The sequence below is a fragment of the Camelina sativa genome, chromosome 8 (assembly GCF_030686135.1).
Source record: "Camelina sativa cultivar CO46 ecotype springtype chromosome 8, ASM3068613v1".
NCBI lineage: Eukaryota > Viridiplantae > Streptophyta > Magnoliopsida > Brassicales > Brassicaceae > Camelina > Camelina sativa.
The window spans coordinates 6,629,633-6,687,948 of record NC_141887.1 but is presented as its reverse complement, the minus strand read 5'-3'; the positions used below and the strand labels follow the sequence as shown (position 1 = coordinate 6,687,948).

The following is a 58,316-nucleotide window of genomic DNA, read 5'->3' as shown; positions in this document are numbered from 1 at the left end:
AACACTATAAATCATAAATATTGAAACAGATGAAAGACTTTGTCCTTCACTCTGAGAGGGTTAAAGAGATTGGAGATGACTAGACCTTCAAAAATAAATTCCACAACTTAATAAAACCACAAAATTGCAAGTATATATACTTAATTTTGCAGTTTCAACAAACGGAACTAAAATACCTGCACAATACTAGGGGTTGCAGAAGTCACATGATCTGAAAACTGCAACACTTCCATCACCTTCTGGTCCACCACGACATTTTACTTTACCAGCACGTTCACAGAGAAATGCTAAATGTGCTGCTATAGGCATGATATCCACTGTCGGCAAGCATTTCAGCCTAGAAACAAAGCAATATAGGTGTAAATAAACTGAAGAAAAAAAAAAAAAAGGAGAAGTGAGATAAGGACAACTAACAAAAAAAAATATCCATATAGCAATAGCGAAACGCAATCTATTAAATATGTACTCCTGAACATTACCTGTGTAGATTGAGGCTTTAAGAGCAGCCACAGGTATGTTAGAGGTGTTGGTTAGAGGTGTTGGCAACAAGTGTGGTACGTTTCATGACAGGTTTCTCACGATCATCATGCAACATCATTGTCAATTGTGGGAAGTCCATAAGAACCTAATTTATGAGAAACCATCAGATCAAATGTCTGAATAGTATGAACAATATATATATATATGATATAATTTAACAATTAAGAAAATCTGTAAATTGAGTTGGAAAGATACTTTGATGAAGTTTCATTTGAGATCTACTGTCAGAGCCAGCTGCATATATCCTTTCCTTACGAGATGAACCAAGAGACAATGTAAGAGTTAACACCGATACTAAAATCTAGACAATTTGAACATTTTAAGCAAATCTTTCATGTTTGTTTGGATTTAAATTTGTTCCTCAGGCTTCAAAGACTTGAAAACCTTCGTGCCACATTTCTTGATAAGCATCTCCAACCGAAGCTTCACCAACATGACTCTGAAACAAGGAAAATTATCCGCAGAATCAATATATATATATATTTACAACTAGTATATATGTTTATGTACTAGCAGGATTTCAACATACACCTTCAACAAGCCTAAATTTTGCGATGTTTATGCACTAGCAGGATTTCAACATACACCTTCAACAAGCCTAAATTTTCCTGTTTGTTAAAGAAAGGAAAACAGTTCATTGAGTCTCATTGATAAACAAGTGGGACAAATGGCTAACTCGCAGCTGTAATTTCTATGTTGAAGAAAGAAAACAGCATTACTATTAATTTGAGGTTTTCTCTCCATCCAAGCTACCAACGACCTATAACGGTTATAGCAGAGGTCAACAATCAACCTTAGTAAAAATAAAATAAAAACAAAGATTCTGGTAATTTTAGTTAGGATTAGATTAAAAATCTCCTATATAATAAAACGGAAGTACACAACCTTCTTTTTGTCGACTATATAATTTTTATAAGTTGGTTACATAATAGGTTATACATTAAATATAGGTTGGTTACATAAAAAGGTTATAGATTAACATGAATATACATAAGAATATCCTAAAGAATCATCTTAAAGAGAATATTCCAATGATTTATACAATTTCCAAAAATAAAATCATTAGTATTCCATGTATTGTTACAAAAAATATACTGTTAGGCGTTAAAATTTTTTTTTTTTGGCAATTTATCATACTTAATCGTGATTTCTAAGATTTTATTGTGTAGTTGAAAACAAAGCCTTACCTAAGCACATGTCATGTTAAAAAACTTTCACCAAACATATTCAAAAATTAAAATAAAAACAAACACCAAACATAACCATTTCTCATACATAAAATTACAAAATTAACAAAACAAAACTTACAAAATAGGTGTTTTTTCAAGCCATCATATTTAACATATGATTTTATTACATAATGTTTTATCAAAAAAAACTTTTAAAAACAATCATATAAATTATATTTTATTATAAAATTATAATATAAATAAAAAAGATTTCAACTCGTGCTCTAGCACGGGTCCTAATCTAATCTAGTACCATATTAAAGTACCGATGTAAGTTCTCATTGTCTCCACCATTTTTCTCATGTGCGTATGCATGACCAATCTGGACAAGCACACCATAGGCTTTGCTTCTTGTTTATTTACCTGCATAAACAGAAACAAGCACACCATAGGCTCTGCTTCTTGTGTATTTACCTGCAGAAATAGAAACAACATGAATACTGATTCTCACACAATTATAATTTTAAGGTGCTTAGTACCTCCATAGCAAGTACTTTAAATCATATACAGGAAAAAAACCATCAACATCTGAGAGGAGCCTTTCCCTGAAAGTAAGCCAAATGGAGTTTGATTAGTTCTCATAGTTATATATTGACCCTAAACATTTTTGTTTTTGAGACTCACATGATCAAAAAACCTATATAATCTTCCTACTGCGTAAGAAGAAAAGAGAAAGTTAAGTGCAAACTATAATACCGAAATCGAAAGATTAGGCAAAAACTAAAATAATTGGAGAAGCATACTTTGGGAGAAGGAGTCAAATTAAGAAACGGTGAGTGATCTTCAGTTATTTGCTTTGTCCATTTACCTGCTTGGCGTATGATAATTATGTCAGAGAACCATTTAGATAGACCTGAAATCAGCATAAAGATGTTTGAAACTTACGCGACATTATGTATTTTTATTTTGTTTTGAGAACATAACAAAAACTTACAGCGTACTATATAATAAGTTCACCAGTCACCACGTCACCACCAACACTCCTATATGCTTTTTATAGAATTACGATGCTCTGAGTTTTTCCTAAAATATGTTTGCAAAATCCAAAACGGTTATACAGTTAAAATAGTGTACCATTAGTGCAATTCTATACAAGATGACCCACCAAGTCAGTACGATTAACAAATTGTCTTGTGCATTATGAATAAGTTAATAACCATGAGATCAATAAAATAATAACTTACAGATGAAGTGGCTGGTTGATCTTCTTGATTTACTCCAAGATGAAGTAAATATGGATATGAAAATATGACTATTTGCATATGTTCTTACTTTTACACATTTATTGTATAAATGCACGTAACAATTAAGTAAGCAAGAAATATTAAAAAAGGAAAATTGTTGTAAAACAATTGGAGTGGATCTTCCATAACCGGCCTATACACGGTCCATACATGGCCTATGTACGTCCAAGACCATAAGGTCCATCGACCACTTCCTTTAGTCTAAGTCGGTATATGATTCCTAATGTAATTGGGCTTTGCTTTTGACTATATATATGTAACCTCTATTCGATTATATGAATAAGAATAAGAGAATTTCCACCTTTGAGTTTTCTAGTTTTATAACACGTTATCATCACGACTTGTTCTAAAGTCCAACTGAGATAAAACCCTAAAACCCTAAACCGCCGCCGCCTTCTCCCTTTGTTCGTGGTTATACTTGGCGATCGGTTCCTGTTCGTGATGCATCCGAGTTCGTGGTCCGTTTCTGTCCGGGGTGAGTTCTGTTCGGAGATCCGTTCCTGTTCAAGCCGCAGTTCGAGTTCGAGATCGGTTCTTCCTCCTACCTAGTCCGAAGTTCAAGAGAAGTAAAACTGAGGTCTTTAGCTCCCGGTTCATATCCAGTCAACATCCAAACGGCAAAAGGTAAACAATAATCAAACCCCCCTTAAAACCTATGAAATCGAATCTGACCTTAAACCTAATGGAACACTAAAAACCTACAAGCAAACAATCAACTAACAAAAGCTTAAGATCCCTAAACACTAAAACTTTAAAATCGAATTATGTGAAGTTTAGGATTGCTAGATTTCTTGCAAATTGAACCGTTCATATCATAATTAAAATCCGGTTGATTGTTGTTGCTTGATTGTTTCATATGTTGCATGCATCATTGAGATTAAAATCGAACCTTGCATAGATAAAAAAACTTGAATCGTTTATTGCTTAAATTGTTTATGTAAAATCGGCTGCATGAATCCTAAAATCGATTGCATAGATTTGTTCTAGGTTGTTAAAATTGTTAGGATAACTTCCAAATCAATTTTAGTAATTATCCTAAAACTTAGAAAATATTTCCTAAAAAATTTCCTAATTAGAATAGGAAATTCAATCTAAGAAAAAGGAAACATTTAATAAAAAGAAATTGTTGCATGCTAGTATCTATCTAGGTTTGTTTGTTTTTCATGCATACCAAAGCCACGAAAGTTATGAGTAACGGCAAGGAATGGTTCGGTCTCAAATACCGCATGACCTGAGTTTAAATTAATGGCATGGGTCGGTCTCAAATACCGCATAGTCTTAAATTGTTGCATGGTTCGGTCTCAAATACCGCATGCTAATGATCAGATGTTTGTTTTGTACTGTGCAGATGGCAAAGCTGAAAAACCTCTCCTATGCTGCCCTTAATGCTTCTAGAGACAATTACTTGCAATGGGCTTTGGACACTAAGATCCATCTGAAATCAAAGGATTTATGCGAATGCATTGAGGATGAGGTTGAATGTGCAGAAAAGGATAAGTACAAGGCCATTATGCATATGTGCCATCACCTTGCTGAGAGTCTCAAGAACCAGTACCTCACTATAGAGGATCCTCTTGACCTTTGGACAGAGCTGAAAAGCAGATATGGACACCAAAAGACGGTGCTCCTACCAAAGGCTCAATTCGATTGGAAAAACCTAAGGATCCAGGACTTCAAATCCATGGATGAGTATAACTCAGAGCTATTTAAGATAGTCTCAATCCTGAGGTTGTGTGGTACTGAGGTTACTGAGAAGGATCTGCTAGAGAAAACATTCTCTACTTTTCACACTAACAACATACTGCTTCAGCAACAATACCGTGAAAAGGGGTTTAAGACCTATGCAGACCTAATCTCTTGTTTACTGCTAGCTGAGCAGAACAATGAACTATTGATGATGAATAGTGCATTGAGACCTCCTGGTACAGCCCCATTACCAAAAGCACACAAGGTAGACATGGCAAAGAAAAATTCCATAGAGCCTAAAGAGCCTAAAGAACCCAAGGAGACTAAGGAGTCCAATTACGTCTATAGAGATAAGCACCATGGCCGTGGTCGTGGTGGTCGTTGGACATTACCAAGGGAACCGATATGATGGTTATGGTCGTGGAACCCGATCCGACTTAGGTCGTGGTCATGGTGGTAGAGGCCGCGGGTCTTTCAAACCGCAACACAAGGCTAAATCGGTTTGTCACCGATGTGGTATGTCTAATCATTGGGCCAAGATGTGCAGAACACCTAAGTTTCTCATTGACCTCTATCAAGAGAGCTTGAAGAAAAATCCAGAGGCTAACCTGGTTCATCTCGATGGTGAAGAAGATTTTGACCATGAGAATGATGACCAACTTAACTATGAGACTTCTGATTGCCTAAAAGAAGATAACTAAGTTTAAATGTTGCTTTGGTTTAATTTCTATGTTTTATGTTTTACATTTGATTGGATAATTTGATTGGATAATTATTTGGTTTAAATTCAATGATTTGATTTCCTTCAATACATATTTACTTGTTTTATTAAAGTTTAAAACAAAATCATTGTCCATTATAGAAATGACTGAGGACAAGAGTGTACTTGTGGTGGATAGTATCCAGCCACACAATTTTGAAGGACAAGAGATACTTTATTAATCTCATAATGAAAAATGCCAATGTTAGTACAATTGCGGGTATAGCAAGCCTAATAGAAGGCTATGGCCAGGCTCATATATTATTACCTAATGGCACACATCTTGAACTAAGTGATGCTTTGTATTCACCCAGCTCTAAGAGAAGCTTATTGAGCTTTAAGGACATTCGATTGAATGGTTACCATGTTGAAACAAAGGGTGAAGGAAACAAAGAGTTTCTATATATTACTGAAATCGTACAAAGACATAAGAAAGTCCTAGAGACTATACCTGCAATAGCCACTGGTCTTTACCATGCTAAGATTAACATGATAGAAGCTAACTTGGCAAGGAATAAAATGTTCAATGAACAATTCACTCTATGGCATGACCGGCTTGGCCATCCGGGTTCTAACATGATGCGTAAGCTTATTATGAATTCAAATGGGCACACTCTTAAAGAGAAAAAAGTTATCCCTAAGAATCTCACGTGTGTAGCATGTGCACAAGGGAAACTTATTATAAGGCCATTACCAGTCAAAGTAACTAAGGAGACTTTGAACTTTCTGGAAAGGATACAAGGAGATATATGTGGACCAATACACCCACCTTGTGGGACGTTTAGATATTTTATGGTCATGATAGATGCATCGACCAGATGGTCGCATGTTTGCTTATTGTCAACTAGAAACCTTGCGTTTGCTAAATTGCTGGCCCAGATTATACGTCTGCGAGCCCACTTTCTAGATTTTCCACGTAAGACTATACGTCTAGACAATGCTGGTGAATTTACATCCCAAGCGTTTAATGAATATTGTATGTTCATGGGGGTGAGTGTGGAACATCCTGTGGCATATGTCCATACACAGAACGGATTAGCTGAATCCTTCATTAAACGCATACAACTAATTGCCTGACCATTGCTAATGAGGTCGAAGCTTCCTGTGTCGGCTTGGGGACACGCAGTATTACATGCAGCAGAGCTTATACGTATCAGGCCATCTAGTGAACATAAATATTCACTATCCCAATTATTAACGGGTCATGAGCCAGACATATACCATCTCAAAACATTCAGGTGTGCCGTTTATGTACCTATTGCTCCACCACATAGAACTAAGATGTGACCTCAAAGGAGGATGGGAATATATGTTGGATATGAGTCTCCCACCATTATTAAGTAGCTTGAGCCAACTACATGTGATTTATTTAAGGCCAGATACGCGGACTGTCAATTTACAGAATCCGAATTTCCAATGTTGGGTGGAGAGACAAGCAAGCTGGTTAAAGAATTATCATGGAATCAGACATCCTTAAATTGGCAAGATCCTCGAACTCTAGCATGTGATGCAGAGGTTCAAAAGATCATTCATTTGCAAAAGCTAGCTAATCAATTGCCAGATTCCTTTGCTGACCCAAAGAGAGTAACAAAATCGTACATACCAGCTTGTAATGCACCAGTACGTATTGATGTTCACAAGGAACACAATAATCAAGTTGCTACAGAGTCTAAGACACGTTTAAAACGAGGTAGACCATTAGGTTCCAAAGATAAGAACCCTCAGAAATCTAAGAAAGGTGCAAATCAAACCGAGGTTAAGGAAATTATAGACATGGCCGCGACAAATCCTAAGGTACCGAATGAGGTTTGGGACGCTGAACCTCAAGGTATTGATAATAATGAGATCTCAATCAATTATATCATGTCTCGAATACAATGAAACCGTAACAATGTCGACATTGATGAAATATTTGCATATAAGGTAGCACTTGAAATAAATGAGGATCATGAGCCCACGTCTATATTAGAGTGCACTCAAAGTAAAGATTGGCCAAAGTGGAAAGAAGCCATTGACGTGGAGTTGAACTCTTTAAAGAAGAGGAATGTGTTTGGTCCGATCTTAAGGACACCATTCGATGTAAAGCCAGTTGGAGGTAAGTGGGTCTTTGTAAGAAAGAGAAATGAGAATAATGAAATCGTGAGATATAAGACACGGCTTGTAGCACAAGGATTCTCTCAAAGACCAGGGATACATTATGAGGAGACATACTCCCCTGTGATGGATGCAACGACTTTTAGATATTTAATAAGTCTGGCTATAAGAGAAAAACTGGATTTGCGGTTAATGGATGTTGTAACCGCATACTTATATGGTCCACTGGATAATGAAATTTATATGAGATTACCAGAGGGTATTGAGGTCAAAGATAAGAGTGGTTCTCGAGAACAATACTGCATAAGGCTAGACAAATCCCTTTATGGACTGAAACAAAGTGGGCGAATGTGGTACAATAGACTAAGTGAGTACCTAGCCAAAGAGGGCTATAAGAATGATCCCATCAGTCCATGTGTTTTTATAAAGAAGTTTGCAAACAAATGGTTTGTAATCATAGAAGTGTATGTGGATGATTTAAACATCCTTGGAACCTCTGGTGAAATTGCCCAAACAGTAGAATATCTAAAGAAAGAATTTGAAATGAAAGACCTAGGTAAAACTAAGTTCTGTTTGGGGTTACAGCTTGAGTACATTGATAATGGAATCCTTGTGCATCGAAAGGCATATACAGAAAAGATACTCAAGAGATTTAATATGGACTAAGCTCACCCATTGACTAGCCCAATGGTTGTAAGGAGCCTTGATTTGGATAAAGATCCATTCGGTCCAAAGAAGGACGATGAAGAAGTTTTCGGTCCTGAAGTGCCATACCTTAGTGTTATAGGAGCATTAATGTTCTTGGCTAGCCACACTAGACCAGACATAAGTTTTGCCGTGAACCTCCTAGCAAGATTTAGTTCTTGTCCGACCCAAAGGCACTGGAACAGTATTAAACATATACTGCGTTACCTACAAGGAACGACAGATTTGGGTTTGTTTTACACTAATTATAACAAAGAAGGTTTAGTTGGTTTTGCTGATGCAGGTTACCTATCAGATCCACACAACTCAAGGTCTCAAACCGGCTATGTATTTACACACGGGGGTACAGCGATCTCGTGGCGCTCTATGAAGCAAAGTATTGTGGCCACTTCGTCTAATCATGCGGAGATCCTAGCAATTTATGAAGCCAGCCGTGAGTGTGTTTGGTTGAGGTCAATGACTCAACATATCAGGACAGATTGTGGCATGATCGACGATAAGGAAGCAACGGTTATATATGAAGACAATACGGCCTGCATCGCACAGCTCAAGGAAGGATACATTAAGGGAGATCAGACGAAGCACATATTACCCAAGTTCTTCTTCACACATGAACTACAAAAGGCCGAAGAAGTTCAAGTGGTACAAGTTCAATCCTGCGACAACTCAGCCGATCTCTTCACTAAGTCATTGCCAACATCAACATTCAAGAAGCTCACGCACCGGATTGGGATGCAGAGACTTAAGGACTTCTAGGGATGCTTGGAACAGGGGGAGTAACGTGTGCTGTACACTTTTTCCTTCACCATGGTTTTGTTCCAATGGGTTTTTCTCGTAAGGTTTTAATGAGGCAGCACCCCAAGCGCATTATAGAGATCCTTCCTAGCATCGGCACGGTTATGTTATCCAAGGGTGAGGGTTGTAAAACACTTGGAGTGGATTTTCCATAACCGGTCCATACACGGTCCATACACGGCCCATGTACGTCCAAGACCATAAGGCCCATCGGCCACCTCCTTTAGTCTAAGTCGGTTTATGATTCCTAAAGTAATTGGGCTTTGCTTTTGACTATATATATGTATAAGAATAAGAGAATTTCCACCTTTGAGTTCTCTAGTTTTATAAAAAAAAAAGTAAACAAACAAGAAAAGAAGGAAGCAAAGAATGAATGCAGAAATTAAGCAACCAAGAAAGTAAACAAAGAATTTGACAAATCCAGGAATCAATTAAGTCAACGAATCAAAGAAACAGGGGAGTATTTATGAATGGCTACAAGTGACCAATGTATGTATGTGTGCAATGTATATTATTTATGTATGTATGTATGCATGCCAAAGATTGGTTCACTTATCTGTTTAACGACCTAGCCCAAACTAATTATGAACAAAGAGGAATGCACCTTAATTATACTACAAGAAATGAAAGTTTGGAAGAACCACAAAACCAGGCTTGATTGCTTTAGTGCCATCACTTAGTTCTGAAAAGTCCAAGAGTGAATTCGTAAGTTTTCATTACCATTGTGAATAACTAACTATTAACAAGTTTCAATACAACTGAATAGTAACAAAAATCTAAAAAATATGAATGGAAACAACTAACCTGAAAAATTTCCGTTGATCTTAACAGTTCCCTGATAGACCAAAAAAAAAAAAAAACGCTATGATTTTCCTCGCATGTGTACACATCCAGAATGATCTTTACAAGTTTCGTTATAAACAAATCAGAACACATTACCACATTAATATAAAATCGTATGTATGTAAACTGTGGAGGAAAAATTGATCGGATCGGTAATTTTCAAAATCAAATTTGTTTGGGTTTACAGAGCAAAATAAATAAATAAAACACAATAAGTTCGATAAAAAGAAAAGACAATAGTCTAGAGAAAAGTGTCTATTATTGCCATGAACAGTACCAATCTTTCTCTCCTATGCCATTTTTGGGAAACCCTTTTTCCGCCTGCCATAGAAGGTTTTAAAAAGTACCCTTTTGCCCTCTCCTATTTTGTGACGCTTAAACATTTGAAGGGAAAAAAAACTCCTCGTTTCTTATTCTCTCTCTTGTCTTATAATCTTCTTCTTTGTTTCTTCTTTTCTCCTCAGAAATCTACGTTTCTTTTTCTCTCTCTTTTCTTATCATCTTCTTCTTTGTTTCTTCTTTTTCACCGCACATCCGCCTGAACAGTCCGACGTCTTTGGATGTAATGATGAATTTCTTCCTACAGTCACTTCTATGACCAAATCCTCCGCTTTTTCCGCCTCCACCCGCTCCAGTCGACGAGACAGGAGAACCTAGTTCTGAACCCGACCCTTGGTATGTAAGAGAAGTATTGTGTTCTTTTATCTGACCTGATTTCTAACGAAAATAGTTGTTAAACGGAGCAGGGAAACCGATCTGATAGTCCAGTTAAAAGATCCAAGATCTTTGTCCATCCAGTTTTTTTATATAAGGATAGACCAAATGTTATCTGATAGACTATTTTTTCTCGATAAACCAGTTACAAGATCTAAAATTTTTGTCCACCCAATGTCTTTTATATGACGATAGAACACTTATTATCTGATAGACATCCTTCAGGAAAGGTTTTGGTCTACCGTTACTTAATTGGTCACTCCGTCTTTGGTAACTTACAAGTTACCTACTGTGCAGGTTAGCTGGGGGGGGGGGGTTGACGACATCCACCAGGAGAGCTTCTTGTCTATCGTTAATTTTCTTCAAAGAAATTCGATTATATCTACTTTTCCATGTCTAACATATATACTTGTCCACTGTGTAGGTTATCTCAGCAGATGGACCACAATATTAACCCCACGTACTTGTCCACCGAATTTATTTATGTCACTCATTATTATGTCTTAGTAGACCAAAATCAATGAAGGAAATGTTTATTTCCCTCCCATTATTATGTCTCCAATGTAGGTCTGATGACCATGCATGGAGAACTGGGTATGTTCTCCCTCCGTAGGACCAGTTTCAACAGTTAAGGTCTGTCGAACTGTAGTTTCCTCAGTTTCAACATTCAACAAACGAGGTAGGTGTCCACTGTTGACATGTTTGTCCCTAATGCAGGTCTGCTGACCACGAAGCGCATGACCTAGAATACATCAGGTGGACCAGTTACAACAGCCAAGGTATGTACACCCCCATTTATGTCTATTTATGTCTTTGTTTTTGGTGGACTAGACTAAATAGGCATGATTCATGTCCATCACAACCATGTCCCCATTTATATATTCATATATGTTTGGTCATCCATTGTTGATTGTGAAAATTGTTATTCAAAACCCGTTTGTCTATCAATTAACTAACATATTCATTTCTCGTTACTGTAGTAATGTTGTTGGGATACTCACTGACAATGATGTGGCCATGGTGGACCAGATCAGACATACAAGGTAGATGTCCACTCGCTGATGGACCATTTGCAAGTTACACAATAATTATTAGCCCATTTTTGTACAAACAATACTTAATGTTTGTCCTATGCGGTGGAAATTGTATATCTGCTGTTTTTGTCTACCGTTTCTTCTACCACGATCCTAGTCGATGGACATGTATTCTTGTTGTTTGTGTCTACCTTTAATATGGTTGTACAACTACTGCAGTGTTTTTTGGTCTACCTTATTGTCATCTCTCTATTACAATATGACCATAGCCAATTTAACGAAACTTGTCCATACACAATCTAATGGCTACATTCTAATTCCGATGGACATGTCTTTGAACGGAGAAGAAATTACTGGTTAGGTCGGACCGGTTTTAAAATTGGTTTTTATTGGGTTTAGTTTCTAAACCATTTAAATTCTGGTATATGGAGAAATAGATTGAAAAATTTCGATTTTGGGTAGAAATTGGTTGAGACTTGAGAGTCATTTGGTCAGGGACATATGCAAAGAGATCAAAATTCTGGGTGGATCTAATACGATGCGGTAATTTTGAGGTGGAAATAGAAGGTCGATCCGGTGATTTTAATGAACATCTACAAATGTCAATGAGCTCACAACGACGGTCTTAGTCATACACGTGGTAGCTGGTTTTGTATTCTCCAAGCTACTTTTCGTGGGGAAGGGGTCAAAATTAGCCTCACGCACCAGAGGGTCCTTCTTTTAGTTACACACTAATCAAATTAAATACCATTAAACTTGCCTTTACACTTCAACTATCAGAAACCCATTATGTTAAAAACTGTTTTTTTTTGAATGATTCGCTTCTAGAAATGTAAAAAGGAATGATCCATGGTATTTATTGTCTCTAATTATATTGGCTAATCATGTGCTAGATCATTCGTTAATTTAGTTAATTAGGACCATCTCCAATAGTTTTCCCTACTTTTCTTCTATAATCTCTATAATAGAGGTGAGTTTTACTCCAATCCATCTCTATTCTCACGTCTAAAATATAGATTGCTATTTTTTCTCTATTTATAGAGGAAATTTTGTAAAAAAAAAAAAGGGTTCTTCTATAAATAGAGAAAAAAATAACAATCTCTATTTTAGGTGTGAGAATAGAGGTGGGTTAAAGTAAAACTCACCTCTATTATAGAGTTTCTCTATTATAAAGGCAAAAATAAAATACCATTGGAGATGCTCTAAGGGGTGACTCTTCAATCAAGAAGACAATTTTACGAGTGGGACATAAAAGCATCCACCATTCTAGAAGCATTTATCAATGAGAGTTCGAGTTTTAGGTTCAATAATCAAAATTAGCACTTGCTAATTGTTACTGTCTATGTCCCTAATAGATTGATGTTTTGACATTATCAGACATTTGAAAAAAAAAATAATTTGTATCTATAAATTAATTTATAGTTACTTTTGGATAGATATAGAAAATATCGACCATTAGACTAATGCCATGTAAAAAGAGCATAAAGTAGAAAAAATATTTTAGTTTTTTTTATCTACAACATCAATTTTTTAAGAACAAAAATATATTCTAAAACATCAATTACACAATTAACACGAACATACAAAATATATATAGCCAGCAAAACTACGGCATAGTGACTCCCTCTTAACTATCTTGATTCAAATATATCAAGTAAAACAAAACTTTAAGAGCATCATTAGTGGAGCAACCCTCCTAAATTACTCACATATTAATTAAGGGAAATTACCTAAAATATTACAAAAAAATAGGCTTATTACTACTTTCTCCATTTTAAAATATAGGATGTTTTAACTAAAACATGCAGATTAAGAAGTCTTTACTTTTAACAAGTTCAACCAATCAGAAACAATACTGCATAATATAAAATACTAAACTAATCTAAAAGTTGCATAGAAACTTGAAAACATCCTATATTATGAAATAAAAAACTTCTCTAAAATATCTTATATTTTGAAACGGAAGGAATATAACAATACGTTTCAAAGTAGTCTTACTAACACAATACATAAAAGTTTCCACATTACTTATAACCCAATTCAAGTCTATTTATTTACAATGCATGCCATTTATAATTAAATTTGGTTGGATAAAAACACCAAATTGATTCTTTCTAATTGCTTCATCTTCTTCGACAAAATCATGGCATCCAAACATAAATAAACCATATTCTTGTTAGAGATGAGTGTCCTTCTACCTCTGCCGGAGAAAAAAATTATCAGAGTTCAGAGTACAGTGAATCGAAAGAAATCGCGAAGAACAGTTCGACGTTTGTTACAAATCCAGAGGTGAATTTTTTTTGAAATCCAAAAAATTCGTCTCTACTTAAATTGATCCATTAGGTGTTTTTGGAGAAATTTTTTCAGTGACTAGATTTTGGTTAATTATTTCTTTCCACTAATTCTTTACCTTGAAAGATATAATCTTCATTGGTTTTTTTTTTTTTCTTTCTTTTTCGTATATGTTTGTTTTCAGGCTTATCAAATCTCCAAAAACGAAACAAAAACTTCAATTTTAATCACTAGCAATTTCAGGTTAAGAAATCTCTCTTCAAAAAACTTGTTTTTCTTTTCTGCTTTGAAATCCATAAAAAAACCAAAAGCGCATTGGAGAAAGAAGGCCTACCAGAGAAGCAAAGACGCAGTCACATTTTCCGGCCAAACTGACAGATCGACCGGTGAAAGCTCCGATTATCTACAGTTACTACTTTGGTAAGCATTGCATGTTTTAAAGTTTCGAATTCAATGAAATGCTGAACAATCAAATTCATGTAAAATGTTTTTTTTTTGGGACGGTGATGTGTTATGGATCTTGATCTGTTGGGTTCGTAAGTTTTTTTTTATGTAGCTCAATTTTGCATAAAGAGATATAATTTGGGAGAAATTTTGACCTAATCTCTGTTTCTTGAGTAATTTTAAGACCGCAAAGTAAGATTGTTTTATATTTGAAAATTTGGCTCTTTGGTTTTTTTTAACTAGACCTGTTTTGTGTAATCCTTCCGTTTAATTCTTTTCTTTGTTTCTGAAACTTTTTTTGGCAGGCAGAAAGAAGGCAAATCTGGGTGTCTCGTATTCTTCTTTCCCTCAAATTCACCTCTTCAAAATCTCTACTCCACTGCGTGTTCGAAGATCCGTCGTCTCGAGCCGTAAAAGTGTGAACTTTTCCATCTTTCATAAAATCAAACATATAGCAAAAGGTGTGTCTTTTCTCAGTTTATGTCTTGTGATTTTGCAGATTCAGGAACTGGTTTAGCAAGCGAGGATAAGAAATTGTTGCTGGAACAATATGGTTATGATGCCAATGATGACTTTGGGTCTCAATCTAAGGTAGATTTTCATTTTTTTCGATTTGGTTTCTGATAAATTGTTGAGAGGTGAAGCTTGAGTTCTTATTGCACATTGTAGAAGGCGAGGATGAAAGAAGAGAAAATGAGTGGAAGGAACAGCCATCAAGTAGAAGAAGTTGTTGTAGTACAGCCAAGAACAACTCATAGGTTACTTCAGGTGTGTGTATTTGCTTTGTTTCATTGTCTTGTTCTTAGGGGTTTCTGTTGTTTGATTTTCTCAAATGTGTTTTGTGTTTTTGGTTCTTGCAGGAATGGCCAAACGAAAGAAATTGCTTTCTCTTAGGGGAATGGATGTGAGACCTATGATGGAAGTTGTTAAAGGAGCAGCTTTTGGGATTCTCCAGGTAAAGAGTAATTAGATATATTGACTATTTTTATTGTTCTGTGAGATTAACATTCCAAGACTGATTTTTCTCTTTATTATGTAGGCTGCTGGCGGTTGTCCAGCGTCTCTGCGACCTGCTAAGTGGTTGGATTTTTACAGTGGTACAGGATCTGTAGGAATTGAAGCAATCAGTCGAGGATGTTCTGAGGTAGCAAAGAAATATTAGTGGCAGGAATTTTTTTGTATGGTTTTGTACTTGATTAATTTCTCCACAGGCACACTTTGTTGAGATGGATCCTTGGGTTGTTTCGAATGTTCTACAACCAAACTTGGAACACACTGGGTTTGTTGATGCTTCGGTTATACACACTGCTCCAGTCGAAAACTTCTTGGAACGTGCTGATAAAACAGTAGGCATGTCTAGTCTTTAAGATGTTAAACAATTTTCATTTTCTTAACTTGTTATTACTTGCAAACTTCAGCTTTCAATACTGTCTGTTTGTTAAGATTATTTTGGGTCAATGTGCAATACTCATGCTCTTCTGAACAAAATCTGATCTAGGTGGTCGAGTACCCTTCACGAACAACAATGCTTGATTCATGTGGATGCCTTGAAAAGGTAATTATTTCCCTTTTATTACTTGTTTGATGAATGGGGTTGTATGAATGTTGATGAAACAAAATTTCTGTTACAGATGACTGATCGAAGGTTTGGCCAGACACATGACTTCACACATGTTGTTGTATTTTCTTGCGTGTATCAAAGATTCAAACTTTTTGTATCTAACTCAAGAGTTGGAGCTTTGATTTCAGGGAACCGCAAGCTCTGGATATCGGTGCACATGAGATTCTCCCTGATGCGGACATCGCTCTTGCTGCTGGACTAGACGAGTTGGCACAAATGTTAGATCTTCAATCAGGTAAAAGAAAAGTTCAAGAAACCAAAACACTGATCAAAGCTTTCATATCTCCTATTTTCCAAATGTGTTGGTGTTTGTTTTTGACAGGTAAACCATCAACAGTAGCCGGGATAAGGTTCATGGCATTTCTGGAAGAAGACGAAATGGCATTCGATAATCTTTACTGTATAGCTTTCCAAATGATGGATGCACAATGGCTTGCCAAACGAGCTTCTTACATGGAATTTAATGTAAAAATTGTCTTACACATTGAACCAACCTCTTTTTTGGTTATGAATAATATTTTCGTGTCGGTTATGTGTTAACCGGAAATTAATGTGTTGGGCCCAGGACGTCCTGAAATCGACGAGGGCACAATTGGAACGTCCTGAACTGATGATTTTACTCTTCTTTTCAGTTTTCTAATTGTTCGTAGCTAAAAAATTTCAGCTGCCAGTTGCACTAGTTATAAAAACACTATTTTTTCTTTGAATTTAATTTAATATTTTATTTAAAAACTAAAAATAAAAGGGATCCTCCACATCTATCTCTACTGCTTTTCTTCCACATATGGCACTTGTTTTAGTTGTTTGCTAAGCTTTGTCTGGTTATTTCCGGTTCCTTCTCTCATGGAATGTAAAACTTTTAATTATTTAATCAATTATTTTAGTTTGCCCCGGAAAACAAAAATTGACTCTTTGGTTTCGTGAGCAATCAAGACTGACGAAGTAATTAAGAGTGTTTTATATCTGAAAATTTGGCTCTTTGGTTTTTAACTAAACCTATGATCTTTATAAGTTGAATTTTGAGCTCTGAGATTTGTTTGGTTGTAATTAATTGAATTTTAGGGTGAATGTGAGGTTTTATGTACAACTAGATCACTTAGGTACAACTGATAAAATTTGAGTATAACTTGAACTACTTGATGCAACTGTACTAGAGCTATTAAAATAAGTTTAAATATGGATCATGTAAAAACGAATAAATAATAGATTTTTGGCGGCATGATATTCATTTAAAATCATCACACATGTGGTAAAATGAACCAAAGACAACAGGATATTAGTAAAAAATTATTTGGAATACACATAATTGTACATAGTTGTCGAGTTGTACTCTCATATTCATAGTTGAACTTTTGCATTTTTTCGTATTTCCAGTTGGACTATAATATAAATTATTAATTAGCAGTTGGCCACAAGATTTATCACTATCAATTAGCATATACAAGGTTTTCATAACACAATGTTCATAAAAACTTGGGTTTCACCTCTTTTGCTTCATATGAGGTGATCACTTACTAAGTCTTCCTTATACTATAAAGAGTGTTTTATGTGAAAACGATAGTATATATTAGAAAGTGATAAATTCTTGTATCCTTGATTAAACATGGTTCTTTAATAGTTCAATATGTAAATAAATTCTTATAAACCTTAATTATCATTTTCATATTTTAAATATAAATGCAAATCTAAATATATATTTAGTTGTACCTAGTTGAACTGAGTAATACAATTCAACAAATACTATTTATGTTATCTAAATATTACCCTCTATAGTTAAAATGTAATTTTGTGTGGTTATTATTCATTACCTCTCAGAAATATAATAAATAAATAAACAATTACGAATTACATAGGTTGTTCTAGTAACATCTCTTACTTGTTCTAGTAACATCTCTTACTTGTTCCATTTCCGGTGAACAACAACGACAATATTAGCTAGGGTTGCAGAAGAAGATATGTTGAAGATGACTACAAAATTACAATAATATTCTTCATTAAAACGGATTTGTGGACGTACACTAAGCAAAAGAACGTTATGTACGTACACTAATCTCAAGAACGTTACGTACGTACACCAAACTGCAACATACATTAAACAAAAGAATGTTATGTACTTACACCCAAACTGCAACATGCATAGCTTATATTTTTGACACCTCTATAACTATGTTCAACGGTGGGTTTGGCACTTCTATAACTATGCTCAACGATGGGTTTAATTTTAATTGTGAGAATATGGTGAGAGAATGTGATATTGTACCTTTGAGTTATACATATCTTTATGTGTGATTGTTTCACTTATCTCCCTAATTAGTCTCAAACAAGATTGAATGACATAGTTCACTTTATGATGATTGCTATCACGTTTCTCACATAAGTACTTGTTTTGAATGTTACATTAAAATAACTTGTGTACGTACATGTTTTGAATGTTTTGTTTGTAAACAATTTGTGTGTTTCATATGTACGTATGCGTTCATAACTTGTGTACGTATGCGTTCATATGTACGTACACGCTTATATGTACGTACACATTCGATTTTAGGTTTAATGAATCCGAAATTACCAGAATATCCTCGTCTTCTACCTCTAACATACGACTAAAAACCCTAATTTCCCCAGCCTCACTTTATTTTTTCACGACTTATGTCTATTTTATTGGTTTCACTTGTGGGGTTTTTACTCAACTATTATAGATTTTCATCTCAACTTAAAAACCTATAAAAAGTGAGTTATATAGATCCCCCTATAAGTCTATCACAACTCTATATTGTCTTTGCTTGATCAAACAAATTCATATTATTCTGGTAAGACTTTACAACTGTCAAAAATGCCTACTTAATCTACCATAAAATAAAAGTCTATCAGTACACTACTAAAACTATTTCAAAAAACAAAGAAAGTATACCAAAAATATCTGTTAAAGACTAAGTCTGTCACATATATCTGTCGCAACGGGCCATTAATCTACCATAAATACTTCCCTACCTTTTAAGTCTATCGATCTACCCGCTCAAAACATAAGTCTATCATCAAAGGCAGTTTCTCTACCAACTTAATCTAACACAATCATATATCTATCTGATTAATCTACCTTAACCATAAGTGTACCAACACTACAACTAAGTATACCAAGTAAATCTAATGTACCCCTTCAATCTGCCACCTTAATATACCAACTATAACTACCAACTTTATGTACCAGAAAAATGTACCGTCAAAGAACCGGTAGACTTTCTCCCAGTTCCCAATGTTTTTTATTTTCCACTAATGGCATTAGCCGTAAATGCGTTTTTTCTCAATACTAGTTTCAAGGGTATAGTGGGTACATAATTTATTCTAGTAATTACCGACAATTGTGTGCTACTTTTGTAATAAGGAAGCTTTTATGTAATATTAATGTAACTCTCCCTATAATTAATACTAAATTAATTAAAGCAACCCTAAAAGAACTTGTAAAATCATCCCTCCACTAGAAAACTTCAAAGAAAGTTGCTCAATCATTTAAATAATTATTTTTTTAATTTGTGTTTATTAATTATCAAATTTTAATAATCTAAAATGAGAAAACAATTATTTAAATTTTTTATATTACATAAAACTTTGGAATATTAAGCTCATGGAAACACAGAATCATTGTGACCTTTAACATAGCAAGGTGCTCAATATGTTTAGTTTCAATTTGATCTTGTGGTCTTATATCAATACAACAACAAAACAAAAAGAAAGAAGAGTACTTTGAAACGGGGGGGGGGCTGCAGGGGAAATCACATAACACAGTCAAAGGGATATGAAACCAACACAAGATCTCAAGCAAGAAAACAAGCTGAGAAAGAGTTATATGAGACTGAAGAAGCTTATTGTTAGTTATGGTTCTAGCTCCCTTCACTCTACTTAAGCTTTGAAATTGGATAGTATATTCAGTAGAACTTAGAAACTAAGGGCAATGACGATGGTATAAAGTATTAAGAAATTTGTAACACAATCTTGCTATGAAGTGACTAACAAAATCAAGTTAATTACCATTGATATCACAGAAGGAAAGTGCTGTGGTAGATTTTATCTCTCAGTTCCTGCATCAAAAAAAAAAAAAAAAAAAAAAAGGTGAAGAAGTCTAGATTACAGTCTTAATGATTCTATCTCATTGTAACCATTTCCATCGGTTTTGATGCATCAAAAAATGTACACCCAGCAAAATTTTACTACATTAGCATCTGAATCACCACTGTTATATTTTATCCAAAAAACCAAAAGCAAAGTGCTTCTTGAAAAAATCCTAAGAATCTGTGTGTTTCTGGCATTAACATTCAACCAAGTGCATATTGTCACTATGACTACCATCTACAAAATCACTAAGATTCTTGTAACTCCATCACTAAACTAGAGCTCTCATATGTCACCAATCACAATTCTATAACAAGACTTGAAATATAACAGCATGAGAAGCATTTGAGAACATATGATTTTACTATTTTTAGTTAACCACAACTAGAACACAGAAACCAATTTCTTGAATCCAAAAGCTGAAACAGACAAGGTCTAAGTTACCGGGAAAATCAGAATCAACCACTGTCTTTAACTTCCAGCCATCTCCGTAACTAACAAGAGAAGCATCATCCCCAAAACTGATGGGCTCTTCACCTTCCTTTGCTGCTTCGATGAAAACTACTCGGGGTTTCTACTATTTCCAGGTTTTCTATGTGACATAGAAGAAGGTCATTGATCCCTAGATTGTTTACCCCTTCGACTTGCTATTATCCAAATAAAAAATAACTAGAATTGGACTCGTGCTAGAGCACGGATTGAAATTTCTTTTGATAATTTTGTAATTTTTATTTTAAAGTATCATATATGTGATTGTTTTATTTGTTTTAAAAGTTTTTTTCTCTTTGGATGAAACACTATATCATGAAATCATATGCTAAATATGATTTATGGAAAAAACATCTATTTTGTAAGATTTAGATTTTGACCTGTGGTACACCGCAAGTTAAGTTATTTGATAAGAAGAAAATGGATTTTTGTTTGTTAATTTTATTTGATTTGTTTAGTGTTAAAATTATATATTATATTTTGATTGTTAATTCTATGACTTAACCTACAATATACCGCAGATTTTTTTTTGTTATAGTATTAATTTAATCAACTTAATTAGACATGTCGGTTAATCTAATATTCATATTGTTAAAAATTTTAAAGTTAATAAAATTTGAAATTCTGTAAAATAAAGAACCGAAATAAACCGTATAAAATTTTTAAATTTCAACGCCTGATAAATCAAGGTTCCTACTATTCGTATTCGAAATCAATTTGGTCTCATTTTTATATTATGACTTTGAATATTTGCCTAGTTTTCTTAGACGATGTGAGACATTTTATACATTTTTTTATTCATTAGTTTAGCAATATATGTCCGTTTAAAAAAATTTAAATTATATCATATGCTTAAAAAATCATAAATTTTATTAACTAAATACATTATATAATAATTCAAATTTATTTATATATAAAATCAAATAAAAGTGAAAGAATAATCACATATTTTTGTTTTAATTAGGTTGAGAGATTTTCTTATCTTTTAAATGTTACCTATAGTTGATTTTATATGTTATTATAATTAACTAAATCCATACTATCCTTAATTACTAAAAATCAAACTAATCTGTATATTATAATTCACCTAAATTATGAATGTCATAAGTTTATAATCAGAGAATCATCTATATATATTATATAGTTTACAGATAAAAGTTGTGTACTTCCGTAATATTATATAGGGGATAAATTAATAATGTATCCTTATCTTCTATGATCAAGACAAACTCTCGATTTAACTTAATTTTCTTACAATCAGTTTATATATATCTTCACAACATCATATGCCAACTTAGCAAAACAGTTAAGACTTATAAATCTCAATTATATAAAACCTTGTATGAACCATTCAGAATGCAATCGATATGTTGAAGTAATGGAAAACGTATTGTCATGATTGTTAGAGTAGTAACCCAACAGACCTTTTGTTTTGCTGAACAGTTACCTAATAGACTTTAAACACATGAAGGAACGGTGAAATTCTTGGTAGTATATTTATATTATGGACCGAATGATTACACCAAATACTTCCAAGAGTAGTTTAAAGGTAAAGCTAAAGTTTAAAGCTAAAGCTAAAGTTTGATTATGATGTTTTAGACTTGTAGAATTGGATATTGAACTTGCTTGATTTCATTCATACTTCGGAATGTCGTTTATATACACACGACTTAGGGTTACAACACAAGAGATTAGGGTTTACAAACAACCGTCATTAATTAACAAGTAATGGATTTTAGCCCAACAGAAAATAACACCCAATAGATACAGCCCAATAAGACTGTTCCGAAATTAGCAAAGATAAATAAACAGCGGTAAAATATATTAATCTCACTCATTATTAATAAAATTATAAATAACTTCGTTATCATAATTTTAAGTCTCTAAAACCAACCCAAAATATTAATGTATTTATTTTGATCATACGGTTTGAAAAAAAATAAAAATGAAAAGACAACTTTGTAAATAAAAACGTTTAACTCTACTATAGAGAAAGATATAGAGTTTCTATACATATATAGAGAAAAAATAGCGAACGCCTATTTTAAAGGAGAAAATATAGATGAAATGAAGTAGATTTAGAGTTTATAGAAAATGGTGAGTTTGCGATGCTCTTAAGGAGTACGATAGAATTTATAGAAGTTGCTATAATTTCATAAGCCAATCCGGAGACGGGATTCCTGACATAGTGACATTTATGACACAAGCGCAAATCGAATGGGAGGAGAAACTGACAGTTTGAAACTGTCAGTTTGTTTAGTCAGCTTGAAGATTTGAAGATACCAATTATCCCTAGTCGAGAAAGATGAAGTTTTCCGCACTGTAAGTTTTCATACTTTAAATTAATTATAGCATAGAAATAATATTATTTCCAAAATTTTCTGTATTCAAGTGGAATTAAGAAGGGCGGAGATATGGTGTGGGCTCAATCCCGTTTGACGAAGGTTTTGGTGGAGCAAGTTCTTCAAGTCAATCTTACGAGCAAAAGTTTCTCGAGAGCGAAGAAAAACATCAGAGGGGACTTGTTGAAGGTAAATTTAAAAGCCTTTTAAACGTAGAAAATAATTTTTAATACTAGAAAAAAAACAAAGAAAATTGGTCGACGGCTAAGCCTATGGTGCAAGACGCAAAAATTGACTGGCTAGCTTAGAGCTTATTCGCGGTTTGATCCACTTTCAGATTCACCATCACTGTGGATAAATTATTTAAAATAAAATAAAAAACACATACATAATTCTTTTACGAAATACTTTTTCCGTTTTATAAATAGTGTCATTTTGACACAATACCCAAAAATTAATAAAACTATTAAAATTTTTATTTTACTCTTTATAAATATATTAAAATTTTATTTTTCTTATTAATTAGCTTAAATAATAGGAGTAAAAAAAATTAATTTTAAAAACTGCATTTAAAACATAAAATGACACTCTTTTAGTAATAAGAACTGTGAAAATGACATTTTTATGAAACGGAGAAAATATATGAATTCTACATCTCAGCTAACAACCACAATCTTTTGCAGAATTGAACAAACGACAAGAGAGCCATGGATATCTTTGTTAAGTATAAACCAAAAATACGTTTCTTTGGTGTCATATTAGAAGTTGCGGTGGTTCAATGGGGATATTGAATGTGATGCAGTTATGTCTATAAGGATTACACATGCTAAATACGGATTCTTGTTTGGGTTATGTGTAAACATCTCGAGCCCAATTTTCGGATGGATATCGATCGCCACAAGATTAGTATCGACTGACACCATCAAAATTATGATTCTACAGTATCTTTGAAATCGTCCGGTTTACTTCGGTTTGGGATTGAAAATCCTAAGTCTTGTTTTAAAAGGCTCGAGCAGCCTCTCCATGGTGGGTTAGTCTGTTTTGTTGCTTCTATAGAAAGAGAAAAGAGCGAGAGTTGGCTTATGTGCTTGATCCAGAGGCTTAAAGAGAGAATTCTAGAGAGTTAAGAGGAGCATAAGAGACTTGTTTTCGTGTTGTCAAGGAAGCGGAAGCAGATCAGTAGATGTTCAAGCGTGAGAAGGTCGTTGTCTGGGTTATTTTTTGACCCAATTATTTCTAAATTAAATGTGACCATGTCTTATATGAACAATTAGAGTTGGTGTGATTTTTATTTTGTGATTGTGTGATTGATTCCTTGTTGTTTTTGTGTTTTGTGGTATTGTATGACCTTCTGTGGCCATGCTTTGGATGTGTCGTCGTGGGAGATGATGTGGTGAGATTTAGGATTGTTTGATGGAGGAGATCTTCAACAGAGGTGTTGAATGGTCGACCGACACAAAGTGTTTGTCATGAGAGGAAATATTGATGGGTGTCGATCAACATCAAGGCAGAAGTGGTGCTGTCTAGTGGTGGTGGTGTCGACCAACACCAAGACTGACACCCGTTGTCTATGGACCGAGTTTTGATTCATAATTGTCTGGCTTGGCTATTTTTGTGTTGTTTTCTTGTGTATATTCTGAATTGCGTGAATGTATAGCCTAGTAGATTGGAGGATCACCTCACTACATATTTGTGATAATACTTACACATCTCTTTGCTTGTAGTGCATGTAATTTGTGCCGTGGAATGATGGTGATGAGGAAAAGGATAATCTAGTGCCTCGGTTGTGTGTTATTTGTCATGGTGTGTTGTGTCGTTGGAACCTTATATGAAATCTGTTAGGTTGATGGTTATCTTATATGTTTCTACTGTGCATATTTATGGTTGGTTTATGTTGTTAATTGGAATTGGATATCGTTAGTTTATTATTATTTGGTTTAATGAATTTTTTTTTCTTTTTTTTTTGTGAAATGTTGGTTTAATTTACTATTATGAAGTGGTTAATTATTATATTATATTAAAAAAGATATGGTTGTTTCATTATCCACCTTAGTATATTGTGCCAATGCAAAATCATATCTATAGACAGCAAATTTTCTGTTGACAAACTCACACTAAAAGTGAAAAAATAAGCCAAATATTATACAAGTGATATGAAGTATTCCAAAAGCCAAATATGCAGAAATGTTTGTCAGCAAATTTTCTGTTGACAAACTCACACTAAAAGTGAAATAAATTAGCCAAATATTATACAAGTGATATGAAGTATTCCAAATAAGCCAAAAATGAAGTTATATTTCTGAAACCCATATTTTTAACCAATCCATATTTTTATTGAAGATTCAATGTAAATAATCAAATCATGGTAACAAAGCATTCCTTTGGTCCCAACGTAATATTCAAAACAAAAAAAACAAAGCGAAAGAGTTGGTAAAAACAAAAACAAAGTTTGTATCAAACAAAGTTTGTGATGATAAGTGTATCAAACAAAGTTTGTGGTTGCTATATGAGACCAACTAGTATTTAAACGAGCCTTGTCTCATCACCATTTAATCAATACGAGCTTATAACTATCCACATATACATTTTGCAATCAAATAACTGATTAATCGAAAGATGGAAGGAAAAACTTTGATTCTAAGTGTGCTCGTAATGAGTCTTGTCATGGCGCAGATTCAAGTCGAAGCAAAGAGTTGTTGCCCGACCACGACTGCAAGAAACTGTTACAATGTATGTCGTCTTCCTGGAACTGCTACGGAAACTTGTGCAAAACTTTGTGGATGCAAAATTATTAAGGGGACAAAATGTCCTCCGGCATATACACGTGACATTCTTGAAAACTCTGGTAATTTTATCTGTTTTATTTTTTGTTTCATTAAGTTATATCGTTTACATGTTGGACCAAAATTTGATGCAAGTTCTAAGAATTTTTTTATTTTTTTTTATTTAAGGTGATGCCGTCAACGAATACTACAAGCACTACAAATTTTAGATGATATAGGTTCGCCATCTGTTACGCATATAATTTGTAGCTACTATTTTTGACGATTAGTTACTAATTACTAATTAGTGACAAAAATTAAAATAAAAAGTTTCGTAGCAAAATTGTACTTATTTGTAAGAAATAGTAACAACTTTAGATAAAAATATAGTTTGTGATAATTTGCTACTAATAAGTAACAATATTTTTGTAACAAATATAATCAATACGTAACAAAATTTATCGTAGACGTAAGAAATTTTGTAGTAATTAGTTACTAATTTTTTACCCACCTACTAATTAGTTTTTTCTTCATCTCTTTATCTTCTTCCTCATTCCTCATTTCTCCTTTCTCATTCACCCCTTCGTCTTTTTTTTCTTCTTCTTTAATCTATCTCTTCTCTCTAATTTCAAATCAGGAATTATGAATTCTTCTCCCTCACCCGCAGCAGCACACCGCCGCATCGCTATATATCCACTCTTATCTCATCACGCTTCTCGGTCTTCCCCTCACCTCCACCCCAATCCCACCGTCAGCGAGTTTGGTCTTGGTTCGTATTCGTCATCTTATCTCTCAGATTTACTACTAGCTTCCTCCTCTCTTTATTCTTTTTTTTTTTGTCAACCAAACACTAATTAGAAAGAGACTCCAAGATTGGAAGCCCAAACTGGAGGAAAAGAGTTTACAAAAGAGGAAGCACAAATTAAAGATCTAGACGACTGGGCAAAACAATCCACCTTCAAATTCGATGAGCAAGGAATTTTGGACAAGGAAAAGTGAGGAAAGGCGGTCCATAGTAGGAGAAAATCATGCAGGAGGTTAGAGAAGGCAGACCAGTCTTTGGGAGCGTGAATCATCGTGACTAAATCTGCACAATATGTCTCAAAATTTTGACAGGAAACACCATTTGGAAGGGTATACTCTAGAGTTAATTAACAAAAATGTCATGAACAGTAAAATTTTTAAGTCAAACTGCCACTTTTTCCTTTTGTTTTCCACAATGCCACAACCTTCACTTAAAAAGACATAAATGCCCCTCAATGAATATTATGCTGGTGATATACAAGATATTGATTTGTTTGATGTATATTACCATTTTATATTTTTTGTTTGTTGTATTTATGAGAACTCACACCAATGTCCGTACTTCCGTACACTCATCAAGATGGGCCGTCCGTGCGGTTTGGAGGCTTAGCGAGTCCAGTCCATATAGAACAGCCTCCAACGATCACCAATACTTCGAGATCCTTCCATAGAGCCGTTGGTGAGAGTAAGAAGTGGGAAGCAAGTCAAACCAAGATCACATGTTAGCTTAAGGAAATGTCACTCTCATCATATGTAATTGTGCATAGCATCTTAGTAGAATATTCTGTATTGTAAATGTCTATATTTAGATTGTAACTAGGATCTAAATCAAGTAAGAAAAGAGATTATCTCTTTCTCCATTACTCTCCAAAACTCTCAAACTCTCTCTACTCTCTTTACTCTGTTTCACTCTGTTCTACACTCTGTTTCGATTTCTGTTCGTTACTACACTCCCTCTCAAATCTCTCCATACTCTACAAGTCACCTTGATTCTACTTAAAACTTACATGGTATCAGAGCGAAACGCTCCTCTCTTTTGATTCTCACACCCACCAAACTCTTCCGTACCATAATTCTTATTTCTTTCGTTGAGTTCTTAAAATTTCATTCTCTTTACCCGTTGGACAATTCACTTAACCAACGGTCAGTTTATCATGGAGAGCACCAAAACCTTGATTGTTCCAGTCACTCTCAAAGGAGAGAACTACTTATTGTGGGCAAGGACCACAAAAACATCCCAATGTGGCCGAGGACTTTGGTCCCATATCACTACAAGTGAAGCTCCGAGTAGCAAAACCACTGAAGACGACAAGGATCTTGTCACCAGTGGAGAAGACAAGTGGTTCCAAGAAGATCAAGGTGATCTAGCCATCATCCAAAACTCCCTTGATGCGCATATCCTTGAGGCCTACTTACATTGCGAAACCGCAAAGTATCTATGGGACACACTTCAAAATGTGTTCGGAAATATCACAAATGTCAACCGCATCTTTGAGATCAAACACGCCATCAACAACCTCAATCAAGAGGATATGGAGTTCACCAAACACTTTGGCAAGTTTAGATCTCTTTGGGCTGAACTAGAGATGCTTCGACCTGCGACTGTTGATCCGGCGGTCCTAAACGAAAGGCGTGAACAAGACAAAGTTTTTGGCCTACTCTTGACACTAAACCCCTCTTACAACGACCTCATCAAGCACATTTTGAGGTCGGACAAGCTTCCAAGCCTTGATGATGTTTGTAACCAGATTCAAAAAGAACATGGCTCAATAGGGCTCTTTGGAAAAGCAAAGGAGAGCTTGTGAGAGCCAACAAGGTGGAGATTGCTACTGCAAACAAAGGATACTTCAAGCATGAAGACAAGAATCCACCATTTTGTGAACATTGCAAGAAGACTGGTAACTTCAAGAGCCGATGCTGGATTCTTCATCCCCATCTTCGTATCAATCATGGGGGACCAATTCGTGGAGGACCAAGAGCTCACCAAGCAAACATGGTGGGAGAAACAACAACTTCCACATCAAATGGCCACACTCCGGAGGATAATGGAGCTACTTTAGCGGCGTCTTCGGAGCTGGTGAGGAAGTCGGACCTAAACGCTCTCATCAAAGCCCTCAAAGAGGAGTCCGATAACTCTTACATTGCTTTAAAATCTACCAAACCTCTTATCATTGATTCTGGGGCATCTCATCACATGATTAGTGATTCTAAGTTGATTAGTGAAATTAAACCAGCAAATGGAATTGTGATCATAGCCAATGGATAAGAAGTTCCAGTAAAAGGAATTGGAAACCTAAAATTATTTGACAAAACCTCTAAAGCTTTCTACATGCCTAGTTTCACTTCAAATTTGCTATCAGTCGAGAGAGCTACTACTGATCTAAATTGTTATGCAATATTCGGTCCTAACAATGTACATTTTCAGGATATTGACACAAGTAGAGTACTTGGCCAAGGAGTCTCAAAAGATGACCTCTATGTACTTGATGACTCAAACCTATCCACTACTTCACCATCTTGTTTGAGCTCCATTATTGTTAAAGCTAATAGTGCTATTTGGCATGCTAGACTAGGACATCCCCATTTTTGAGCTTTAGAACTTATATTACCAAGTATGTCTTTCAAAAAGGATGAATGTGAGGCTTGTATTCTTGGTAAACATTTTAAATCAGTGTTTCCTAAGTCTGACAATCTATGATCATTGTTTTGATTTGGTTCATTCGGATGTATGGACATCTCCTTGCTTATCTAGAGAAAATCAAAAATATTTTGTTACTTTTATTGATGAAAGTCTAAGTATACTTGGTTAACATTGTTCCCATCTAAGGATAGGGTTCTTGAAGCATTTATTAACTTCAAAACTATGTGACTAACCATTATAATTAAAATTTTGAGAACAGATAATGGTGGGGAGTACACAAGTCATACTTTCAAACAACATCTTGCTAACCATGGGATTATTCACCAAACAAGTTGCCCCTACACACCACAACAAAATGGTGTAGCTGAAAGAAAGAATAGACACCTTATGGAGGTTGCAAGATCCATGATGTTCCATACATGTGTTCAAAAGAGGTTTTGGGGAGATGCTGTTCTTGCTGCTTGCTACCTCATCAATAGAACACCTACAAAGATTCTTCATAACATATCACCATTTGAGGTATTGAACAAAGAGAAACCCACATTTGATCACTTACGTGTATTTGGTTGTGTTTGCTATGTACTAAAACCAGGTGAACAATGAGACAAACTTGACGCCAAAAGTGTTAAAAGCATGTTCATTGGATACTCTACAACCAAAAAGGATACAAGTGATATGAGCCGAACACAAAGAGAATGTTAGTCTCCCGCGATGTCAAGTTTTTGGAATCTCAAGGATATGATGAGAAGGATTGGGACAATCTCAAGGATCTGTCCACCTCACCATCTGATCGTGCAACGAATCTTCGCATCATACTTGAGAAACTTGGTGTCAACAACTCTCGAATCACAACTAACACCGACAAATCTACTCCATCAGACACAACAAATCAGAGAAGTGCAGACACAACCCCTGCAATAGAAACAGAGGATACGTCACAACCTGAAACTGATGCAGATAATTTAAATTCAGTCGATGTGAATGATGTCTCCAATGTAGAAGACGAGATGCCTAACGATAATGAAGATGACACTGCTGAGGATCATCAAGAAGACATGATACTTCTAAGAAGAAGTGAACGACTTAAATCTGTTCCCTCCAACTGGAAAAACCCGCATATCTTCTACAATAATGTGGCAGTTGCTCATCCTATCCATGCCATATGCACTCTTGCACACTTTCCCTTTGAGCATCAAGCGTTTCTCGGTCAAATCGATAAACATTGGATTCCCCAGAGCTATGAAGAAGCCAAAGATCATAAAGAATGGAATGATGCAGTTAGTGCTGAGAAGAATGCTATGATCTCAAACCAAACTTGGGATGAGGCTGATCTACCCAAGGGAAAGAAAGCTGTTACATCAAGGTGTATTTTCACCATCAAATACAAGAGTGACGGGGAGATTGAACGCTATAAAGCGCGGCTGGTAGCAAGAGGATTCACAAAAACGTATGGGGAAGACTATCTTGATACGTTTGCACCAGTAGCTAAACTTCACACGGTTCGAGTGGTTCTATCTCTCGGAACTAACTTAAGCTGGGAATTGTGGCAAATGGACGTTAAGAACCGACCATCCCTAGCGACCGAGTAACAAGAGAGGTGGGCTGGAATATTTGATTCCGTATAGCCACAGACAACACTTCCCCACAACTACTCCAAGTGACTATAAACTCCTCTAGTACCCCCGAAACCGAGGAGATCACTTCAGTCAATCTCTTATCATCCAAACCTAACTCCAGCTATCTTCCTATGACCCAAACACACAACAACATGCTGGTGTCGCCCGACACCCCAACCTTACCACAAAACCGTCTATACCAGAGCATAACACAAACACTTGACTAAAACACAAACCAACCATTAATTTCACAATCCCACTATTGGATACGAAGCTTATAGCACCACGAAGGTCCCCACTTAACTTCAGCCAAATCGGACTCTGTTTCATCCCCCAGTCATCTCGAACCAGTTCGCGCAGTCCATCTGCGGGTGTAGGTATCGACCGACACCACATTGGTGTCGAACGACACCAATCCAGAAAACACGATCCGAGCCTATCTTCAAGCTCCTTCTCGTTGGAAATACCTAATCCTTCACAACTATCGATTCCCTAACTGATTAAGCATCAAACAACACGACTTACCTGGATAACAGCTAGGAGAATGCCTCCTTATGTCTCCCAATCCACCACCAATCTCCCATCCATCCCCTCACACATGAAGAAGATGGATCTCCCTATTTCTCCTTTGTTCCTAACACAAGATATCCACTCCACGGGAACAGGTCTCTCAAACAAGCCAAGAGTCACCACCATCTCTCAAGAACACTCCCTCTTCTCTCTTTTTCTCTCTGAAAGCGGCGACAAAAAGCCCTCCCCCAAAACCTTGAGTCGACCTCCTCTTTAAATATGTCGGTTCGGGCTTCCATTGAACCAAACCAACCCAAAATCGACACTTTAAATCTATCGGACCGAACCCGAAAAGCTGGTGTCGATCGACACCCATCCCCAAATCCCACTATTTGGTTCATGGAAGTTACAATTCTCCCCCACCAACAAGGATCCGTCCTCTGCAGCACCGTCCTCGAATCGCAGCACCGTCCATCCGCTAAGGACCTCCGTGCCACTGTCAAAACGGCCTGCACGTCCTCCGACCGGAATAAACACCGTAGCTAAGGTTTCTCGTGCAACTGTCGCAACAGCCCGCACACCTCCGACTGAACCCCGAGGTCTCCCTCTAGCCAATATACTCACATCATAGACATTATTTGATCTCAACTCATCCCTTCCCCCACCCGTGTGTCTCTACCCATGAGACATGCTGGCTCGCTGTCAGGCTCACTCCCTTCAGCCACGACATCCATGAAGTCACACACACTGCCCCCGCTCTCAGGTCGCAACCTTCGAGTCATACCGGCTCACTGCCAGGCCATAGCCTACAGCTACGGTATCCAGGGAGTCTCACACGCTCCCCCTGCTCTCAGGTTGCAACCTTTGAGTCATACCGGATCACTGCCAGGCCACAGTCTACACCTACAGTATCTAGGGAATTACTCACACCCATTCCCCCCGCTCTCGGGTCGCAACCCTCGAGACATACTGGCTCACTGCCAAGCCACATCCAACAACTACGGTACATATGGAGCCTCAAAAATCCCGCTCTTGGGTCGTCACCCTAAAGTGCGCTCTCGGATCGTCATCCGAAGCAACATACCACTCTCACTCTCTGGCCACAAAGTCCATCGAGCTATAGGTATCACATGAGTTGGGCCCATACGGCCTTGAGCAAACAAGTGTGATGCCATCGGGTATCTCCCGACTAGATCTACCTCGTCACATTCCACAAAAGTTTCCTTCTTTAGAAACTTTATAATTATGGAAACCTCCTTTTTATGGAAACTTTCTATTTATAGAAACCCTGAGCTATTTTCCTATACAAGTCTATTTCCATTACAGGGCCTGTCCTAGAACCGTATACGCTCTGATACCAAATTGAGACGACCGCACCCAGATTCCTAATCCTCAAACAGGAATAACGGGAAACAATCTCACCAGAACCCCATAATTCCGACGAGACAACCGGCGTAGAAATCGCTCTTTACAAAAACTTCCACCAATACACCAACACCACCTCATCTAGTTACTGAGTCGCACAACCAACCACCCCTAGCGGCCGAGTAACAAGAGAGGTGGGCTGGAATATTTGATTCCGTCCAGCCACGGACAACACTTCCCCACAACTACTCTATTACACTATCAACTCCTCTAGTACCCCCGAAACCCAAGACATCACTTCACATCCAAACCTAACTCCACCTATATTCCTATGACCCAAATACCCCAACCTTACCACAAAACCGTCTATACCAGACCATAATACAAACACTTGACTAAAACACAAACCAACCGTTAATTTTACAATCCCACCGTTGGATAGGAACCTTATAGCACCACGAATGTCCCCACCAAATTTTAGCCAAATCGGACTCTGTTTCATCCCCTAAACGTAGGTCCGAAGTAGTCATCTCGAACCAGTCCGTGCAGTCCATCTACGGGTGTAGGTGTCGACCGACACCAAAATGGTGTTGAATGACACCAACCCAGAAAACAAGATCCGAGCCTATCTTCAAGCTCCTTCTCGTTGCAAATACCTAATCTTTCACAACTATCGATTCCCTAACCGATTAAGCATAAAAAAACATGACTTACCTGGATAACAGCTAGGAGAAAGCCTCCTTGTGTCTCCCAATCCACCACCAATCTCCCATCCATCCCCTCACACATGAAGAAGATGGATCTCCCTTCTTCTCCTTTGTTCCTAACACAAGATCTCCACTCTACAGGAACAGGTCTCTCAAACGAGCCAAGAGTCACCACCATCTCTCAAGAACACTCCCTCTTCTCTCTTTTTCTCTCTGAAAGCGGCGACATAAAGCCCTCCCCCAAAACCCTGAGTCGACCTCCTCTTTAAATATGTCGGTTCGGGCTTCCATTGAACCAAACCAACCCAAAATCGACACTTTAAATCAATCTGACCGAACCAGAAAAAGCTGGTGTCGATCAACATCCATCCGCAAATCCCACTATTTGGTTCACAGAAGTTACATAAGGTGTCACGATAACTGGCACAATGAATATTGCCTCCCATGTTTCCTAAAAGGATTAAAACCATCTATAGACAAACCAAGATAAACGTTCCTTGGCTCATATGCAAAGCTAGGATAGACTGACTAAAAATGTTTTCATGCTTCTACATCTGATGGGTGCGCAATTACACCGTCTGATGTATGTTCTGCATGCCATCTCATTGATCCTACTTTACGCTTTGACTGATACAATCTTTTCAACCTCTCTGCTAACGGTAAATACCAAGTTCTTTTATATGGTATGGGAACTCTTCCACTTGTGTCCTCATACAGAGGTTTACGATAAAAACGACATGAAGTGCGGCCTTCGTCTTCTCTCCAATAAATCATACAAGTATCACTGCACACATCTATCACCTGATATGGCAAACTAAGTCCAGCTACGAGTTTCTGTACCTCATAGTACAAAGCTAGTGAAAGATTATTCTCTGGCAAAATTTCTTTCACAAAATCAGTAATCGCTTCCACACAACCCTCTGATAAATTCCAATCCGTCTTTATGCCCATCAACCTAGTTGCAGCTGATAATGGTGAATGACTCTTCTTACAACCATCATACAATGACACATTTGCTGCATCTAACGTATCAAAGAATCTCCGAGCTTATAAATTTGGCTATTCTACTCTATCTCCATCCTGAATTAATGAGGGCGCACTTTCCCTAAACACATCGTTCTTCATATGAAATCTACCTACGTCTACTTCTATCGATGGTTCTTCTACACTATCCGCATTATAATATTGACTAGTACTACCATTATCTACCATTGATTCACTTTCTCCATGCGAAAACCATATCTTATAACCCGACATAAATCCATCCCTAAACAAATGCTTCTTTACTAAGGACAAAACATAATACCTGTTTCTCGCGTTATGCTCTGGTTTGACGCGAATAACATTATTTGTCTTAAGACCTTCCTTGAACTCTTCTGTAAGTTTTCCCGTCTCTTCACTGTATCTAGGTTTATTCATCCATGAACGAAAATAACCATAAAGATCTGAAGAAGACATTATTGTTGGTATTGTGTATATTATCGTTTACCAAACAAGTGAATCATACTTGAATATATATACACAAAATTTCCAAGATATTTGTGAGAGATTTCCAATGGATTTCTGAGGGATTTTTAAATTTCAATGGTCACATTCAACGGATATAATCGCAACGGCTATATCGCAATGGATATAATCGTAACGGATATAATGGCAAAGTTCTCAGCAATCCGTCTAAGTATAAACCAACGGTCTTCTGCCCCCCGGAAAGCCGTCGGAAGTTTTGAAAAATTTCCGAGGTTATTTTGACGACCGGGTTTTTGTCAGAAATTTCCAAGAAATTACTGACGGATTAATAAATTTCCGAGGATTTTCTGAGAGATGTATTTTCCTCAGAATTTCCTCGAAAATATGTCGGAAACCTCTTGAAAACTGTCTGAAATTTCCTATGGATTTTTCCGTCAGAAAATCCATCTGAAATCGACGTGCTTTCTTGTAGTGTACACACAAGGTTGCCTATACATGATAAGATTAAATCCTAGTAAATCTAGGCTTTAAAGAATATTTACATATTTCCTAGGCCATTAAAAATATTTGTTAGAAATATTTTTTTTGGGATACCACTTTTCAAAATACCCTTTTTTAACATTTTCATTTTTACCTCTTTTTACAAAATTACAATTAGGTTTGAATTCTCTATTTTATATTTAGAATATAGTTTTGAGGGGTTAGGGTTTAGTATTTGAAGTTTAGGGATTAGAATTTAGTTGTTTTATACATAGAAATTGGGTATTTTTGAAAATGGATAACATGAAAGTGTATTTTTAAGAAGTGGCATAAGAAAAATGGTGTATTTGAAAATCCCCTTTTATCATCCACTCCATTCACAGTTGGTTAGAGTTAATAGATAATTCTAGAGTACTAAATACTTTACATCACCATGGATAAATTATTTAAAATAATAAAAAAAAAAAACACACACAATTCCTTTACAAAATATATGTATTCTACATCTCAGCTAGGAACCACAATCATTTGCAGAATTGAACAAACGACAAGAGAGCCATGAATATCTTTGTTGAGTATAAACAAAAATACGTCATATCAGAAGTTGCGGTGCCTCAGTGGGGATATTGAATGTGATGCAGTTATGTCTATAAGGATTACATATTTTTTTGGGTTATGTGTAACATCTCGAGCCCAAATTTTGGGTGGTTATGGATCGACACAATCAAAATTATAGTTATACGGTTTATTTTGAGATCGTTCGGTTTACCTTGGTTTGGGATTTAAAATCCTAAGACACGTTTTAAAAGGCTCGAGCAGCCTCTTTTTGGTGGGTTTTTCTGTTTTGTTGCTTTTATAGAAAGAGAAAAGAGGGAGAGTTGGCTTGTGTGCTTGATCCAAATGCTTAAGGAGAGGATTCAAGATAGTTAAGAGGAACAAAAGAGGCTTGTTTTGGTGTTGTAAATGGAAGGGGAAGCAGATCATTAGATGTTCAAGCGTGAGAATTTCGTTGTGGTGGTTGTGTGGGTTGTTTTGTCTCAATTCTTTCAAAATCAAAGGTGAGTGCATGATCATGACTTATCTAAGCAATTAGAGTTTGTGTTGTTTGATGTTGTGATTGTGTAATTGATTCCTTGTTGTTTTAGTGTTTTGTGGTATTGTTTGACTGTGTGGCCATGATGTGGATGTGTCATCGTAGGAGATGATGTGGTGAGTTTTAGGATTGTTTGATGGAGGAGATCGTCAACAGAGGTGTTGAAGGGTTGGGTGTCGACCGGCACCAAGTGTTTGTCATGAGAGGAAATATCGATGAGTGTCGATCGACACCAAGGGAGAGGTGGTGTTGTATGGTTGTGGTGTTGTCGACCTACACAAGGACCAACACCAGTTGTCTGTGGACCGAGTTTTGATTCATGATTGTCTTTGGCTGTTTTTGTGCTGTTTTCTCGTGAATGATCTTAATTGCCTGTGTATATAGTCTAAGAGATGGGTGGATCGCCTCACTAAATATTTGTCAGAATACTTACACATCTCTTTGCTTGTAGTTTAGGTAATTTGTGACGTGAAATCATGGCGATGAAGAGAAAGATGATCTAGTGTCTCGGTTTTGTGTTATTGGTCATGGTGTATTGTGTTGTTGGAACCTTGGATAGATATCTTTTAGGTTGCTGGTTATGTTATATGTATCCGCTTTGCATATTGATGGTTGATTTATGTTGTTAATTGGAATTGGACATCATTTGTTTATTATTAGTTGGTTTGTATGTTGGTTTAATAAACTATTATGAAGGCTTAATTATTATATTATATTAAAAAAATGGGTTGGGTTGTTTCATTATCTAAGTTAGTATATTGTGTCAATGCAAAATCATATCTATAGACAGAAAATTTTCTGTTGGCAAACTCACACTAAAAGTGAAATAAATAAGCCAAATATTATACAAGTGATATGAACCATTCCAAAAGCCAAATATGCAGAAATATTGTTCAAATATTTTAAAATACCACTCAAGTTATATTTCTGAAACCAAACACACTTTAATTTCCTATAGCTTGAATATGTTAAATTTGGGTTTATTTTGGGCTTACAACTAAAAACCAATTGGCAATTAGTGGATTGGTCCTAACCTTTTATATATTAATGATAATCTTTTCAAACTTCAGATGTGGGACTTGTATTGTATCCCAACAAATCTCCGCTTCAAACAAAGGACCATATGTGAGATATTAACACTCCTCAAGATGATAACTCCATCTCGAACCGATCCCACTTGTACCAATAATAAACCCATTCTTGGGTCCTCTTGTAACATCCGCGAACCGAAATCCTGGTTTAGGGATTGCATCGGTCGATGCAAGGCCGGTTAAGTATGGACGAGTTTAAGTTAAACGCTGCGTTTTGGGTTAGGAAAACCCTTAAACTCGAATTTTGTCTCATTCGGAGAGTTTGGCCGTTTTTGAGAGAAAAGAAAAGAGAGAAAAGGTTCTTGAGTGTTCTTGAGGATTTTGGGTGTTTTGAGGTTGTTCATGTAGAGATCTGTAGCTGGGATCGTTGTAGGAGCTTCCTGGGAGCGTTGTTTTGCTGGTTTAAGGTTCAGAATCTTCTTGGCAAAGGTAAGTGCATGACCATGGCTTATCTAAGCTGGAGATTTCTCCGATCTGCTTGTTTTTGTGTTGTTTGGCTTGTTAGAATGTTATTTGGGACGTTAGGAAGCTTTCTTGTGGCTTGGGATCGAGTTTTTGACGTTTGTAGGAACGAAGATCCGGCGAGAAGCTTCGGGGAAAAGCGTGTCAGTCGATGCAAACTTTGTGTCGGTCGATGCAGTGCCTGGTTTGTGTGTTGATTGTTGTTTGATGGTTAGAGTATTTCTATTGCTTGTGTGTATAGCCCAGTAGATGCGAGGATTGCCTTACTGAGTGTTTTTGACAATACTCATGCATCTCAATATGTGTTTGTGGTGCAGGTAAAGACAAAGTGCGATCGTAGAATCAAGGCGATGAGGAGCAGAATGTTCTAGAGGCTTGATTGATTGTGGTCTAGCTATTGTTAGGTTGCTAGTGTCGAGTTGATAGAACATTGTAGGATGTTGGAACTTGGTTATTGCATTGTTGGTTATTGGATTGTTATTGTTGGAATTCTTATTGGTTTAATGGAATCTTTTTGTTATCCAATGTTGTTGATTGTTGCTAGGTTGCTAGTAGATATGGGACCACTAGTGAGTTAATATTATTAATATATATATATATATATATATATATATATAAACGAGAAGGGTCGTTTCATTTTGGTATCAGAGCCCTTACGGTTCTAGGTCTAGAGTTCACTGTTGCTTTTGTTGTTGATGTTTAGGATTTCATGCTAGAGTTGATTATGTGAGTTAGTCAATTGTGTGTGGCATGAGGTCCTAGAACATCCTCTTTGAGCCTACAGTGTGATTCCACAGTGAGTTTTAGTTTTTGTGTTTTTGTATTATGTTAAAGATTGCTTGTTAGCCTCTGTTCTTGGAAGTGTAGTGGCTAAAGGTGTTTGAGTTGTTGGTCGTGGACGGGGACGTGGTCGTGGTCATGGACGGGCGGGTCCTGAGGCCAGCGAGTGTGTGGTCTAGAGTTCCACGAGGAGGTACGTCAGAGGGCCGCAAGCATATCAGGAGGGACCAGAGGGGGTTAGCTGGTGAGGTGCCGGGGGTGCTAGGAACCCAGGTGTGGGGTTGCAGCAGGTGGAGCCTAGGGTCGAGATGATCGCTTGGCGTGTCTGTTGGCGTACTGTTGGAGCGGTTACCGAGAGGAGTACCAGTGCAGGCTCCAGTTGTACCGCATGTGGCGGGGTGTAGCCAAGGACTTTGGCTGTTAAGGACTTTCCATCTTATGTAGGAGGATGGAGTAGTGGTAGATGACCTGTGCGAGATTCTTCGCTAGAGGTATCGAGCCTAGAGAGGCAGACAGATGGACATATGTAGTTGGAGCAGATATTTCTCTGTTTGGTGGGTAATCCAGTTGGATTTTAGAAGTTGAGTGGACAGGTGTAACATTGTAATGTTATACTCGTACCCCGGGAAGTACCTTTGGTCGAAAGATGTTTATAGTCTTTAAGGTTTGTTGCTCCTGAGGGGATGAGTAGTTCTTCAGATACCGAGATCTTGAGGATTGTGATCCAAGAGTGTGACGGTATAACTCGAAGACGCTGGTCTGAGAGTGAGGTCGGTATGGCCCAAGGGTTGCGACCTAAGGGTGGAGGAGTTTGGAACAAGCAATGCCTAGGACGTGATTATAAACATAACGACTGAGTGTAGACCTCGAGAGAGTGCTGGTGGTTTAATCTCGGGTTTTGGATGTGTTGATCAGTGGGTCAGAGTTTTATGACCGAAGCGGTCATGAATGTGTGGCTATTGCGCCAAGATTGTGCGGCCGGTGGTTGGAGTCCCAGGAAGGGGAGTTGCAGCAGGTATGAGCCGGGAAAGGTATGTTTGCCAGTTACATAAGTTCAGGAGAAGCCTTCATGGCAGGATAAACAAATTGTTGCGATGTTGGATGAAGTTCATTGGAGATGGACAGGGTTGCTAGATTCATTGTTTTGGTAAGGTTGCTGGGGGAAATAAGTCAAGTGGGTTGAGTTGGCGGCCTGCAAAGCATTCGATACGATGAATCGGAATATGCGAACGTATGGTACTTGTTTGTTTTATTACGCTCGTATTGATGATTTGCTGTGGAAAATTGCTAAGCAGAAAGCTAATTTTGGATTAAACTACCTTGTTGAAGTTTCAGAGACAAGTTACTAGAGATTCTTGGATGGAACAAGAGGTGTTGATATTTGGGTGGTGGTGAGTTGATGTCGGCATACTTGATTATTAGTCTATTAGAGCTGAGGAAGTAAATAAGGGATTCTTTTGCCTTATCACTTCACCGTAGGGAGCGTCGGTGTTGTTCGTCAAGTAGAAGGACGAGGTATAGATTTATGAGTTCACGGTGATGCCTTTCAGGTTGACTAACGTGCCAGCAACATTTATGAGATTGATGAGCAGCGTATTTCAGGAGTTTTCTGAACTTGGCTGTCATCATTTTCATCGATGATATCCTGGTTTATTTTAAGAGTCCTAAGGAGCATGTAGTGCATTTGAGAGCAGTTCTGGAGAAGTCGTTGGACCAGAGATTGTTTGCGAAGCGGAGCAAGTGTAGTTTTTTGCAGCGTGAGATGGGTTTTCTGGGTCACATTGTTTCTGCAGAGGGGGTTTCTGTAAATCCGGAGAAGTTTTAGGCTATCCGAGTTTGGCCTAGACCGCAGAATGCCACAGAGATCAGAAGTTTTCTTGGGTAGACAGGATATTACAGGAGGTTTGTGCAGGGATTTGCGATCAGAGTACGTTCGATGACTAAGTTGACAAGGAAGGATGTTCCTTTTGTTTGGTCACAGGAGTGTGAGGAGGGATTTGCAAGCCTAAAGGAGATGTTGACTACTACGCCAATGTTGGCTTTGCCTGAGCAGGGAGAACCCTATATTGTTTATACAGACGCATCCAGAGTTGGTTTGGGATGTGTGTTGATGCAGCATGGGAAGATGATTACTTATGCTTCGTGGCAGTTGCAGAAGCATGGGGACAACTATCCAACTCATGACTTGGAAATGACAGCAGTAGTATTTGCTCTGAAGATTTGGAGGTCTTATCTGTATGGCGGGAAGGTACAAGTATTTACAGATCAAAAGAGTTTAAAGTACATTTTTACTCAGCCTGAGCTGAATTTGAGGCAGAGGCGTTGGATGGAGTTAGTAGCGGATTATGATCTGGACATAGCTTACCATCCTGGTAAAGCTAACCTAGTTGCAGATGCCTAGAGTTGGAAGCGGGCGGCTTCGGCTCAGGAGCAGGATATGGAGGCATTGGTAGGTGAGATTAGTGCATTGAGGTTGTGTGCTATCTCACAGGAACCTTTGGGTTTGGAGGCAGCTGATCGAGCGGATTTGTTGAGCAGAGTGCGATTGGCTCAGGAGAGTGATGAGGGGCTGGTGAATGCCTCCAAGGCTGCGGGTTTGGAGTATCAGGTCTCAACTAATGGGACTATCCTTGTGCATGGTCGGGTCTGTGTGCCCAAGGGTGAGGATTTGAGGCAGGATATACTGAGAGAGGCTCATTCAAGCAAGTTCTCTATTCATCCAGGAGCGACCAAGATATATCGTGACCTCAAGCGGTATTATCACTGGGTTGGGATGAAGAAGGACGTAGCCGACTGGGTTGCGAAGTGTGATACTTGCCAGCTAGTGAAGGCTGAGCATCAGGTTCATGGTGGTTTATTGCAGAGTTTGCCCATTCAAGAGTGGAAGTGGGATATGATCACGATGGACTTCGTTGTGGGATTGCCTGTGTCGAGGACATTTGATGCGATTTGGGTCATTATGGACCGTTTGACCAAGTCTGCGCACTTTCTGGCCATCAAGAAAACTGATGGAGCAGCGGTTTTGGACAAGAAGTACGTGATAGAGATAGTCAGATTGCATGGTGTGCCTGCTAGTATTGTGTCTGATGGAGATTCCAAGTTCACCTCGGTGTTCTGGAGGGCGTTTCAGGCAAAGATGGGCACGAAGGTGCATATGAGTACAACCTATCATCCTCAGACCGACGGTCAGTCGGAGAGGACGATCCAGACTTTGGAGGATTTACTGAGGATGTGCGTGTTGGATTAGGGTGGTCATTGGGCAGATCATTTGAGCTTGGTTGAGTTTGCTTATAACAACAACTACCAGACGAGTATTGGGATGGCTTCTTATGAGGCATTGTATGGGAGGCCGTGTCGTACACCGTTATGTTGGACTGAGGTGGGGGAGAGGAGCATTTATGGTGCAGATTTTGTTCAGGAGACCTCGGAGAAGATTTGGGTTCTGAGGCTGAACATGAAGGAAACTGAGGATCAGCAGAAGAGCTATGCTGATAAGAGGAGGAAGGATCTTGAGTTTCAGGTTGGTGATAGAGTGTACCTCAAGATGGCCATGTTGCAGGGTCCGAACAGGTTATTGACAGAGACTAAGTTGAGTCCGAGGTACATGAGTCCGTTCAGAGTAGTTGAGCGGGTGGGACCAGTGGCATACCGGCTGGAGTTGCCTAAGGTTATGCATGCGTTCCACAAGGTGATTCATGTGTCGATGCTGAGGAAGTGGCTTCACGAAGGTGATCGGTTGTTGGCTAAGATTCCTGGGGATCTTCTGCCCAACATGACCTTGGAGGCGAGACCGTTGAGGGTGCTCGAGAGGAGAGTCAAGGAACTTCGGAAGAAGAAGATTCCATTGATGAGAGTCATGTATGACTGTGATGGAGTAGAGGAGCAGACTTGGGAGCCAGAGGCGACTTGGGAGCCAGAGGCGAGGATGAAGGCAAAGTTTAAGAAGTGGTTTGAGAAGGAAGCCGCGACTAGAGCTTGTCTAGCCGGGTCCAAGTTGTTGTCCGTGGCTAGAGCGGGTACAAAGTATTCCAGTCCATCTCTCTTGATACTTGGTCGCTTAGGGGTGGTTTGTTGTGCGACTAAGTAACAAGATGAGGTGGTGCTCGGGATGCGGGTTGATGGCTTGGATTATTGTATCTTATTTTCTTATGTATTTTCGTTGAGGTTGTAACGATTATGACATTTTTTTAGATTAATAAGATGAGTATATTTTTCTTTATGTTTGACTATTGTTGTCATGGGAAAGAGAGAAATAGCTCGGGTTTCTATTTTTGGGAAGTTTCCATAAATTGAAAGTTTCCACAAAAAGGAGGTTTCCAGAGTTAGAAAGTTTCTAAAAAGGGAAAAATTTTATGGAAAGTGTTGAGGTAGATCTAGTTGGGAGATACTCGATGGCATTAGATTTGTTTGCTCAAGGCCGTGTGGGCCCAACTCATGTGTTACCGATAGCTCGATGTATTTTGTGACCAGAGAGTGGGAGTGGTATGTTGCTTCGGATGACGATTCGAGAGCATGCTATAGGGTGACGACCCAAGAGCGGGATTTTTGAGACTCCCTGGATACCGTAGCTGTGAGCCGCGGCTCGGAAGTGAGCCGGTATGTCTCGAGGGTTGCGACCCGAGAGCGGAGGGAGTGTATGCGAGTGACTTCCTAGATGCTGTAGCTTAAGGCGGTTGGCCTGATAGCGAGCTAGCATGATTCGTTGGTTGCGACCACGGACGGGGGAAGCACTGAGTTGTGAGCAAATAACGTCTAGGATGTGAGTATATTGGCTAGAGGGAGACTTCAGGGTTCAGTCGGAGGTGTGCGGGCTGTTGCGACAGTTGCACGGGAAACCTTGGCTGACGGTGTTCAGTCCGGTCAGAGGACGTGCAGGCCGTGTTGATGGTGGCACGGGGGCCCTTGGGGGATGGATGGTGCTGCGGGATTCGAGGATGAATCCTTGTTGGTGAGGATTCCTGGGAGCGTTGTTTTGCTGGTTTAAGGTTCAGAATCTTCTTGGCAAAGGTAAGTGCATGACCATGGCTTATCTAAGCTGGAGATTTCTCTTATCTGCTTGTTTTTGTGTTGTATGGCTTGTTAGAATGTTATTTGGGACGTTAGGAAGCTTTCTTGTGGCTTGGGATCGAGTTTTTGATGTTTGTAAGAACGAAGATTCGGCGAGAAGCTTCGGGGAAAAGCGATGCTCGGCACTTTGTGCGTCGGTCGATGCAAGTGCGAGGACGGCGCGTAAAACCTAGGGTTTTCGTGCTATGTCGAGCATGCGTTGGTTGATGCAATGGAAGCATCGGTCGATGCAAGTGAACCTTGCATCGGTCGATGCATATCTTGCGTCGGTCGACACAACCCCAACTGGTGTCGGTCGATGCAAGCTTTGTGTCGGTCGATGCAGTGCCTGGTTTGTGTGTGGATTGTTGTTTGATGGTTAGAGTATTTCTATTGCTTGTGTATATAGCCCAGTAGATGGGAGGATTGCCTTACTGAGTGTTTTTGACAATACTCATGCATCTCAATATGTGTTTGTAGTGCAAGTAAAGGCAAAGTGAGATCGTGGAATCAAGGCGATGAGGAGGAGTGGTCTAGGTATTGTTAGGTTGCTAGTGTCGAGTTGATAGAACATTGTAGGGTGTTGGAACTTGGTTATTGCATTGTTGGTTATTGGATTGTTATTGTTGAAATTCTTATTGGTTTAATGTAATCCTTTTGTTATCCGCTGCTATTGATTGTTGCTAGGTTGTTAGTGGGTATGAGACCACTAGTGAGTTAATATTATTAATATATATAAAAAAAAAACGGGAAGGGTTGTTTCACCTCTTACTTAGGTTAGCAAGAGAGACATGTTCGTATCCACTTTTCTAGGTCCACTAGAACTTGAATATTTGGCTCTGATATCATATTAAATTTGGGTTTATCTTGGACTTCCAACTAAAAATCAATTGTCAATTAGTGTATTAATCATTTATATATTACTAATAATCTTTTCAAATTTCAGATGTGCAACTTGGATTGTATCCCAACAGAATAAACCAATCCGTATTTTTAAATAAAGATTCAACTAGGTACTAACCCGCAGAAAGCCGCGGGCTGATTTTTATTTCAAATTATTTTTTAATAATTATATTTATTTAATAATTTTTAATAATTTTTTCTTCAAATTTGTTTTTAATTAATTATATTTATTTAATTAATCAATTAATTTTAATTAAGTTTTTCTAATGGCAACTCAATGTAAATTTTTACACATTTTAAGGTTGGTTTCATATTTGTACTTCTCAATTAATATAGTATAGGAAAAATGTAAATAATCAAATCATGGCAACAAAACATTCATTTGGTCCCAATCGTAATATTCAAAAAAAAAAAAAATGAGTTGGTAAAAACAAAAATAAACACAAAAAACACGTTGTAACAACTTTTTGGATTTTTGTCTCATATTTTAATTTGGCATCAGCTAGACATAACTAGAAGATTTTTGTTTATAACTTATAACTAGAAATTTCTACAACCACAATAAATAAATTAAATAATGAAACACAAAACTTGATTGACAGAATACACATAATATAAACTCTCTACTCATACATATATATATATATAGTTATAAAGCTAACTATAAGAACGTCATCATAATTACACAGTTAGCACGAACATACAAAATACATATAGCCAGCTAGCAAAACTAATACGGAATAGTGACTCCCTATTATGTACCACAAACTTTAACAGATTTGTTTTCTTTTTCTGGTTAACCAAAAATAAAAAAGAAGAATAAAATTTTAAACTATCCTTAGTGTAAATTCGATTGCCATTAAGAAAAGGTTTGGTCCACGCAGCGTGTACACACAAAGTCTACAGAGAATGTGATGATAAGTGTATCAAACGAAGTTTGTGGTTGTTAAATGTAGACCAACTAGTATTTAAAGGAGCCTTGTCTCATCACCATTTCATCAATACAAGCTTATAACTCTCCACATATATATTTTGCAATTAAACAACTGATCAATCGAAAGATGGAAGGCAAAACTTTGATTCTAAGTGTGCTCCTAATGAGTCTTGTCATGGCTGAGATTCAAGTCGAGGCAAAGAGTTGTTGCCCGAACACGACTGCTAGAAACTGTTACAATGTATGCCGTCTTACTGGATCTCCTAGGGAAACTTGTGCAAAACTTTGTGGATGCAAAATTATTACGGGGACAATATGTCCTCTGCAATATCCACGTGACATTCTTGAAAACTCTGGTAATTTCATCTTTTTTTTTCTGTTGTTTCATTAAGTTCAATCTTTTACAAGTTGGACCAATAACTTTGTTATTTTTTATTTTTTATTTATTTAAGGTGATGCTGTCAACGAATACTGTAAGTTGGGTTGTGCATCCTCTGTGTGTGGTACTTTAACAACTCTCCAGAACTCCGGTAACGCAAAAACTCATTAATATTATTATTATTATTAGACTTTTGGAGCAAATGAAAATCAATTAATTATAATATTATTTCTGTAAATTAGATGCAAGTGAAATTGTGAATGGAGCAGTTGTACAATGCACCGAGGCATGTTCTGAGTTATGTACCAAGGGCTCATCCAATTAAGTTGAAACTGCCTAACAAGCATATCCACGAACTATGTGTTGTTGTTTTTCCTGTTTTCAATAATTGTCGTTTATGTGACAAGAAAATGCTAGAGTCTTGAGCTAGCATATACTATTTCCAGGTTTTCTATGTGACGTAGAAGAAGGTCATCGATCCCTAGATTGTTTACCCCTTCTACTTGCTATTCTCCAAATAAAGTAAAATTATGTGTCCTTATCTTCTATGATCAAAACAAACTCTCGCTTTAACGTAATTTTCTTACAATCAGCTCATATATCTCTTCACAACATCCAATACCAACTTAGCAAAACAGTTCAGACTTATAAATCTCAATTTATTTAAAACCATTCAGAATGCAATCGATAGGTTGAAGTAATGGAAAACTTATTGTCATGATTGTTAAGAGTAGTAACCCAACAGACCTTTCGTGTTGGTGAACAGTAACCCTATAGACTTTAAACACAAGGGAAAGGTGAAATTCTTGGTAGTATATTATGGACCGAATGATTACACCAAATACTTCCAAGAGTAGTTTAAAGCTAAAATTTGATTTTGGTGTTTTAGACTGTAACTTAATTAACAATAGAATATGAATATTTAAATATTGAAAACGCCTTAGTTGGTCTTTTACCAATAAGGCAATAACCAATACGAAAATATTTGAATTATTAAAAATTAGTTTTGCATTATCTTTAAAATAGAATTGTATGTTAGAAAAACCACTACTCTTCTTCTCTCGTTAAAACTCCAAACTCCAAATGTATAATATTTAAAAGATCAGTTTTATTTTCCAACATAATCACCTAAACCATTGAAATTTGTTTGAAATGTAACGAACAAAAATTGTAGTGTCGAACAAATTAGAATTAGGTTCCAATTCCTTCGACAAAAAAAAACTAAAATACGATTATATTAGAAAGAATCACAAAAAAAGAAATAAATAAACGATTCCTTAGAAATATAGTAAACACCTGTAACAGAATTGCGAAATCGATTTAAATAATTAAGAGAGTTTAACTATCATAATCCATAAATTAATCATGCGAAATTATAAAAACTAAGTGAGATCTCTCTCTCTCTCTCTCTCTCTCTCTCTCTCTCTCTCTCTCTCTCTCTCTCTTTCCCATTTGATAAGTAAACGGCGGTAAAATATATTAATCTTTATTCATTACTAATAAATTTATAATTAAAATAAAAAAATTTGTAATCATAATTCTAAACCTCTAGAACCAACCCAAAATATTAGTTAATTGATTTTAATCATATGTTTTTAAAAAATAAAAACTAAAAGACTACTTTGCAAATTAAAAATTTTGTTTTATTATAGAGAGAAAAAAATTATTCTATATATTTAGAGAAATAAAAATAGTAAGATGATGGGTCTGCGATGCTCTTACGAAGTAAAATTAAGAGATTTGTTGAAGGTAAATTTAAAAGCATTTTAGACTTCTTTAAACTTAGAAAATAATTTTTAATGTTAAAAACAACAAAGAAGATTGGTCGGCGGCTAAAGCTACGGTTAAAGATACAAATATTGATTGGCTAGTTTAGAGCTTATTCGCGGTTTGATCCGTTTTCAGATTCACCATTACCATAGATAACTTATATTTAATATATATATTATATATATATATATATATATATATACGCACACACAATTCCTTTACCAAAATTATGTATTCTACATCTCAGCTAGCAACCAAAACCATTGAACAAACGACACGAGCCATGGATCGCTTGGTTGAGTATAAACAACAATACGTTTCTTTGGTGTCATATCAGAAGTTGCAGTGGCTCAATTGATATTGAATGTGATGAAATTATGTCTATAAGGATTACAAATGGTAAATACGGTAATTATTTTGGTAATGCAACTTAGTATATTGTGTCAATGCAAAATCATATCTAAAGACAACAAATTTTCTGTTGACAAACTCAAACTAAAAGTGAAATAAATAAGCCAAATAATATACAAGTGATATGAACTATTCAAAAAGCCAAATATACAGAATTATTCTTCAAAATTTTTAACACACCACTCAAGTTATATTTCTGAAACCCATATACACACTTAATTTCCTATAACATGAATAAACCAATCCATATTTTTAAACGAAGATTCAATGAAAATAATCAAATCATGGAAAAGAGCATTCATTTGGACCCAACATAATATTCAAAAAAATAAAAATGATGCATGAAGCGGATCAAATTCTCAGGAGCTTTCTACTCTCCAAAAATAATTCGCAACACTCTCCTTCAGTCTCGTATACTCTTCTACTCTTAATGATATTTTCAATCCCCCAACTTACCCTTACCAAACCGACTCAAACCGGATCACCAAACCAGCTTCTACTATTTCCACGTTTTCTATGTGACGTAGAACAAGGTCATCGATCCCTAGATTGTTTACCCTTTCTAGTTGCTATTATCCGAATAAGGAATAATAATGTGTCCTTATTTTCTATGATCAAGACAAACTCTCGCTTTAACGTAATTTCCTTACAATCAGTTCATATATATCTTCACGACATCCAATGCCAACTTAGCAAAACAGTTTAGACTTATAAATATCAAATTATATAAAACCTTGTATGAACCATTCAGAATGATTACACCAAATACTTATAGGTTGAAGTTATGGAAAAATTATAGTGATGATTGTTAAGAGTAGTAACCCAACAGACCTTTCGTTTTGGTGAACAGTAACCCAATAGTATATTATGGACTGAATGATTACACCAAATACTTCCAATTAAAGAGTCGTTTAAAACTAAAGCTAAAGTTTGATTTTGGTGTTTTAGACTGCAACGAAATTAGCAAAGATAAGTAAACGGCGGTAAAAAATATTAATCTCACTCATTATTAATAAATTTATGATTAAAATAAATAAATTTGTGAGTATAATTCTAAATCTCTAAAACATACCCAAAATATTTATTTATTTATTTATTTGATCTTAAAATTTTTAAAAATAAAATGCAAAGACCATTTTACAAATAATTTTTTTTAACTCTACTGGTGAGAAAGAAAAAATAGCAATATCTATTTCAAAAGGAAAAAATAGAAATGAATTGAAGTAGATTTAGAGTTTACAGAAGATGGTGAGTTTGCGATGCTCTTATGAATTACAATAGAGTTTATAGAAGATGCTCTAATTTCATAAGCTAATCCGGAGACGGGCTTCCTCACATCGTGACATTTATGTAGGAGACACACAAGCGCAAATCGAATGGGACATTTGTCGATTAAAAGGTGGAAGAAATTGCTCTAAGATGTAGAGCTGCAGAGGAGGAGAAACTCGCAGTTGAGTCAGCACACCACTAGACTACCAATTATCCCTAGTCGAGAAAGATGAAGTTTTCCACTCTCAAAGTATACTTTAATTTAATTATTGCACAGAAATTATTTTATTTCCAAACTTTTCTGTACCAAGTATAATTAAGAAGGGGCAGAGATTTGGTGTGGGCTCAATCTGGTTTGACAAAGGTTTTGGAGCAAGTTCTTCAAGTCAATCTTACGAGCAAAAGTTTCTTGGGAACGAAGAAAAGCATCAGACGGTGCAAGAGAAGACTTGTAACTCTTTGACCACCAATTTTCTTAGTCGGTTTCATGTTTACTCCAAATTTATGGGCTCACCTCGCTCAGGAAGCTCCACGTTTATTTATGGCCGGTTCAACTCATCTATATCCAACGGTCGGTTTATTACGTCTGTGAAAGACTTGTTTACAGTCCCTACAAATAACCACATGATATTTCTCTGTGTTTTCTCACTAGTCCTAAAATTACTCCAGCATAAGCATGCTTAAGTCTCGAGTTCACTCAGAACCTTTGACCGAATAACATAGGTGGCCAAATCTATTCTTTTAAATCTCTCTACATGTTCCTGAAACTGGGGTATCACAATACACTCCCACTAACAAATCACAATATTCTTGTTGCGCACCAAGACCATTTCCTCTTAACGGTGTGAGTCCACCCGACTCCACACTCGTCTGGATTTGACTATGATATCACTTGTAATGCCCAGATCACTATCTCTCTTAGTAGACCCCATGTTCATTTCTAGTCCATGGGCCCACCTCGCTTAGTGAGACCCATGTAGAATCTCGGCCCGTGAGCTTACTCATATCTAACGGTCGGTTTGTTACGTCTGGAAGACTTTAAAGACTAGTTTACCGTCTTTACAAATTACCTCATGATTTTTTCTGTGTTTTGTCCTCAATCGCACAGTTCCGACAATCACTTCCCGAAAGTTACCTATCTTGAAACTACTCCAAAATAAGCACGCGTAATTCGAGTTTTCTTAGAACCCTTGACTGAAAAGATAAATACACTTTGGTGACATAGATGGTCAAATCAATTCTTTTAAACCGCTCCACATATTCCTGAAATCGGGATGTCACTAGATTGCAACCTTGCAATCCCAAATTAAAGAAGCACATTTTTGGAATCAAATAATTGCCCGACTTCATCGAGACATAATTCCTCCTTCCTGAACTGGATAAGAAAATATTCAGTGTTATATATCATTGTTTACGGATTTATCTCTTGTTAGCAATTTCAAAAATGTTCTTCGACATTTAGTTAAGAAACTTATCCAAAGGAAGCAGTTACGTACAAAGAGTAGACACTGATATATTCCGCACGCCCAAGGAATGTATACAATATAACCCGCAGAACCAATACGAAATATGTGAATATTTAGTATCCTAAAACAAATATTAAGTTAACCAAAACGAAAACGAAGAAGATGATTTAAGGTATTCTTAGTCTGATCAGATTGCCTTTATAATAAGGTTGGTCCACGCAGCATGTACAGACAAGTCTATAGAGAGCATGTGATAAACATATCAAACGAAGTTTGTGGTTGCGAGCGGTAGACGAACTAGTGATTATAATGTTAGAAAAAAAAAACAAGGAACATTTATAGGGTTGCCACACCTCATTTGGGAATGGACACGGTAAACCACGAAAGATTTGTTTGTATGTTTCTGTCATTACCATTATTGATTAGGCAAAATTAATATGTATACCCATGGCATTTTCTTGGTGGTATTATCTTACTGGTCACATGCCCAACAGAAATAGCTGTTGGAAATGAGGGTAGATATCAGCTCTTAGTTTCAAAAACTTTTGGCTTTATAATTTCTTAATGGATTGATGGGGGAGTAACGAAGCATTGGAGTTATTAAATCTGCGTTGCAATATTCCAATGGTTGATTCGTTCAATGTCTCAGTGGCTGCATGGATTCTGATCTGATGCACCACGCACCATGCAGTCTGTGACAGAAACCACACTCGTCTTGTAAACCGATCGACACAGCTACACAAATCTTTTAAGTTAGCTTTCAGTTCATATGTGCTTTAATATAATTGCATGATAATGTTTATAGTGCTCATTCGGATAGTTGAACTGACAAATCTTAGGCTAAGGAATTGAAAACAACTTATGTGAGTCAAACTTGGAATAAAATCATGGATTTGACCAAAAACTATAGTTTAATTCTTCACATTAGTGTTGCCGCTATACTGTATCACAATTTTATTTAGAGTCTACAGTAATACATATGCCTTGCATATATGCTTTCAAAATAAAAACGGGAAAATTACATTTTAAACCTTCAAAGTGTCACTGAATAATACTTTAAACCTCGAAATTTTTTTACTAACACTATAAACCTTTAAAATAATTTCACTAACACTTTAAACCTTAAAACTAACTTTGTTGTTTGTACCGCCATGAAAAATGACGGAACAGTAATATCCGTCAACGTGAAATTGTTAAATTATGCTGGTTTGATTTAAATACTTGTTTAACTAATTTAATTTAATTTAATTATTTTATGACGATTGATAAAAGAAAATTAAAAATACATCAAAGCAAGAAAAAATGAAGAATCAGAGATAAGGTTAAAACATTTGAAAAATGTAAAATTGAAGACGATAATATTTAGAAGATTCATTGGTTTCCAATGAGAAGTCAATCGATTTGAATCAGAATCTAGTGGAGCATGTCTTGTTTAAGCAAAGCAAACAACTCTGGATGTTAACTTGTTTAATTATTAGCTTTCATAATTATTAACTTGTTTAATTATTAGCTTTCATAATTATTAACTTGTTTAATTATTATCTTGCCCAACAAGACATGCTTAAACAAAGCATTGATGAAAGCTAATAATTAAACCACATCTTTATTACATATTTTAATGTGCTTGATTTGAATCAGAATCCAGTGACATAGTTCCACATATATATTTTTGACGATAATGTTTCCTTGACAAACAAATAATTTGATATTCTCTCTGTTTAATTATATAGGATGTTTTAGAGGTTTTTTCTTGTTTCATAAAATAAGATGTTTTCAACTTTCTAGGTAACTTTTAGATAAATTTTATATTTTTTGTAATTTATTTTATGCAGTCTTGTTTAAGATTGAGTAAACTTTTTAAAAATAGTCATTTCTTAACAAGCGTGATTTTAGCTAAAACATCTTATATTTTGAAACGGAGGGAGTATATATTAGGTGGCAACTAAGATCATTTTAAAAATTCGTAGAAATAAAAAATGTCATTGATAACTATGTCATGATCTTTTATCCTTAAGATAGTTTATTTTTTATTTATATTCCATGAAATCATTCTTTAAAGAATTTGATGTTGATTATCAATTGTTGATCTAATTGTATATTTTATTTATAATTAGATTTTGATACTTACATAACACTATTCTGTATTAATCTGAATACACCAAATCTCATGAGTAATTGTGACAACTCGTACCACGGACCCACTAGCCCCCCGCTAGCTGCCCCAACGGACCCCAAGCTGGCCCTGCAGGGAATCGATCCTAACCCCTCACTGTGGACAGGAACTATTCATCCAAATCCACCAGTAGGTTATTGGTGCGCCAAGCGTTCCTCCTGGTTCTCACCCTTTAACAACCTTCCCACAAGACAAGCTGTCACCAATTGATCCGATTTTTATGTGACAACCGGTCCTGCAGACCCCACTAGCCTACCCGCTAGCCGCCCCAACGGACCCCAAGCTGACCCTGCAAGGCATCGATCCTAACCCCTCACAGTAGATAGGAACTATTCATCCAAATCTACCAGTAGGTTATTGGTGCGCCAGGCGTTCCTCGAACCCTGGTCCCTCACCCTTTAACAACCTTCCATCAGACAAGTTGCCACCAATTGAATTAAAGGGTGGGGACCAGGGTTCGAGGAATGTCTGGCCCACTACTAACCTACTGGTGGATTTGGATATCCAAAGTGATGGGTTAGGATCGATGCCCTGCAGGGCCAGCTTGGAGCTCGTTGGGACGGCTAGCGGGGGACTAGCAGGGTCCACGGACGGTCCATTGGAGCAGCTAGCGGGGGCTAGTGGGGTCCGCGTGACGGGTTGTCACATAAAAATCGATTTTTAATAAATAATAAATAATAAACAATAATAATAATAAATAAACTACAACTAGTGGTCTCATACCCAGTAGTCACCTAACCACAATCTCAGCCAATCAGCGGAAAGACAAATACCAATATCCAAAACAATATCCAATAATAACCAATATCATAACATAACCAATATCAAATAACCAAGACAACAATGATCAAAGAACCATCAACCTAGCAATGTTCTAATGACCCAACTCTAGCAACCTAGCAATGCCAGACAACATCCAATTGAGTCGCTAGAACATCCTCCTCTTCATTGCCTTGATTCCATGATCACACTTTGCCTTTACCTGCACCACAAACACATATTGCAATGCATGAGTATTTTATAAACACTCAGTAAGGCAATTCTCCCATCTATTGGGCTATACACACAAGCAATAGAGACAACTCTAACCATCAACCAACAATCAACAAACAACAATAAACAAACCAGGACTATGCATCGACCGACACCAACAAGCATCGACCGACACCACATGGGAATGCATCGACCGACACAGGGTTACGTCGACCGACACTCTCACTGCATCAACCGACGCATGCTCGACATAACACGAAAACCATAAGGTTTTACGCGCCGTCCTCGCACTTGCATCGACCGATGCAACATGCCGAGCATCGTGTTTTCCCCGAAGCTTCTCGCCGGATCTTTGTTCCTGCAACCACAAAACTCGATCCCAAGCCATAAGAAAGCTTCCTAACGTCCCAAATAACCAACTAACAAGCCTAACCACACATAAACAAGCAGATCAGAGTAATCTCTAGCTTAGATAAGCCATGGTCATGCACTTACCTTTGCCAAGAAGATTCTGAACCTTACACAAGCAGACAAACACTTCCAGGAAGCTCCTAGAACGATCCCAGCTACAAATCTCTACAGAAACAGCCTCAAATCACCAGAAATCACCAAGAACACTCAAGAACACTTAAGGAACGTTTTCTCTCTTTTCTTTTGTCTCAAAAGCGGCTAGGCACGACTAATGAGACAAAAATCAAGTTAAGGGTTTTCCTAACCCAAAACGCGGCATTTAACTTAAGTCAAACCGCAGAAAACTGAACCTGCATCGATCGATGCACCTTCTGCATCGATCGATGCACCTTCTGCATCGACCGATGCAATCCCCAAACCGGGATTTCGGTTCGCGGGTGTTATAGTAATTCTTTTATGATACACTGCACTTGATTCAATGAGTAAAACTTGATAAAATATCATTATAACACCTTTACCGAGCTTGTTTTACTCATCGAAGCAAGTGCAGCTTACCATAAAGGAATTATCGACTAATTCATAAATGTGTTGATCTTATCTAACTTTCCATAATTATATGGTCAAACGGTTAAGCCCAACTTGAAATCTAATCATCTATTTAATAATGTATGTCATGTATTTTTCTACAAACTCATTCGTATCACACAATGAATGAGATGTCAAAGATTTTAATTTACTCATGTGCATTTTTCTGTCTTATTGCGTTTCGACATCTACTTTCTTTTCACCTTTTATTGGTTCACATATAACACATATTAGTCTGTAAATTGATTTTCAAGACATATTATAATTATTTTCTCTTTAATTACTATCTTTCAATACTCAAATTTGGATTTAAAGCATTTGATTCAATTTATGAAATATCAAATTTGTTATCCTTTTTGATTATGTTATAAAGTAAATTTCACTTTCCAATTTATTTTTCTTGTTTAAAATTTATAAATACAATTACATAAATTTTTAAAATTCTAGTATGAATTTAAAATTTACTTCCATTCTAAAATTCAATAATACATTTAAAATTTTAAACTATCAGTTTAAAATAAAAGTCTAATTATATTATTACCACTAATATAAAAAAGTTATAGTATTTTTTCTTATTTTAACATTTCATTTATTTTACATTATTAATATTATATTTGTTTAAATATTTTATTAATTATAAGTAACATAAATATGCACTATATTTTAAAGTAAAAAATAATGTTGCTTAGGTGGCTTTTTAGGTAGCAGAATGAAAAAAGAGAAAATCTAATTTTATATATATACTAGATTAGGACAAGCACAGATTTTTTAAAATAAAATAAAATTTAACAAAATATAAAATAAATATTTTTAATAAGTAAAAACTATCAATAAAAGTAAATAGATAGACCGGGGTGTCCAATGTGTTATTTGGTGTAAAAGGTACGATTCTGCGGTTGAGACTATTAATTACGTTTTTTTTGAATGCCCTCGCTCGTGTGAAGTTTTGGATTTATCTCCGAGTCCGGTCTCGTAAATAAAATTAGATTTTATTTTCTTTATTGTACTTTTATATAAAATATTTTCATGGCAGGCTTTGAATTTTCTTTTTAAAAATTTTAATAAATTTAGAATTGACATTTATCAACATCTTAATGATACAATTGACACGTGTCACGATCTTGTTAACGAGTAACTTTGACATCAAACTTTATATAATAAGATAGGATTATAAGATTAAATATTATAAAAATAAATAATTATTTATAAATTAAATAGCATAAGATTTATCCGTGTCCTAAAGTGGATTACTACTAAAACTACTAAAATATGTACTTGAGTTCACATCTTCAGGTTCTAGGGTTGTGGTCTTTGTGGATCATCAATCATCATCACGCGATTTACCACCAGCCGCCATGGAAGATTCACAACCTTCTCCTTCAAGTAACCTAGATCACGCCAGAAACTCCACAACAGACATTCCCCTTGATATCACCATCGAGATACTCTCTAGACTGCCGGGAAAATCTCTCATCCGATTTCAATGTGTGTCGAAGCTGTGGTTCTCAATCATCCGCAGTAAAGATTTCACCGACTCGTTCCTGACGCGTTCAAAGACTCAGCCTCGTCTCCTTTTCACCATCAGGCACTTCAAGTTTCGGGAACGTTTCATCTTCTCAGCTATCTCCTGAACACAACAACAAAGATGACGACGATAAAGCCTCCAGGGTGGTCGGCAGACACGACATGACGATCTCGGCCGATCCTGTCTACTACATCACATCTCGGCCCGTAAACGGTTTCGTCTGCTGCAACGATGGTGATTCGATCGCGGTTTGTAATCCCACCACTAGACAAATAGTGAAATTGCCTGATGTTATATCTAACGGAAGACAAGTGAACGCACATCTCGGGTACGTTCCGGTTCAAGACCAATACAAAGTGTTGTGTGTGATGATGTTCTATGGTCTTCTCAACGATGGAAGAGATATAGAACAGGAACATTTCGTTTTTACGCTAAGCTCTCCACAAAAAGAGTGGAGAAAGATTGAAATCCCCCAAGGTGTCACTTATGACATGGTACATGGAGGGATATGCATCAGTGGTGCTATACACTATGGTGTTGGAGACTCGGAAATTGTTAGATTCGATGTTAGATCTGAGAAGCTGGAGCTAATTAAAGCACCCCAAAATACATATCACGACAACAAACTATTCCACTCTTTTAAACTACAATGGAAAATTGGGCGGTGTAGATTATAGTTACACGGATGAGACGGTGTTGTGGATTTTAGAAGATGATGAGAAACAAGAATGGTCGGAAACTAGGCGTGCCCTACCTTCTCATTGGTATGATTTACTTGGTTATTACCGTAGATCTGAGGGAGAGATACATGGGAAAACAGCTACAATAAACCCCAACTATTTGTCAAACGCTTTTTTATACCTAAACTTTAATATCCAGCAAATAACAACCTGAACTGTATTAAAATTCAAATTTGCTACCTAAACTATACAAAATGTTGTCAATTTCAACCTCTGTTCGAACAGTGTTAAATCAGAGTTTGATGATGTTGAGTCAGACGGTCCATAACTTCAACGTAGCATTAGGATTTACCAAAGCTATGTGGTTTTGGTCATTTTTGGGTATTTTGTAGCAAGAAATGATAAAAAATGAAGTTTCACAACACACCCGAAAACGGACTCCAATACTCCATTTTTTGTCAAACACTTTGTTTCTTGCCACAACACACCTTAAAATGACCAAAAAAAACTTAGTTTTGGTCATTCCGAGTGTCATGTGGATGCCACAGATCGTCTAACTCAACATCGTTAAACTCTGATTTAACACTGTTCGAACAAATGTTGAAATTTTATATAGTTTAGGTAGCAAATTTGAATTTTTAAAAAATAGGCAGTATTTTTATGACCATGCGAGTCCGCATTCATCTTGTCTCCATCATTTTCCTTGTCTTCATCAGAAAAGATTCCACGACAAGCCCTAGAAATCAGAAAATTAAGAATTTGAACATATATTCATAAATTTATATGAGATAGAACATATGTAAATAGAGTTGAAAAAGTACTATGATGAAGAATCTTTTGCAATCTACTTATGTCAGAGCCGAGTGCATAATTTCTCTCCTTTCGTTCTTGATCTGAGATGAACCAAGAGAAAATGTGAGAGTTAACACAAATACTAAAATTTAGAAAAAAAATTTGAACATTAAAAGCAAACCTTTAATGTTTGTTAGGAGTTTCATTTGTGTACCTCAATTCTCGTCATCAGAGTCAACTTTCTATTTGCAAACCTCACTTGATC

At 36.6% G+C, this 58,316-nt stretch overlaps 1 protein-coding gene, 1 long non-coding RNA gene, 1 other non-coding gene and 3 pseudogenes across 4 annotated transcripts; all 6 read left to right on the top strand.

Moving 5' to 3' along the window:
* Positions 1-4,361: 4,361 nt before the first annotated feature.
* Positions 4,362-5,400, top strand: LOC147939762 (uncharacterized; annotated as a pseudogene).
* Positions 5,401-8,210: 2,810 nt separating this feature from the next.
* Positions 8,211-9,014, top strand: LOC147939761 (secreted RxLR effector protein 161 pseudogene; annotated as a pseudogene).
* A 1,250-nt stretch (positions 9,015-10,264) lies between these two features.
* LOC104706576 (uncharacterized) lies at positions 10,265-11,958 on the top strand. The gene is made up of 4 exons (XR_754457.3): positions 10,265-10,571; positions 10,908-11,243; positions 11,328-11,389; positions 11,591-11,958. It is a non-coding gene; the product is annotated as an uncharacterized LOC104706576 (long non-coding RNA).
* Positions 11,959-13,750: 1,792 nt separating this feature from the next.
* LOC104706575 (uncharacterized) lies at positions 13,751-16,708 on the top strand. The gene is made up of 12 exons (XR_015564487.1): positions 13,751-13,933; positions 14,248-14,356; positions 14,686-14,796; positions 14,880-14,971; positions 15,050-15,148; positions 15,241-15,335; positions 15,420-15,524; positions 15,592-15,935; positions 16,012-16,025; positions 16,130-16,236; positions 16,324-16,466; positions 16,567-16,708. It is a non-coding gene; the product is annotated as an uncharacterized LOC104706575 (transcript).
* An 8,782-nt stretch (positions 16,709-25,490) lies between these two features.
* Positions 25,491-46,517, top strand: LOC104706574 (thionin-like). Of its 2 annotated transcripts, none has more exons than XM_087461694.1 (3): positions 25,491-25,781; positions 46,050-46,127; positions 46,219-46,517. In XM_087461694.1, the coding sequence occupies exons 1-3, from the start codon at positions 25,553-25,555 to the stop codon at positions 46,299-46,301; spliced, it is 390 nt and encodes a 129-aa protein (XP_087317820.1). In that variant the 5' UTR covers positions 25,491-25,552; the 3' UTR covers positions 46,302-46,517. The 2 variants fall into 2 exon arrangements, with proteins under 2 accessions (XP_087317820.1, XP_010421072.1); XM_010422770.3 differs by lacking the exon at positions 25,491-25,781 and adding an exon at positions 45,553-45,953.
* Positions 46,518-56,393: 9,876 nt separating this feature from the next.
* LOC109125900 (F-box protein At1g30790-like) lies at positions 56,394-57,533 on the top strand (annotated as a pseudogene).
* Positions 57,534-58,316: the final 783 nt, after the last annotated feature.

Coding starts and splice junctions, on each gene's coding strand:
- LOC104706574 (XM_087461694.1), top strand. CDS start 25,553: ATGGAAGGAAAAACTTTGATTCTAAGTGTGCTCGTAATGAGTCTTGTC. Junction 25,782..46,049: donor TGACATTCTTGAAAACTCTG/GTAATTTTATCT, acceptor TATTTATTTAAG/GTGATGCTGTCAACGAATAC. Junction 46,128..46,218: donor AACAACTCTCCAGAACTCCG/GTAACGCAAAAA, acceptor TCTGTAAATTAG/ATGCAAGTGAAATTGTGAAT.